The sequence below is a fragment of the Pan troglodytes genome, chromosome Y (assembly GCF_028858775.2).
Source record: "Pan troglodytes isolate AG18354 chromosome Y, NHGRI_mPanTro3-v2.0_pri, whole genome shotgun sequence".
Lineage (NCBI taxonomy): Eukaryota > Metazoa > Chordata > Mammalia > Primates > Hominidae > Pan > Pan troglodytes.
Genome location: NC_072422.2, coordinates 18,207,746 through 18,279,834, shown reverse-complemented (window position 1 = coordinate 18,279,834; position 72,089 = coordinate 18,207,746). Strand labels below are relative to the sequence as shown.

Here is a 72,089-nt window from a genome sequence, read left to right as displayed (position 1 = left end):
ATTTTATTAAGGATTATTGCTTCAATGTTCATCAGGATTATTGGTCTAAAATTCTCTTTTTTTGTTGTGTCTCTGCCAGGCTTTGTTATCAGGATGATGCTGGCCCCATAAAATGAGATAGGGAGGATTCCCTATTTTTCTATTGATTGGAATCATTTCAGAAGGAATAGTGTCAGCTCCTCTTTGTACCTCTGGTAGAATTCAGCTGTGAATCCATCTGATCCTGCACTTTTTTTGGTTGGTAGGATACTAATTACTGCCTCCATTTCAGAGCCTCTTATTGGTCTATTCAGGGATTCAATATCTCCCTGGTTTAGTCTTGGGAAGGTGTATTGCATCTATTCTATTCTTATTGCACCTATTCGATTCTTCTGTCTTTTCTTCATTAGTCTCACTAGTGGTCTATCAATTTTGTTGATCTTTCAAAAATCCAGCTCCTGGATTCATTTATTTTTTGAAGGTTTTTTTTTTATGTCTCTAGCTCCTTCAGTTCTGCTCTGATCTTGTTATTTCTTGCCTTCTGCTAGCTTTTGAATGTGTTTGTTCTTGATTCTCTAGTTCTTTTAATTGTGATGGTACACTGTCAATTTTAGGTCTTTCTTGCTTTCTCTTATGGGCATTTAGTGCTATAAATTTGCCTCTGCACACTGCTTTAAATGTGTCCCAGAGATTCTAGTATGTTTAGTCTTTGTTTTCTTTGGTTTCAAAAAACATCTGTATCTCTGCCTTCATTTTGTTATTTACCCAGTAGTCATTCAGGAGCAGATTGTTCAATTTTCCATGCAGTTGTGTGGTTTTGAGTGTGTTTCTTAATCCTGAGTTCTAATTTGATTGCACTTTCGTCAGAGAGACACTTTGCTATAATTTCTGTTCTTTACATTTGCTTAGGAGTGCTTTACTTCCAACTATGTGGTAAATTTTGGAATAAGTGTGATGTGGTGCTGAGAAGAATGTATATTGTGTTGATTTGGGATGGAGAGTTCTGTAGATGTCTAAATAGGTCCACTTGGTCCACAGCTGAGTTCAAGTCCTGGTTATCCTTGTTAACCTTCTGTCTTGTTTCTCCACCTAATGTTGACACTGGGGTGTTAAAGTCTCCCATTATTATTGTGTGAGATTCTAAGTCTCTTTCTAGGTCTCTAAGAACTTGTCTTATGAATCTGGGTACTGCTGTATTGGGTGCATATATATTTAGGATAGTTAGCTCTTCTTGATGAATTGATCTCTTTATCATTATGTAATGGCTTTCTTTGTCTCTTTTGAACTTTGTTGGTTTAAAATCTGTTTTATCAGAGACTAGGATTGCAAACACTGCTTTTCGTTTGTTTGTTTGTTTTCCATTTGCTTGGTAGGTCTTCCTCCATCTCTTTATTTCGAGCCAATGTGTGTTTCTGCATACGAGATTGGTCTCCTGAATACAGCACACTGATGGGTCTTGACACTATCCAATTTGGCAGTCTGTCTTTTAATTGGAACATTTAGCCCATTTACATTGAAGGTTAATATTGTTATGTCTGAATTTGATCCTGTCATTAATATGTAAGCTGGTTATTTTGCTCGTTAGTTGATGCAGTTTCTTCCTAGCATCGATGGTCTTTACAGTTTGGAATGTTTTTTGCAGTGGCTGGTACTGGTTGTTCTGTTCCATTTTTAGTACTTCCTTCAGGAGCTCTTGTAGGGCAGGCCTGGTGTTGACAAAATCTCTCAGCATTTGCTTGTTTGTAAAGTATTTTATTTCTCCTTCACTTATGAAACTTAGTTTGGCTGGATATGAAATTCTGGGTTGAAAATTCTTTTCTTTAATACTGTTTAATATAGGCCCCCACTCTCTTTGGCTTGTAGAGTTTCTGCCGAGAGATGGCTGTTAGTCTGATGGGCTTCTCTTTGTGGGAAGCCCAACTTTTCTCTCTGGCTTCCTTTAATATTTTTTCCTTCATTTCAACATTGGTGAATCTGACAATTATGTGTATTGTGTTTGCTCTTCTTGAGGAATATCTTTATGGCATTCTCCGTATTCCTGAATTTGAATGTTGGCCTGCCTTGCTAGGTTGGGGAAATTGTCCTGGATAATATCCTGCAGGGTGTTTTCCAACTTGGTTCCATTCTCTCTGTCACTTTCAGGTACACCAATCAGAGGTAGATTTGGTCTTTTTTCATAGTCCTGCATTTCTTGAAGGCTTTGTGTGTTACTTTTTACTCTTTTTTCTCTAAATTCTCTTCTTGCATCATTTCATTTGTTTTATTTTCTATCACTGATACCCTTTCTTCCACTTGATTGAATCAGCTACTGAAGCTTTTGCATGCATCATGTAGTTCTTGTGCTATGGTTTTCAGCTCCATTAGGTCATTTAAGGTCTTCTCTATGCTGTTTATTGTAGTTAGCCAATCATCTAATCTTTATTCACGTTTTTTAACCTCTTTGCCATGAATTCAAACATCCTTCTTTAGCTCAAAGAAATCTGTTATTACCAATCTTCTTCAGCCTACTTCTATTGACTCATCAGAGTCATTCTCCCTCCAGCTTTGCTCTGTTGCTGAGGAGGAGCTTGCATTCCTTTGGAGCAGAAAAGACGCTCTGATTTTTAGAATTTTCAGCTTTTCTGCTCTGGTTTATCCCCATCTTTGTGGTTTTATGTACCTTTGGTTTTTGATGATGGTGACCTTCAGATGGGGCTTTGGCATGGATGTTCTTTTTGCTAATGTTGATGTTATTCCTTTCTGTTTGTTAGTTTTCCTTCTAAAATTCAGGACCCTCAGCTTAAGTTCTGTTGGCCTTCACTGGAAGTCCACTCCAGGCCCTGTTTGTCTGAGTATCACCAGCAGCAGCTGTAGAACAGCAAATACTGAACAATGTGAAGTGTTGCTGTCTTATTCTTCCTCTGGAAACTTCATCTCAGAGGTGCACCCAGCTGTATGACATGTCAGTTAGCCCCAACTGGGAGGTGTCTCTCAGTTAGGCTACTCGGGGTTCAGGGACCTGCTTGAGGTGGTAGTCTGTCCATTCTCAGATCTCAAACTCCATGCTGGGAGAATGACTACTCTCTTCAAAGCTGTCACACGGGACTCTTATGTCTGCAGAAGTTTCTGCTGCCTTTTGTTGAGCTATACCCTGCCCCCAGAGGTGGAGTCTACAGTAGCATGCAGGCCTCATTGAGTTGAGTTGGGTTCCACCCAGTTTGAACTTCCCAGTTGCTTTGTTTACCTACTTAAGCCTCAGCTATGGTGCATGCCCCTCCCACAGCCTTGCAGTTGCCTTGCAGCTTGATCTTGGACTGCTGTGCTAGCAGTGAGCAAGGCTCTGTGGGTGTCAGACCCTCTGAGTGAGGCACAGAATGTAATCTCCTGGTATGCCATTTGCTAAGACTGATGGAAACGTGCAGTATTAGGATGGGAGTGTCCTGATTTTCCAGGTACTGTCTGTCATGTCTTCCCTTGGCTAGGAAAGGGAATTTCCCAACCCCCTATGCTTCCTGGGTGAGGCAATGGCCCACCCTGCTTCAGCTCACAGTACATGGGCCGTCCAACAAGTCCCAGAGAGGTGAACCCAGTACCTCAGTTGAAAATGCAGGTATCACCGGTCTTCTGCATCACTCTGGTAACTGTAGACTAGACCTGTTCGTATTCGGCCATCATGGATCAGTCCCTCCCTTCTTTCTAGTTTTTAAATGGAGATATTTGGTTTTTCCCCATAGGCCTCAATGGGCTCCCAAATATTTTACTGCAGATTCTCCTAAAAGAGTGTTTTCAAACTGCTGAATCAACAGAAAGCTTTAACTCTGTGGAATGAATCCACAAGTCTCAAAGCAGTTTCACAAATAGCTTCTTTCTAGTTTTTGTCTCTTGAAATTATGTTTTTCTGCATAAAACTCAAAGGGCTCCCAAATATGCCTCCACAGATTCCCCAAAAAGAGTGTTTCCAACCTGTTGAATAAAAAGAAAATTTTAATTCTGACATGAATCCACATATTACAAAGCAGTTTCACAGATGGCTTCTTTATAGTTTTCACCTGGGGATATTCAGTTTCTCCCCAAGGACTCAATGGGCTCAAAAATTCCCTTTGGAGATTCTTTAAAAAGAGTGTTTCCAACTTACTGAATTAAAAGAAAGGTTTAACTCTTTGAGATGAATCCAAATATTACAAAGCAGTTTCACAGATAACTTCTTTCTAGTTTTTACCTGGGGATATTTTGATTTTCCCCATAGGCTTCAATGGTCTCACAAATATCCCTTAGCAGAATCTCTAAAAAAGAATGTTTCCAAACTGCTGAATCAAAAGAAACTTTTAACTAAGTGAGATAAATCTACACATCACAAAGGAGTTTCATAGACAGCTTTTTTCTTGTTTTTACCTGGGCATATTCAGTTTTTCCACATGGGCCTCAATGGGCTCCTAAATATCCCTTTGCATATACTCCAAAAAGACATATTTTTTTTGGTGGTGGAGTCTTGATCTGTCACCCAGGCTGGGGTACAGTTGTGCAGTTTCACACTCACTGCAAGCTCCACCTACTGGGTACATGCCATTCTCATGCCTCAGCCTCCCAAGTAGGTGGGACTACAGGCACCCACCACCATGCCTGGCTAAATTTTTTTGTAATTTTAGTAGAGGTGGGGTTTCACCATGTTAGCCAGGACTGTGTCGATCTCCTGACCTTGTGATCTGCCTGACTCAGCCTCTCAAAGTCCCGGGATTAGAGGCATGAGACACCCTGTCTGGCTGAGATTTTCTAAGTTGCTGAATCAAAAGAAAGGTTTAATTCTGAGATGAATCCACAAATCACAAAGCAGTTTCACAGATAGCTTCTTTCAAGTTTTTACCTGAGAACATTTTGACTTTCCCCATGATCTTTAATGGGATCTATAATATTCCTTCACAGATTCTGTATGAAGTGTTTTCAAACACACAAAAAAAGTGTTTTCAACCTGTCTAATCAAAAGAAAAGATTAATTCTGTCAGATGAATCCACAAATCACAAAGCAGTTTCACAGATAGTTTCTTTCTAGTTTTTATCTCGGGATATTCCATTTTACCCCATTGGCCTCAATGGACTTCCAAATGTCCCTTCACAGATCCTCCAAAGAGAGTGGTTCCAACCTGCTGAATGAAAAGAAAGTTTTAATTCTGTGAGATGAATCCACACATCACAAGGGTGTTTGACAGACAGCTTTTTAGTTTCTACCTAGGTACATTCTGTTTTTCCATATGGGCCCTTTGGTTCCTAAATGTCCCTTTGCAGATTCCCCAAAAAGAGTGTTTCCATCCTGCTGAATCAAAAGAAAGTTTTAACTCTGTTAGATGAATCCGCACATCACAAAGCTGTTTCACAGATACCTTCCTTCAAGTTTTTGCCTGGGGATATTTTGTTTTTCCCCATGGGCCTCGATGAGCTCCCAAATATGCCTTCATAGATTATCCAAAAAGAGTGTTTCCAACCTGCCGAATCAAAAGAAAGTTTTAACTCTGTGAGAGGAATCCACACATCATGAAGCCATTTCTCATATGTCTTCTTTCCAATTTTTATCTATGATATTCTGTTTTTCCTCTAGACCTCAATGGAGTTCCAAAAGTCCCTAAGCAGATTTTCCAAAAAGAGTGTTTCCAACCTGCTGAACAGAAAGGATGTTTTACCACTGTTAAATGAGTCCACACATCACAAAGTAGTTTTACACACAATTTCTTCTTAGTGTTTACCTAAGGATATTCAGTTTTTCCCCAAATGATTCAATGGGCTCCCAAATGTTACATTGTAGATTCTCTAGAAAGAGTGTCTTTTACCTGTTAAATCAAAAGAAAGGTTTATCTCTGTGAGATGAATCCACACATCACAAAGCAGTTTCTTTGATAGCTTTTTTTTTCTATTTTTTACCTTGGGATATTGTGTTTTTCCCCATAATATTCAATGGGTTCCAAAATGTCTCTTCTTGGATCCTCAAAAAGAGTGTTTCCAACTTGCTGAACCAAAAGAAACGTTTAACACTGAGAAATGAAGCACACATCACAAAGCAGTTATACCAATAGATTCTTTCTAGTTTTTACCTGGGTATATTTGTTTTTTCCCCATGGGCCTCACTGGACTTCCAAATTTTCTTTTACACATTCTCGAAAAAAAACATTTCCAACCTGCTGAATCAAAAGAAACGTCTAACTCTGTGAGATGACTCCACACATCACAAAGCAGTTTCACAGATATATTATTTCTAGGTTTGGGGAGACATTGGGGTTTTCCTTATAGGCCTCTATGAGTTCCTAAGTGTCTTTTCACAGATTCTCCAGAAAGAGTGTTTCCAGCCTCCTGAATCAAAAGAAATGTTTAACTCTGTGAAATGAATCCACACAAAACAAAGCAGTTTTACAGATACTTTCTTTCTAGTTTTTACCAAAGGATATGCAGTTTTTTTCTTCACAGGCCTCAAGGGTCTCTTAAATGTCCCTTTTCAGAATCTCCAAAAAGAGTGTTTCCAACCTGCTGCATCAAAAGAAAGGTTTAAACTCTGTGAGATGTATCCACACATCACAAAGCAGTTTTACAGATAGCTTCTTTCTACTTTCTACCTGAGGATATTTGATTTTTCCCTTAGGCCTCAAAAGTGTCCCAAATGTCCCTTTGCAGATTCACCAAAAAGAGTGTTTATTTACAAACTGCTGCATCAAAAGAAATGTTTCACTCGAGAGATGAGTCTACACAACACAAAGCAGTTCCACAGAGAGCTTCTTTCTAGTTTTTACCCAGGGATATTCTGTTTTTCCCCATAGGTCTCAATGGCTTCCCAAATGTCCCTTCACAGATTCTTCAAAAAGAGTGTTTCCAATCTGCTGAATCAAAAGAAATGTTTCACTCTGTGAGATAAATCCACACATCATATACAGTTTCACAGATAACTTCTTTCTAGTTTTTACCTGAAGCTATTCAGTTTTTCCCTATTGGCCTCAATGAGCTTCCAAATATCCCTTTGGAAATTTTCCAAAAATGTGTGTCCAACCTGCTAAATCAAAAGAAATGTTTAACTCTGTGAGATGAATCCAGACATCACAAAGCAGTTTCACAGATAGCTTCCTTCTAGTTTTTTCCAGGGGATATTCTATTTTTCCCCATTGGCCTCAAAAGCCTCCAAAATATTCCTTTGTTGATTCTCTAAAAAGAATGTTTCTCACCTACTGAATCAAAGCAAAATTTAACACTGTGAGATGAATCCACACATCATAAAGCAATTTCACAGGTAGAATCTTTCTAGCTTATATCTGTGGATATTCAATTATTTCCCTTAAGCCTCAAAGGGTTCCCAAATGTCTCCTCACAGATCTCCTGAAAGAGTGTTTTCAACCTGCAGAATTAAAGAAAAGTTTATCTCTGTGAGATGAATCCACACATAACAATGTAGTTCATATATAGCTTCTTTCCAATTTTGATATGGGGATATTTTGTTTTTATTCTAGGCTTCAATGAGCTTCCAAATGTCCCATCACAGATTCTCCAAATACAGTGTTTTTTAACTGCTGAATAAAAAAAAAAAAGGTTGAACTCTGTGAGATCAATCCGCACATCACAAAGCAGTTTCACATACATTTTTTTCCAATTTTTATCTGGGGATACTGTGTTTTTCACCTAGGCCTCAATGGTCTACCAAATGTCCCTTCAGAAATTCTCCAAAAAGATTGTTTCCAATATGATGAATCAAAACAAAGATTTAACTATATAGATGAATCCATGCATCACAAAGCACTTTCACAGATAGCATCTTTCCAGTTATTTTTTTTTTTTCTGAAGATATTCGGTTTTTCCCCATAGGCCTCAAAGGGCTCCAAATTGTCCCTTCACTGATTCTCCAAAAATAATGTTTCCAACCTGATGTATCAAAGTAAGATTTAACACTGCGAGATGAATCTACACATTACAAAACAGTTTCACAGACAGCTTCTTTCTAGTTTTTCATTGGAGGATATTCAGTTGGTCCCCACAGGCCTAGATGAGCTTCCAAATTTTCCATTGCACATTCCCCAAAAAGAGGGCTTCCAACCTGCTCAATCAAAAGAAACATTTAATTCTGTGAGATGAAACCACACATTACAAAGCAGTTACACAGATAGCTTCTTTTTAGTTTTTACTTGGCAATGTTCAGTTTATCCCCATGGGCCACAGTGGTCTCCCAAATGTCCTTTTGCAGATTCTCCCAAAAGAGTTTTTCCAACCTGTTGGATCAGAAGAAACGTTTAATTCTGTGTAATGAATCCTAATGTCATAAAACATCTTCACAGAAAGCTTATTTCAAAATTTACCTGGAAATATTGTTCTTTTTTCCTTATAGGTCTGAAACGGCTCCCAAATGTCCCTCTGCAGATCCTCCAAACAGAGTGTTTCCAACCTCCTGAATCAAAGGAAACATTTAACTCTGTGAGTTGAATCCACAAACTACAAAGCTGTTATACAGAGAGCTTCTTTCCAGTTTTTACCTGGATATGTTCGGTTTTATTCCTCGGCCTCAATGGGTTCCCAAATGTCTCTTTGTATATTATTCAAAAATGGTGATTTCAACATGCTGAATCAAAAGAAAGGTTTAACTCTATGAGATGAATCCACACATCGAAAAGCAGTTTCACAGATAGCTTCTTTCTAGTCTTTCACTGGGGGTACTCCTTGTTTCCACATGGGGAACAATGGGCTCCAAAATGTCTCTTCAGTGATTCTCCAAAATAACGTTTTCTGCATTCTTTGCATAGTTCTCGAGCCTTGGTTTTCAGCTCTGTCAGCTCCTTTAAGCACTTCTCTGTATTGGTTATTCTAGATATACATTCTTCTAAATTTTTTTCAAAATTTTCAACTTCTTTGCCTTTGGTTTGAATGTCCTCCCATAGCTCAGAGTAATTGGATCATCTGAAGCCTTCTTCTCTCAGCTCGTCAAAGTCATTCTCTGTTCAGCTTTGCTCTGTTGCTGGTGAGGAACTGTGTTCCTTTGAAGGAGGAAAGGTGCTCTCCTTTTTAGAGTTTCCAGTTTTTCTGCTCTGTTTTTTCCCCATCTTTGTGGTTTTATCTGCTTTTGGTCTTTGATGATGGTGATGTACAGATGGGTTTTTGGTATGGATGTCCTTTCTGTTTGTTAGTTTTCCTTCTAACAAACAGGACCCTCAGCTGCAGGTCTGTTGGAGTACCTGGCCGTGTGAGGTGTCTGCCTGCCCCTGCTGAGGGGTGCCTCCCAGTTAGGCTGCTCAGGGGTAAGGGGTCAGGGACCCACTTGAGGAGGCAGTCTGCCCGTTTTCAGATCTCCAGCTGCGTGCTGGGAGAACCACTGCTCTCTTCAAAGCTGTCAGACAGGGATATTTCAGTCTGCAGAGGTTACTGCTGCCTTTTTGTTTGTCTGCACCCTGCACCCAGAGGTGGAGCCTACAGAGGCAGGCAGGCCTACTACACAGCCATAAAAAATGATGAGTTCACATCCTTTGTGGAGACATGGATGAAATTGGAAATCATCATTCTCAGTAAACTATCGCAAGAACAAAAAACCAAACACTGCATATTCTCACTTATAGATGGGAATTGAACAATGAGAACACATGGACACAGGAAGGGGAACATCACACTCTGGGGACTGTTGTGGGTTGGGGGAGGGGGGAGGGATAGCATTGGGAGATATAGCTAATGCTAGATGACTAGTTAGTGGGTGCAGCGCACCAGCATGGCACATGTATACATATGTAACTAACCTGCACATTGTGCAATGTACCCTAAAACTTAAAGTACAATAATAAATAAATAAATAAATAAATAAATAAATAAATAAAGAGTGTTTTCAACTACTAAATCAAAAGAAAGGTTTAACTCTGTGAGATGAATCCACATATCAAAAAGCAGTTTCACAGACAGCTTCTTTCTTTTTCTGGCAATATTCAGTTATTTTCCATAGGCCTCAATGGGCTCCTAAATGTCCCTTAGCACATTCTTCACAAAGAAAGTTTCCAACCTACTGAATCAAAAGAAAGGTTTAACTCTGTGAGATGAATTCACATATCACAAAACAGTTTCACAGATAGCTTCTTTCTAGTTTTTAACTGGGAATTTTTTTTATTGGTCTCAATTGGCTCCCAAATGTCTTTTTGAGATTCTACCAAAAAAGTGTTTCCAACCTGCTGAATAAAAGAAAATGTTTAATTCTGTGAGATGAATCCAAAAACTACAAAGCTGCTTTACATGTAGCTTCTTTCTAGGTTTTACCTGGAGATATTGTGCTTTTCACATTGACCTCAACGGGCTCCCAAAAATTTCTTTGCAGAATCCACAAAAAGAATGTCTCCAACCTGCTAAATTAAAAACAAAAAAATGGTTTAACTCAGTGAGGTGAATACACACTTCACAAAGCAGTTTCACAGATCACTTCTTTCTAGTGCTTATCTGGTGATATTTGCTTTTTCACCATAGTCCTCAATGAGATCCCATATGTCCCTTTGCATATTCAACAAAGAGACTGTTTCCAGTTGGCTGAATGAAAAGAATGGCTTATCTCTGTGAGATGAATCCACACATCACAAAGCAGTTACACAGATAACTTCTCTCTAGTTTTACCTTCGGATTTTTTTCCCATGTGCTTCATTGGGCTCCCAAATGTCGCTCTGCAGATTCTCTAAAAAGAGTATTTCCAAGCTGCTGAATCAAAAGAAAGGTTTAGCTCTGAGAGATGAATCCACATATCACAAAACCTTTTCACAGATCGTTTCTTTCTAGCCTTTACCTGAGGATATTAAGTTTTTCTTCTTAGGCCTCAATGGTCTCCCAAATGACCCTTCACAGATTGTCCAAAAAGAGTGTTTCCAATCTGCTGAATCAAAAGAAATGTTTAACTCTGTGAGATGAATGCTCACATCAAAAAGCAGTTTCATAGATGGCTTCTTTTTAGTTCTTACTTGGCCATATTCGTTTCTTTCACATGGTTGCAATGTTCTCCCAAATGTCCCTTTGCAGGTTCTAGAAAAAGAGTGTTTCCAACCTGCTGAATCAAAAGATATATTTAACTCTGTGGGATGAATACAGGCATCGCAAAGCAGTTTCACAGATAGCTTCTTTCTAATTTTTTTTTTTTTTCCTGGGGATATTGAGTTTTTTTGCATGGGCCACAACTGGCTGTCAAAAGTCCCTTGGCTGATTCTCCAAAAAGAGTTTTTCCAACCAGCTGAATCCAAAGACAATTTACCTCTATGAGATGAATGCAGACAACACAAAGTGTTTCACCGATAGCTTCTTTCTATTTTTTAACTGGGGATAATCCATATTTTCCCATGGGCCACAGTGGGCTCCCAAATGTCCTTTCACTGATTCTTCTAAAGAGTGTTTTCAACCTGCTGAATATAAAGAAACATTTAACTCTGTGAGATGAATCCACACATCACAAAGCAATGTCACAGATAGCTTCTTTCTAGTCTTTATTTGGGGATTTTTTTTTTCATGGGCATCAATGGACTCCCAATTATACCTTGGCAGGTTCTACAAAAACAGTCTTTCAACCAGCAGAAACAGAAAAAAAGGTTAAACTCCATGAGATGAATCCACACATCACAAAGCTGTTTTACAGACAACATTTTTCTAGTTTTTATCTGGGGATATTCTGTTTTTCCCCATGGGCCTCAGTGGGCTCCCAAATGTCACCTTGCAGATTCTGCTTAAAGAGTTTTTCCAACCTGCTGAATCAAAAGAAAGGTTTATCTCTGTGAGATGAATGTACATGACACTGAGCAGTTTCACACATAATTTCTATCTAGTTTTTCCCTGGGAACATTCTGTTTTTTCCCCATAGCCCACAGTGAGGCCCCAAATGTCCCTTTGCAGATTCTCCAAAAATAGTGTTTCCAACCTGCTGAAACAAAAGAAAGGTTTAAGTCTGTCAGATGAATCCACACATCACAAAGCAGTTTCACAGACAGCTTCTTTCTAATTTTTACCTGGGGATATTCTTTTTTTTTCTCAGGGGCCTCAGTGGGCTCAGAAATATGCCCTGGCAGATTCTCCAAAAAGAGTATTTCCAAGCTGCTGAATCAAAAGAAAGATTTAACTTTGTGAGGTGAATCCACACGTCACAAAGCACTTTCACGGATATATTCTAGTTTTTACCCTGAGATATTTAGTTTTTCCCCATGGACCTCAATGGGTTCCAAAATTTCTCTTTGCAAATTTTCCAAGAAGACTGTTTCCAACCTACTGAATCAAAAGAAAGGTTTGACTCTGTGAGATGAATCCACACATCTCAGAGGCATTTCACAGAGAGTGTCTTTCTAGTTTTTATCTGGAAATATTCAGTTTATTTGAATGAGCATCAATGGGTTCCCAAATGACCCTTCTCAGATTCTTAAAAAAAGAGTGTTTCCAACATGCTGAATAAAACAAAAGGTTTATCCCTTTTAGATGAATCCACAGTCACATGGCAGTTTTACAGTAACCTTCTTTCTAGTTTTTATCTGTGGATATTCAGTTTTTCCTCAGGTGCCTCACTTGGCTCCCAAATGTCCCTTTGCTTATTCACAAAAAAGAGTGTTTCTAACATGCTGAATAGAAAAAAAAGAGATTCAAAATTTGAGATGAATCCACAAATTGCAAGGAAGCTTTACACATAGATGGTTTCTAGTTTTGATCTAAGAGTATTTAAATTTTTCCATGGGCCTCAATGAGTTCTTGAATATCCCTTTGCAGATTCTCCAGAAAGAGTGTCTCGAACCTCCTGAATCAAAAGAAAGATTTAACTCTGTGAGATAAATCCATACATCACAAACTAGTTTTACAGATAGTTTCTTTGTAGTTTTTACAGGAAATATTCAGTTTTTTTCATGGGCCCCATTGGGCTTCCAAATGTCCCTTTGCAGATTCTCCAAAAAGGATATTTCCAACCTACTGAATCAAAAGAAAGGTTTACTCTGTGAGATGAATCCACACATGATGAAGCAGTTTCACAGATAGCTTCTTTCCCATTTTTACTGTGAAATATTTAGTTTTTCCCCATAGGCCTCAATGGGCTCCCAAATTTCCCTTTGCAGATTCTCCAAAAAGAGTGTCTGCAAAGTGCTGTGTCAAAAGAGAAGTATACCTCTGTGAGATGAATCCACACCTCACAAAGCCATGTCACAGAGAGCTTCTTTCTAGTTTTTCTCAGGGGATATTGAGTTTTTCTCCTGGGCCTTGATGAACTTCCAAATGTCTCTTCATGCATTCTTAAAGAAGAGTGTTTCCAACCTGGTAAATCAAAAAAACATTGACCTCTGTGAGATAAATTGGGACTTCACAAAGCTGTTTCACAGATAGCTACTTTCTAGGTTTTACATACAGTTATTCAGTTTTTCTTCATGGGCCTCAATGCACTCCCAAATTTCCCTTTGCAGATTTGCCAAAAAGAGTGTTTCTAACCTGCTGAATCAAAAAAAGGTTCAAACCTTTTAGATGAATCAACACATTTCAAACCATTTTTCCTAATGGCTTGTTTCTAGTTTTGATCTAAAGGTATTCCATTTTTTCCCATGGGCCTCAATGGGATCCAAAATGTCCCTTTGCAGATTCTCCAAAAAAAGTGTTTCCAACCTGCTGAATCAAAAGTAAGGTTTAATTCTGTGGGTTTAATCCACACATCAAAAAGCAATTTCACGGATTTGTTTTCCTGTTTTTTACACAAGCTTATTGGGTTTTTCCCCATGGGCCTCAATGGGCTCCCAACGGTCCCTTCACAGATTCTCCAAAAAGAGTTCTTCCAACCTGCTGAATCAAAAGAAAGGTTTAACTCTGTGAGATGAATCTATATGGTGCAAAGCAGTTTCACAGAGAGCTTCTTTCTAGTTTTTACTTGAGGTATATATTTTTTTCCCAGTGGACCTCAATGGGCTCTCAAATGTCCCTACCAGATTCTCCAAAGAGTATTCCAGCCTGCTGAATCAAAACAAAAATGTAACTCTGTCATATGAATCCACCCATCACAAATCAGTTTCACAGATAGCTTCTTTTTAATTTTTACATGGGGATATTTAGTTTTTACCATGGGCTGCAATGGGCTTCCAAATGTTTCTTGGTATGTTGTCCAAAAAGAGTGTTTGCAACCTGCTGAAACAAAAGAAATATCCAACACTGTGAGATGAATCTACACATCACAAAGCAGTTTAACTTATAGATTGTTTCTAGTTTTTGCCTGGAGATATTGTTTCTCTCCATGTGCCTCAATGAGCATCAAAATTCCCCCTTGCAGATTCTCAAGAAAGATTGTTTCCAACTTGCTGGATTAAAGGAAAGTTTTATCTCTGTAAGATGAATCCACACATCACAAACAAGTTTCACAGATACTTTTTTTCTGGTTTTTACCTGGGGATATTTTTTTTTCCCCCTAAAGGCCACAATGTGGTCACAAATGTCAATTCACAGATTCTCCAAAAGGAGTGTTTCCAACTTGCTGAATCAAAACAAAGATTTAACTCTGTGAGATTTATCAATACATCACAAATCAGTTGGTCAATGCAATTGGATAGACGTGGTGTAAAACACTTAAAATTTCCAGATTTGATCCAAATTTAATTATAATTCCTTTAAACTGGCTTGAAGTTTAAGCCACCTTTCAACATTCTGTACTGCGACAAATTCACTTTGTTGATTTCCCTGGTGTTATTGACAGTCATTATCCAAAGAACAAATTGTTTGATTTTATAAAAATAACGTCTTCAGTGGTCCCTTGATTAATCAAAAATCAGCCCATTCCTGAGGCCATTACAGTGTTCACTAATGGCTCCAGCAATGCAAATGCTGGTTATAGCGGTCCTACAGACAAGCTTCTTTCTACCCCTTATACCACTACTCAAGAGGCTGAGTTAATTGTTGTAATTATTGCCTTACAAGATTTCCCTAAGCCTTTAAATTTTGTCTCTGATTCTACTTAACATAGGAAAGAGGGTATGCTTTTGTTTCACCAGGAGATCATCAAACAAAAACCACAGGGAAAAGACATCCATGTCAGAGGCCATCTTCAGATGTGGTGAGATCTGTGGCAACTCCTTAGAAGCTGGCACACCACATCACAATGGGTCTGATTCAATCCTCTCTGATGACAGTGGAGACCTATCTAACTAATTACACTTCTAATTACCTTTATTTTTCTCCTTACAAACCTAAAAATCTTACCATTTCTGTTGGTCTAAAAATAACATCACTCTGTTCTTTTCTTCCTCCTTCAGCAATGAATCTTGCTTACACTAGAGTTTACTGAATCATTCTCCTCCTTATACTTCTGTCTCACTGGTTGCCTCTCACACTGATTTACCTGCTACACAAAATTATTCTTATTGGGCTTACATGCCTTTTCCTCCACTTATTTTACCTCTCACCTGGATGGATGCTCCTGCAGAAATCTACACTAATGATAGTGTGTGGATGCCTGGAGCTACAGATGACAATTGCTCCACTCAACCAGGGGAAGAAGGCACTGCATTTAATGTTACCATGGGTTATAAATATCCACCTCTGTGCCTCGGACATGCACCTGGTTGTATCCATCTAGAAACTCAAATTTGGGCTACTTATCTTCCGGAGAGGTCAGCTACAGAGGAACTGGGACATTTGATCTCTGGCCTCTCCCTGTCTACTATAAAAGAAATGAAAGAGGGAGTAATGGGAGATACCCCATACTTTCAATATAAACCTGCAGGAAAATCATGCCCTAAACATTTTGAGGACCCATCTAAAGCCTTAATTTTGGAAGACTGTGTTAACTCACATGCAGTAGTATTTAAAAAATGACTCATATGGTATAGTAATAGCCTGGGCACCAAAGGGTTATTTAAAAAACAATTGCTCCTCTGGCAGAAGGAAATGCCTGGAGGCTGCTTATTTTATTTCTTATCTGGAGAACGAGAATCATCATTCTACTTTATATAGGAGGCTCAGCTCATTCTTTCCCTTAAAATGGGAAGATAAAATCATTACCCCACCCCACTGAGGCATCATATGATATTCCCCATTTTGAGCCCAGAACGCAACTAACTTTGAAAATTGGCTATTACCTTGTCTGAACTGTGAGCATGGGTAGGGAAAGCTATTCTGTCTGTTGTGCCCACTACCATCCCCCTCTCTCAGTATCAACTTAGATCTAGACTTTCTGTTTTACTTACCTTCAACTTGACTGTTCCCATATAGAGCTGTGTTAAGCCTCCTTACATGCTGTTAGTGGGAAATATCAAAATTTGGACGAAAAATCAAACTGTCCAATGCATTAATTGTCATTTATACACTTGTATTAACTCCCAATTTGACTCCAGGAACAGTGAAATGTGGTTCTAACTCAAGAAGGAATCTGGATTCCAGTAATTTTGCCCAGACCTTGGGAATCTCCCCCTCAATACATTTAATTAATGACTTGTTACAGCAAATTCTAAAAAGATCTAAGAGATTTGTTTTCACTTTCATCACTGTAATCATGGGCCTAATTACAGTCACTGCACTGGTGACCACTGCTGGAATTGTGTTACCTCAATCTCTTCAAACAGCTCATTGTGTTAATGATTGGCAAGACAATTCCACTGAAATGTGGAATCCTCAACAAGGCATTGATCAAAAATTAGCTAATCAAATTAATGATTTAAGACTGTCTGTTATTTGGCTTGGAGATCAGGTAGTGATTCTCGAACATTGCATACAATTGCAGTGCAATTGGAACACTGCTGATTTCTGTATTACACTGTATTCCTACAATGAGACAGATCATTCATGGGAAATGGTCAAAGGAAATTTTCTAGATCAGGAAGATAATATATCATTGGGCATAACTAAATTAAAGAAACAAATTTTTGAAACCTCTCAATCTCATTTATCCATTGTGCCTGGAGCTGAGGCATTAGATCAGGTGACAGAAAATCTTTCCGGACTAAACCTCACGACTTGGATTAAGTCTGTGGGGGCTCAACTGCTGTAAATTTTGGAATTATGTTTCTCTGTTTAATCAGCTTTTCTTTAGTGTGCTGGACCAGTCAAAGACTTCTGCATCAAAATTGAGAGAACAAACAAGCCTTCATTGCCATGGCATATTTATGTAGAAAGAAAGGGAGAGATGGTGTGGGAAGTCAGGGACCCCAATCAGAGGGTCCAGCTGAAGCCATGGCAGAAGAACATAAATTGTGAAGAATTCAAGGATATTTATTATTTTCCCGAAATTAATACTTTAATAGTTTCTTATGCCTATCTTTACTGCAATCTCTGAACATAAATTGTGAAGATTTCATGGATATTTATCACTTCCCCAATCAATAGTCTTGTGATTTCCTAAGCCTGTCTTTACTTTAATCTTTTAATCCCATCATCTTTGTAAGCTGAGGATGTATGTCGCTTCAGGACCCTGTGATGATTGTGTTAACTGCACGAATTGTTGTAGAGCATGTGTGTTTAAACAATGTGAAATCTGGGCTCTTTGAAAAAAGAACAGGATAACAGTGATGTTCAGGGAACAAAGGAGATAACCATTACGTCTGACTGCCGGGGAGCTGGGTGGAACAGAGCCATATTTCTCTTCTTACAAAAGTGAACAGGATAAATATTGCTGAGTTCTTTTTCTCAGCAAGAAACAGCCCTGATAAAGGGAATGCGTTCCCAGGGGTAGGTCTCCAAAATGGCCGGTCTGGGAGTGTCTGTTTCATAGGGTTGTAGATGAGGGATGAAATAAACTCTGGCCTCTCATAGTGCTCCCAGGCCTATTAAAATGAGGAAATTACTGCCTAGTAAATTTTAGTCAGACTGGTTGTCTGCTCTTAAACCTTGTCTCCTGATAAGATGCTATCAATTACAATGTAAGCTTAGCGGGACATGAAACTTCCTTAGCAATTTTAATTTCACCCCAGTCTTGTGATCTTGCTATGCCCCCATTTGCCTTGCCATATTTTATTGCCTTGTGAAGCACGTGATACCTATGACCCAGACCCTTTCATACACTCTCTCCCCTTTGAAAATCCCTAATAAAATCTTGATGATTTTGTGGCTTGGGGGACATCATGGAACCTGCTTACTTGTGATGTCTCCCCCAGACACCCAACTTTAAAATTTCTCTCTTTTGTACTCTTTACCTTTATTTCTCAGACCAGCTAACAATTAGGGAAAACAGAAAAGAACCTACATTGAAACATTGGGGGCTGGTTTCCCCTGATAACAGATAGCTTCCTTCTGGTTTTTATCTGGGGATATCAGGTTTTTCCACATGGGCCTTAATTGGATCCCAAATGTCACTTTGCAAATTCTTCAAAAAGAGTTTTTCCAACCTTCTGAATAAAAGAATGGTTTAACTATGTAAAATAAATCCACACAACACAAAAACAGTTTCAAAAAAATAGTTTCTTTCTACTTTTTATTTGGGTATATTCTGTTTTTCCACGTGGGTTTCAATGGGCTCCCAAATATCCCTTACGGATTTACAAAGAGAGAGTTTCCAACCTGCTGAATCAAAAGAAAGGTTTGACTCTGTCAGTTGAATTCACACATCATAAAGCAGTTTCACAGGTAGCTTTTTATTGATTTTTATCTGGTAATATTCTGGTTTTCCTTATGGATTTCCATGGCTTCCCCAGTGTCCCTTTGCAGATTGTTCAAAAAGAGTGTTCCCAATCTGCTGAATGAAAAGAAAAGTTTAAATCTGGGACATGAATCCAAACATCACAAAACATTTTCACTGATAGCTTCTTTGTAGGTTTTACCTTGGGATACTACTTTTTTTCCTCATTGGCTTCAATGGGCCAAAATATATTGTTCCAGATTGTCCAAAAAGAGTGCTCCAATCCTGCTGAATCAAACGAAAGGATTAACTCTGTGAGTTGAATCCACAAATCGCAAAGCAGTTTCACAGATAGATCAGTTTTTTGGGGGGTATATTCAGTTATTCAAGAGCTTGGTGGACTCCAAAAAGTTCCTTCACAATTTCTCCAACGAGAGTTTTTCCAACCTACTGAATCCAAGAAAGATTTAACTCTGTGAGATGAATCCACACATCACAAAGCAATTTCACACATAGCTTCTTTCCAGCTTTTACCTGAAGATATTCGTTTTTTTCCCCCACACAGGCCTCAATTAACTTCAAAATATTTCTTCACTGACCCTTTAACAAGAGTATTTCAAACCTGCTGAATAAAAGAAAGGTTTAACTCTGTGAGATGAATCCACACAACACAAAGCAGTTTCACAGATATGTTCTTCCTAGTTTTTACCTAGGTATACTATATTTTTCCCCACAGGCCTCAATGGGCTCCAAAATGTCCCCTTGCAGATTCTCAGAAAATGTGTTTCCAACCTGCTGTATCAAAAGAAAGGTTTAATTCTTTGGGATGAATTCACATACCACAAGGCATTTTCATAGACAGCTTGTTTCTAGTTTTTATCTGGGATTATTTGGATTTTCCTCATGGCCTTCAGTGGGCTCTCCGTTGTCCTATCACACATTTTCCAAAATGGTTCAATCCTGTGAGATGAATCCAGGCATCACAAAGGAGTTTCACAGATAGCTTCTTTCTTATTTTCTTTCTTTTTTCTTTCTTTTTTTACTGTCTAACGTATCACACTTTCTTCTTCTTCTTCTTCTTCTTCTTCTTCTTCTTCTTCTTCTTCTTCTTCTTCTTCTTCTTCTTCTTATTCTTTAAGTTTTAGGGTACTTGTACACAACATGCAGGTTTGTTACATATGTATACATGTGGCATGTTGGTGCGCTGCACCCATTAACTCGTCATTTAGCATCAGTGTATATCTCCTAATGCTATCCCTCCCTCCTCCCCCAACCCCACTACAGTCCCTGGTGTGTGATGTTTCCCTTGCTGTGTCCATGCTTCCTCATTGTTCAATTCCCACCTATGAGTGAGAGCATGCATTGTTTGCTTTTTTGTCCTTGCCATAGCTTGCTGAGAATGATGGTTTACACCTTCATCCATGTACCTACAAAGGACATGAACTCATCCTTTTTTATGGCTGCATAATATTCCATGGTGTATATGTGTCACACTTTCTTAATCCAGTCTATCATTGTTGGACATTTGGGTTGTTTCCAAGTCTTTGCTATTGTGAATAGTGCTTCAATAAACATGTGTGTGAATGTGTCTTTATAGCAGCATGATTTATAATCCTTTGGGTATATACGAGTAATGCAATGGCAGGGTCAAATGGTATTTCTACTTCTTGATCCCTGAGGAATTGCCACACTGAATTACACAATGGTTGGAGAAGTTTACATTCCCACCAACAGTGTAAAACTGTTCCTATTTTTCCACGTCCTCTCCAGCACCTGTTGTATCCTGACCCTTTAAAGATTGCCAATCTAACTGGTGTGAGATGGTATCTCATTGCAGTTTTGATTTGCATTTCTCTGATGGCCAGTGATGATGAGCATTTTTTTCATGTGTTTTTTGGGCTACACAAAGGTCTTCTTTTGAGAAGTGTCATTCGTATACTTCGCCCACTTTATGATGGGGTTGTTTGTCTTTTTCTTGTAAATTTGTTTAAGTTCATTGTAGATTATGGATATTAGCTCTTTGTCAGATGAGTAGGTTGCAAAAATTTTCTCCCAATCTGTAGGTTGCCTGTTCACTGTGATGGTGGTTTCTATTGCTGTGCAGAAGCTCTTTAATTTTATTGGATCCCATTTGTCAATTTTGGCTTTTTTTGCCATTGCTTTTTGTGTTTTAGACATGAAGGCCTTGCTCATGCTTATGTCCTGAAAGGTATTGCCTCGGTTTTCTTCCAGGGTTTTTATGGTTTTAGGTCTAACATGTAAGTCTTTAATCCATCTTGAATTAATTTTTGTATAAAGTATAGGGAAGGGATCCAGTTTCAGCTTTCTACATATGGCTATCCAGTTTTCCCAGCACCATTTATTAAATAGGGAATACTTTCCCCATTATTTGTTTTTCTCAGGTTTGTCAAAGATCAGATAGTTGTTAATATGTGACATTATTTATGAGGGCTCTGTTCTTTTCCATTGGTCGATATTTCTGTTTTGGTACCAGTACCATGCTGTTTTGGTTACTGTAGCCTTGTAGTATAGTTTGAAGTCAGGTAGTATGATGCCTCCAGCTTTGTTCTTTTGGCTTAGAATTGACTCGGTGATGCGGGCTCTTTTTTGGTTCCATATGAACTTTAAAATAGTTTTTTCCAATTCTGTGAAGAAAGTCATTGGTAGCTTGATGGGGATGGCATTGAATCTATAAATTACCTTGGGCAGTATGGCCATTGTCATGATATTGATTCTTCCTACCCATGAGTTTGGAATATTCTTCCATTTCTTTGTATCCTCTTTTATTTCATTGAGGAGTGGTTTGTAGTTCTCCTTGAAGAGGTCCTTCACATCCCTTGTAAGTTGGATTCCTAGGTATTTTGTTCTCTTTGAAGCAATTGTAAATTGGGAGTTCACTCATGATTTGGTTCTCTGTTAGTCTGTTATTGGTGTATAAGAATGGTTGTGATTTTTGTACATTGATTTTGTATCCTGAGACTTTGCTGAAGTTGCTTATCAGCTAAAGGAGATTTGGGGCTGAGTCAATGGGATTTTCTAGCTATACAGTCATGTCATCTGCAAACTGGGAAAATTTGACTTCCTCTTTTCCTAATTGAATGCTCTTTATTTCCTTCTCCTGTCTGATTGTCCTGGTCAGAACTTCCAACACTATTTTGAATAGGAGTGGAGAGATAAGTCATCCCTGTCTTGTGCCAGTTTTCAAAGGGAATGCTCCCAGTTTTTGTCCATTCAGTATCATATTGGCTATAGTTTGTCATAGATAGCTCTTATTATTTTGAGATACATCCCATTAATACTTAATTTATTGAGAGATTTTAGCACGAAGGGTTGTTGAATTTTGTCAAAAAGCTTTTCTGCATCTATTGAAAAAACCATGTGGTTTTTGTCTTTGGTTCTGTTTATATGTTGGATTACATTTATTGATTTTCGTACTTTGAACCAGCCTTGCATCCCAGGGATGAAGTTCATTTGATCATGGTGGATAAACTTTTTGATGTGCTGCTGGATTCAGTGTGCCAGGATTTCTTTGAGGGTTTTTGCATCAATGTTCTTTCAAGGTTATTGGTCTAAAATTCTCTTTTTGTGTGTGTGTCTGTGCCAGGCTTTGGTATCAGGATGATGCTGGCCTCATAAAATGAGTTAGGGATAATTCTCTCTTTTTCTATTGATTGGAATAATTTCAGAAGGAATGGTACCAGCTCCTCCTTGTAGTTCTGGGAGAATTTGATCCTGGGTTTTTTATACTTGGTAAGATATTAATTATTGCCTTAATTTCATAGCCTGTTTTTGGTCTATTCAGAGATTCAACTTCTTCCTGGTTTAGTCTTGGGAGAGTGTATGTGTCAAATAATTTACCCATTTCTTCTAGATTTTCTAGTTTATTTGCATAGAGGTGTTTATAGTATTCTCCGATGGTAGTTTTCATTTCTGTGGGATCAGTGGTGATATCCCCTTTGTCATTTTTTATTGAGTCTATTTGATTCTTCTCTCTTTTCTTCTGTATTAGTCTTGCTAGTGGTCTATCAATTTTGTTGGTCTTTTTGAAAAAAAAAACAGACCCTGGATTCATGGATTTTTTTAAGGTTTTTTTTTTTTTCTTTATTTCCTTCAGTTCTGCTCTGATCTTAGTTCTTTCTTGCCTTCTGCTAGCTTTTGAATGTGTTTGCTCTTGCTTCTCCAATTCTTTAAATTGTGATGTTAGGGTGTCAATTTTAGATCTTTCCTGCTTTCTCTTTTGGGCATTTAGTGCTATAAATTTCCCTCTACACACTGCTTTGAATGTGTCCCAGATATTCTGGTATGTTGTGTCTTTGTTCTTATTGGTTTCAAAGAACATCTTTATTTCTGCCTTCATTTTGTTATGTACCTAGTAGTCATTCAGCAGCAGGTTGTTCAGTTTCCATGCAGTTGAGCGGTTTTGAGTGTGTTTCTTAATCCTGAGTTCTATTTTGATTGCACTATGGTCTGAGAAAGAGTTTGTTATAATTTCTGTTCTTTTACATTTGCTGAGGACTGCTTTACTTCCAACAATGTGGTCAATTTTAGAATAGGTGTGGAGTGGTGCTGGAAAGAATGTATATTCTGTTGATTTGGGGTGGAGAGTTCTGCAGATGTCTATTAGGTCATCTTGGTGCAGAGCTGAGTTCAATTCCTGGATATCCTTGTGAACTTTCTGTCTCATTGATCTGTCTAACGTTGACAATGGGGTGTTAAAATATCCCACTATTATTGAGTGGGAGTCTAAGTCTCTTTGTAGGTCACTAAGAACTTGCTTTATGAATCTGGGTGCTCCTGTGCTTGGGTGCATTTATGTTTAGGATAGTTAGCTCTTGTTGATGAATTGATCCCTTTACCATAATGTAATGGCCTTCTTTGTCTCTTTTGATCTTTGTTGTTTTAAAGTCTGTTTTATCCGTGATGAGGATTGCAACCGCTACCTTTTTTGTTTTCCATTTGCTTGGTATATCTTCCTTTATCCCTTTATTTTGAGCCTATGTGTGTCTTTGCTGTGAGATGGGTTCCCTGAATACAGCACACTAACGGGTCTTGACTCTTTATCCAATTTGCCAGCCTTTTAATTGGAGCATTTAGCCCATTTGCATTTAAGGTTAGTATTGTTATGTGTGAATTTGATCCTGTCATTATGATGTTAGCTGGTTATTTTCCTCGTTAGTTGATGCAGTTTCTTCCTGACCTTGATGGTCTTTACAATTTGCCATATTTTTGCAGTGGCTGGTACCAGTTGTTCCTTTCCATGTTTAGTGCTTCCTTCAGGAGCTGTTTTAGGGAAGGCCTGGTGGTGACAAAATCTCTCAGCATTTTCTTGTCTGTAGTTTATTTCTCCTGCACTTATGAAGCTTAGTTTGGCTGGATGTGCAATTCTGGTTTGAAAATTATTTTCTTTAGGAATGCTGAATATTGGCCCCCACTCTCTTCTGGCTTATAGAGTTTCTGCCAAGAGATCACCTGTTAGTCTGATGGGCTGCCCTTTGCAGGTAACCTGACCTTTCTCTGTGGCTGCCCTTAACGTTTTTTTCTTCATTTCAACTTTGGCAATTCTGACAATTATGTGTCTTGCAGTTGCTCTTCTAGAGGAGTACCTTTGTGGTATTCTCTGTATTTCCTGAATTTGAATGTTGGCCTGCCTTGCTAGATTGGGGAAGTTCTCCTGGATAATATCCTGCAGAGTGTTTTCCAACTTGGTTCCATTCTCCCCGTCACTTTCAGGTACACCAATTAGATGTAGATTTGGTCTTTTCACATAGTCCTATTTGTTTCTTTTTATTCTTTTTTCTCCAAACTTCTCTTCACGATTTGTTTCATTCATTTCATCTTCCATTACTGATACCCTTTCTGCCAGTTTATTTCATTGCTTACTGAGGCTTGTGCATTCATCACCCACTGTCCTGCATCCACTGTCTGGCACTCCCCAGTGAGATGCAGTACCTCAGTTGGAAATGCAGTACCTCAGTTGGAAATGCAGAAATCATCCATCTTCTGCATCGCTCATGCTGTGAGCTGTAAACTGGAGGTGTTCCTATATGGCCTTCTTGGCTCTACCCCTCTTTCTTATTTTGATCAGAGGATATTTGCTTTCTCTTCATAGGCCACAATGGGCACTGAACATACCTTCACAGATTTTCCAAAAAAGAATTCTGCCAACCTGATTAATCAAATGAATGGTTTAACTCTTTCATTAACCTTTACATCACAAAGCAGTTTCACAGACAGCTGCTTTCCAGTTTTTATGTAGGATATTCAACATTTCCCTTAGGTCTGAATGGTCTCCCAAATGTCCCTTTGCAGGTTCTACAAATAGAATGTTTCCAATCTCCTGAATCAAAAGAAGAGTTTACCTCTGAGATGAATCCACATATCACAGAGCAATTTCCCAGAAACCTACTTTCTAGTTTTTACCTGGGCATATTCGTTTTCACCCCCCAGGACTTACACAGATAGTTTCTTTCTAGTTTTTATCTGGGCATATTTGTTTTTATTTTTTTTTCCACTGGGACTTAAAGGGGCTCCCAAATGTCCCTTCACAGATTATCCAAAAAAAGTGTTTTTAACCTGCTGACTCAAAAGAAAGCTGTAAATCTTTGAGATGAATCCAGAAATCATTGAGAAGTTTGACAAATAGCTTCTTTCTAGTTTTTACCTGGGGCAATTATGTTGTTCTCCATGGTTCTCAAAGGGCTTTCAAATGTCCACTGTCAGATTCTCCAAAAACCATGTTTCCAAACTGCTGAATCAAAAGAAAGGCTTAAGTCTGTGAAATGAATGCACAAATCACAAATTAGTTTCCCAGATATCACCTTTCTAATTTTTACCTGTGGATGTTAAGATTTTCCTGAAAGGCCTCAATTGGGGTCCCAAATGTCCCTTTGCAGATTCTCCAAAAAGAGTTTTTCCAACCTGCTGAATCAAAAGAAAGGCTTAACTCAGTGAGGTGAATGAACTAATCACAAAGTAGTTTCCCAGATATTGTCTTTCTAGTTTTTAAACTGGGGATATTAAGATTTTCCCAATAGGCCTTAATGGGCCCCTAAATTTCTCTTTGCAGATACTGCTGAATCAAAGGAAAGGTTTAACTCTGTGAGATGATTCCACACATCACAAAGCAGTTTCATGGAGAGCTTCTTCCTAGATTTTATCTGGAAATATTCTTTTTTTTTTGCATGGGCCTCAATGGGCTCCCAAATATCCCTTCACATATTCTCCAAAAAGAGTGTTTCCAACCTGCTGTATCAAAAGAAAGGTTTAAATCAGTGAGACGAGTCCAGAAGTGACAAGGCAGTTCCACAGATAGCTTCTTTCTAGTTTTTACCTGGGGATATTTTGTTTATCCCCATAGGCTGCAATGGGCTTCCAAATGTCACTTTGCAGATTCTCCAAAAAGGATGTTTCCAACCTGTTGAATGAAAAGAAAGTTTTAACTCTGTGAGATGAATCTACACATCACATCACAAAGCAGTTTCACAGATAGGTTCTTTCTAGTTTTTATCTGGGTATACTCAGTTTTTTCCCCTGGGTCTCAATCGGCTTCCAAATATCACTTCACACATTATCCAAAAACAATATTTCCAACCTGTTGAATCAAAATAAAAGTTTAAATCTGGGAGATGAATCTATACATCACAAAGCAGATTTAAAGATAGCTTATTTTGCATTTTTACCTAAGGATATTCGGTTTTTCTCCATGGGCCTCAATGGGATCCAAAATATTCCTTCACAGATTCTCCAAAAAAAGTGTTTCCAACCTCCTGAATCAAAAAAAATGTTTTAAATTTGTGAGATGAATCCACACATGATAAAGCAGTTTCATAGATGGCTTCTCTCTGGTTCTTACTTGGGGATATTTGGTTTTCTTTCATGGGCCTCAGTGGGGTCAAAAATGTCCCTAGGCAGAATCTCCAAAAGATTATTTCCAATCTGCTGAATCAAAAGAAAGGTATACCTCTGTGAGAGGAATCCATATCACAAAGCAGTTTCCCATGCAGCTACTATCTAGTTTTTACCTGGGGATATTAGTTTTTTTTCCCCATGGGCCTCAATTTTATCCAAAATGGCCTTTTACAGTTTCTCCAATAAAAGTGTTTCCAACCTGCTAAGTCAAAAGAGAGGTTTAATTCTGTGAGGTGAATCCACACATCACAAAGCAGTTTCACAGATAGCTTTTTTCTATTTGTTATCATGAAATATTCTGTTTTTCACCATGGGCCTCAATGTGCTCCCAGATATCCTTTTGCAAATTCTCCAAAAAGAGTGCTTCCAATCTGGTGAATCAAAAGAAAGCTTTATCTGGGTCTCTGTGAGATGAATTTACATATGACAAAGGAGTTTCACAGATAGATTGATTTTTGTTTTACCCAGCAATATTCAGTTTTTGCCCATGGGCCTCAATAAGCTTCCAAATGTCCTTTTGAATATTGTCAAAAAAAGAGTTTTCAACCTGCTGAATAAAAGAACAGTTTAACTCTGAGATGAATCCACACATTAGAAAGCAGTTTCACAGATAGCTTATTTCTGGTTTTTACCTGGCGATATTCATTTTTTTTTCGTGGGCCTCAATGAGCTCTCCAATGTCCCTTCACAGATTATCTAAAGTAGTGTTTCCAACCTGCGAAACTAAAGAAAGGTTTAACTCTGTGGGATAAATCCACACATCACAAAACAGTTTTAGAGATAGCTTCTTTCCAGTTTTTATCTGTATTTGTTTTTCCTCATGGGCGTCAAAGGGCCCTCAACTGCCCTTGGCAGATTCTCCAAAAAGAGTGTTTCCAACCTGCTGAATCAAAATAAAATTTAGCTCTGTGAGATGAATCCAGACATCATAACGCAGTTTCACAGATAGCTATTTTTAGTTTTCCTCTGGGGATATTCATCTTTTGCCCATGGGCCTCAATGGGCTCCCAAATGTCCATTCACAGATCCTCCAAACAGAGTGTTTTCAACCTCCTGAATCAAAAGAAAATTTTAAACATGTGAGATGAATCCACACATTACAGCATTACAATACAGTTTCTCAGGTAACTTCTTCCTAGTATTTACCTAGAGATTACTCTAGATTATGTGTGTGTGTGTGTGTGTGTGTGTGTGTGTATAGTTACAATGGGCTCCCAAATATGCCTTTGCAGATTCTCCAAAAAGAGTGTTTATAAACAGCTGTATCAAAAGAGAGGTTTAAATCTATGAGATGTAACCACACATCACAAAGTAGTTTCACAGAAAGCTTCTTTCCAGTTGTTACCTAAGGATATTCTGTTTTACCTCATAGGCCTCAATGAGCTCTCAAACGTCTATTCATAGATTTTCCAAAAAGAGAGTTTCCAACCTCCTGAATCAAAAGAAAGGTTTAACTCTGTGAGGTGAATCCACTAATCAGAAAACAGTTTTACAGATACCAAATTTCCAGTTTTAACCTGGGGATATTCGGTTTTTTTTTCCATGGGTCTCAAAGGGCTCCTAAATATCCATTTGCAAATTCTCCAAAAATAATGTTTCCAGACTGCTAAATCACAGGAAGAATGAACACTGTGAGATGAATCCAAACATCACAAAGCAGTTTCACAGACAGAATCTTTCTAGTTTTTATATCGGATACTTGGTTTTTCCCCTTGGGCCTCAATGGTCCTTCAAATGTCCCTTCGCAGATCCTCCAAAAAGAGTGTTTCCGACCTACTGAATCAAAAGAAATGTTTAACACAGTGATATAAACACAAATACCCCAAAACAGTTTCAAAGATAGCTTCTTCTAGTGCTTATCTGGGGACATTAGGTTTTTCCCTATGGGCCTCAAAGGGCTCCCAATTGTCTCTTCTCAGACTCTCCAAAAATAGTTTTTCCAATGCACTGAATTAAAAGAAAAGTTTAACTCTGTGAGATGAATCCACAAATCACAAAGTAGTTTTACAAATAGCTTCTTTCTAGTTTTTACCTGGAAATACTTGATTTTTCTTCATGGGCCTCAGTGTTATCCAAAACGGTTCTTTTCATACTCTCCAAAAAAAGTGTTTCCAACCTTCTGAATAAAAAAAAAGGATTAACACTGAGAAAGTCCACACATCACAAAGCAGTTTTACAGATAGCTCCTTTCTAGTACTTACCTGGGGATATTTGGTGTTTTCCTTTGGCCTCTATGGACTCCACAATATACCTTGGCAGATTCTCCAAAAAGTGTTTCCAACCTGGTGAATCAAAAGAAATGTTTAATTCTGTGTGATGAATCCACACATCACAAAGTACTTTCACAGATAGCTTCATTCTAGTTTTTATTATGGGATATTCATATTTTCCCCATGGACCTGATTGGGCACCAAATTGTTCATTCACAGATTCTCCAAAAAGAATGCTTCCAACTTGTGGGATCAAAAGAAAGCTTTAACTCTGATTGATGAATTTACACATCACAAAGCAGTTTCACAGATATTTTGTTTCCCTTATTTCCATAGGGATATTTTGTTTTCCCCATGGGCCATAATGGGCTCCCAAATATCCTTTCACAGATTCTTTAAAAAGACAGTTTTCAAACTGCTGAATCAAAAGGAAGGTTTAACTCTTTGAGCTAAATCCACACATCACAAAGCAGCTTCACAGATAGCTTCTTCCTAGTTTTTATCTGGAAATATTCCATTGTTTTTACTTTGGGAAAGAGAAAGGTTTAACTTGGTGAGATGAATCCACACATCACAAGGCAGTGCCACAGATAGCTTCTTTCTACTTTTTACATGGGGATATTCTGGTTTTTGGCGATATGATGCAATGGGCTCCAAAATGTCCCTTTGTAGATTCTCCAAAAAGAGTGTTACCAACCTGCTGGATCAAAAGAAAGTTTTAACACTTTGAGATGAATCTACACATCCCAAAGCAGTTTCACAGATAGCTACTTTTTACTTGCTTATCTGTGGATATTTGTTTTTTTCCCTTGGGCCTCAATGGGTTTCCAAATATCTCTTCACACATTCTACAAAAACAGGGTTTCCAACCTGATCAATTAAAACAAAGGTTTTTGTCTGTGAGGTGAATCTACACATCACAAAGCAGTTTTACAGATACCTTCTTTCTAGTTTTTACGTGGGGATATTCGATTTTTCACCATGGACCTCATTGGTATCCAAAATGTCCTTTCTCAGATACTCCAGAAAAAGTGTTTCCAACCTCTTCAATCAGAAAAAAATAAAGGTTTAACTCTGTGAGATGAATCCACACATCACAAAGAAGTTTCACAGATTCTTTCTAGTTTTTACCTAGGGATATTTGTTGTTTTTCCTTGGACCTCACTAGGCTCCCAAATATGCCTTTGCAGATCTCCAAAAAGAGTGTTTCAAATCTGCTGAATCAAAAGAAAGATTCAACTCTGTTAGATGAATCCACACATCACAAAGCTGTTTCACAACTGTCTTCCTTATAGTTTTTGCCTTGGGATATTCTGTTTTTCCTTACAGGTCTCAATGGGCTCCGAAATGTCTCTTCACAGATTCTCCAAAAGAAGTGTTTCCAACCTGCCAAACCAAAAGATATGTTTACTTCTGTGAGATGAATTCACACATCACAAAGCCGTTTTAGAGATAGCTTCTTTTTAATTTTTATCAGGGTATATTTTGTTTTTCCCCATAGTCTCAAAGGGCTCCCAAATGTCTCTTCACTCATTCTCCTAAAAGAGTGTTTCCAACCAGTTGAATAAAAACGAAGGTTTAACTTTGTGAGATAAATCCGCACATCACAAGTCCACTTCACAGATAGATTCTTTCTTGTTTTTACCTGGGAATATTCTGTTTTTCCCCACAGTCATTAATGAGCTCAAAAATGTCCCTTTGCAGATTCCACAAAAAGTGTTGCAACCTGCTGTATCAATAGAAAAATTTACCTCTGTGAGGTGAATCCACACATCACCAAGTAGTTTCACAGATAGCTTCATTCTAGTTTTTAAATGAAAATACTTGTTTTTTCTGCATAGTGCAGTTTGATTGCAAAAATGTCCCTTCACATATTCTCCAAAAAGAATGTTTCTGCCTGATGAATAAAAAGAAAAGTATAACTCCGTGAGATGAATCCATCCATCACAAAGCAGTTTCACAGATAGCTTTCATCTGGTTTTTGTCTTGGGATATTCATTCTTTTCCAATAATTGTCCATGGGAGCTGAAATGTCATTTTGTAGATTTTCCAAAAAGAGTATTTTCAACCTCCTGAATAAAAATAAAGGTTAACTCTGTGACATGAATCCACATATCACAAAGCAGTTTCACAGATACCTTCTTTCTAGTTTTATCTGGGGATATTCTGTTTCACCCCATAGACCCAAAGGTTATCCCAAATGTCCCTTTGTAGATTATGCATAAAGAGTGTTTCAAAACCTGTGGAATCATAAGAAAGGTTTAACACTGAGAAATGAAAACATACATCACAAAAAGTTCCACAGATAGCTTCTTTGTAGTTTTTAATCTGAGTATATGCACTTATTCCCCTTTGGCCTGAAAGGACTCTCAAATATGCAATCACATATTTTCCAAAAAGAGTGTGTCCAACCTGCTGAATAAAAAGAAAGGTTTGCCTTTTTGAAATGAATCCACACATCACAAAAAAGTTTAACAGATTATCTTCTTTCTAGTTCTTATCTGGGGATATTCAATTTTGCCCCATAGGCCTACATGAGCTCACAAATGTCCTTTTATAGATTCTCCAAGGAGGCTGTTTCCAACCTGCTGCATTAAAAGAAAGGTTCAAATCTGTGAGATGAATCCACACATCTCAAAGCATTTTCACACATAGTTTCTTTTTAGTTTTTATCTGAATATATTTGGGTTTTCCTTGATAGCAACAATGGGCTCATAAATGTCCCTTTGCACATCCTCCAAAAAGAGTATTTTTCACCTTCTGAACCAAAAGAAAATAATTCTGTGAGATGAATTCACGTATCAATCTTAATATTCCATTTTTCCCCTTCTGCCACAATGGGCTTTTAAATTTCTCTTCACAGAGTCTACAGAAAGAGTGGTTCCAAATTGCAGAATCAAAAGACTCTTTTTCCCTGTGAGAAGAATCCACTCATCACAAAGCAGTTACATAGTTAGGTTCTTTCTAGTTTTTATTTGGGTATATTTGGGTTCTCCCCATAGGCTTCAATTGGCTGCAAAACATTCCCCTGCCAAATTTAACATTTTGATACGAATTTACACATCTCAAAACAGTTTCACAGATGGCTCCTTTGTGTTTCTTTCTGGGGATATTCAGTTTTTCCCCATAGGCCTCAAAGTATTCTGAAATGTCCCTTTGCATATTCTACAAAAAGAGTATTTCCCATCTGCCAAATAAAAGAAAGGATTAATTCTCTGAGATTAATCCATATATCACAAAGCAGTTTCACTGATAGTTTCTTCTAGTTTTTATCTGGGGGTATTCAGTTTTTTCCCCATTAGCCTCCATGGATTCCAAATATCCATTCACAGATTCATCAAAAAGGCTGTTTCTACCCTGCTGAATAAAAACAAAGCTTTAATTTTTTGAGATGAATCCACACATCACAAAGCAGTTTCACAGAGAGATTCTTTCTAGTGTTTATATGGATATATTGTTTTTCTGATAGACCACAATAAGATCTAAGATGTGCTTTTTCAGATATTCCAAAAAGAGTGTTTCTAACCAGCTGAATCTAAAGAAGGTATCCACTCTGTGAGATGAATCCAAACATCAAAAAACAGTTTCACAGATAGCTTATTTCCAGCTTTTGTCTGAGGATATTTGGTTTTTCCCTTTATTTTTCAATGGGCTCCTAAATGTTCCTTTGCAGATTCTCCAAAAATAGCATTTCCAATATGCTGACTCAAAAGAAACTTTTGACTCTGTGAGATGAATCCACACATCACAAATCTGTTTCACAGATAGTTTCATTCTAATTTTTATCTGTGAATATTATGTTTTTCTCCCTAGGCATCTATGGGCTCCTAAATGGCCATTCATAGATTTCCAAAATAAGTGTTTCCAACCTGCTCTATGAAAAGAAAGGATTAATTCTGTGAGATGAATTCACACATCACAAAGACTTTTCACAGATTACTTCTTTCTAGTTTTTATCTGGGGATATTCAGCTTTTTCCCTGTAAGCTTCAATGGGCTCCCAAATGTTTCTTCACAGATTCTCCAAAAGGAGTGTTTCCAATCTGCTGAATCAAAAAGAGGGTTTAACTCTCTAAGATGAACCCACACATCACAAAGAAGTTTCACACATAACTTATTTCTAGTTTTTATCTTGGGATATTCATTTTTCTTTCTTAGGCCTGAATGGGTTCCCAAATGTCCCTTCGCAGATTCTCCAAAAACGGTCTTTCCAACCTCCTGAATTAAAAGAAAACTTGAACTCTATCAGATGAGTCCACACATCAAAAAGCAGTTTCACAGATAGGTTCTTTCTAGTTTTTACCTAGGAATATTTGGTCTTTCCCCAAAATCGTCAATGGGCATCAAAATGTCCCTTCGTAGATTCTCCAAAATGAGTGTTTCCAACCTGAGGAATCAAAAGAAAGATTTGTCTCTGTTAGATGAATCCACATATCACAAAGAAGTTACATAGATAACCTCTTTGTAGTTGGTATCTGTGGATATTCAGTTTTTCCCCATAGGCCTCAAAGGGCTCCAAAATATCCCTGTACAGATTCTACAATAAAAGAGTTTCCACTCTGCTGAATAAGAAGAAAAATTTGAGTCTCTGAGATGAACATGCACATCACAAAGAAGCTTCACAGATAATTTCTTTGTAGTAATTATCTGTGGATATTCTGTTTCTCCCCATAGGCCTCAATGGGCTCCAAAATGTCACTTTGCAGACTCTCCAAAAAGAGTGTTCCTGACCTACTGAATCATAAGAATGGTTTAACACTCTCAGATGAATCCACACATCTCAAAGCCATTTCACAAGTAGCTTCCTTCTAGTTTTTATCTGGGGATATTCAGTTTTTCCCCATAGGCTTCCATAAGCTCACAAATGTCTTTCTGCAGATTATCCAAAAAGACTGTTTGCAACCTGGCAAATCAAAAAAAAAAAAAAAAAAAAGAAAGAAAGAATGAAAGATTTAAGTCAGTGAGAAGAATCCAGACATCACAAATCAGTTCCACAGATAGCTTCTTTTTAGTTTTGATCTGGGTGCATTCTGTTTTTCCCCTGTAGCCTCCCTGGGCACCCAATTTCCCTTCTCAGATTCTCCAAAAAGAGTGGTTCTCACCAGCTGAATGAAAAGAAATAATTAACTCTGTGAGATGAGTCCACACATGACAAAGCAGTTTCAGAGATGGCTTCTTTTTAGTTTTTATCTGGGGATATTCAGTTTTTCCCCACAGGCATAAATGGGCTTCCAAATGTGCCTTTGCAGATTTTACAAAAAGGATGGTTCTATCCTGCTGAATAAAAAGGAAAATTTACTAATGTAAGATGAATCCACACATCACAAAGCAGTTTCACAGCTTCATTCTAGTTTTTGGGACAGGATATTCAATTTTTATCCTTTGGCCTCAATTGGCTGCCAAATTTCTCTTCGTAGATTCCACAGAAAGAGTGTTCCCAAATTTCTGAATCAAAAGAAAGCATTTTTCTGTGAGAAGAATCCACACATCACAAAGCAGTTTCCTAGATAGCTTCTTTCTCGTTTTTATTTGTGGATAATTGTTTTCTCCCCTAGGCCTCAATGGGTTCTCAAATGTTCCCTCTCAGATTCTTCAAAAATAATACTTCTATCCTTTAGAATCAAAAGAAAGTTTTAGCATTGTGAGATCAATCCAAACAATACAAAGCACTTTCACAGATAACTCCTTTGTAGTTTTAATCTGGGGATATTTGATATTTCCCATAGGAATCAATGGGTTCCCAAATGTCTTTCTGCAGATTCTTCAAAAAGACTGTTTCCATCCTGCTGAATCAAAAGAAAGGCTTAAGTTTGTGAGATGAATCCACACATCACAAAGCAGTTTCACAGAAAGCTTCTTTCTAGTTTTTATCTGGAGATATTCTATTTTTCCTCATAGACATTAATGGGCTTCCAAATGGCCCTTCACAGATTCTTCAGAAAGAGTGTTTCCAACTTGCTGAATCTAAAGAAAGGCTTAGCTCAGTGAGTAGAATCCACGCATCCCAAAGCAGTTTCACAGATAGCTTCTTTCTAGTTTTTATCTTGGGATATTCTGTTTCACCCCATAGGCCTTAAAGGGCTTTCAAATGTCCCTTTGCAGATTATCCAAAAAGAGTGTTTCCATCTTGTGGAATCCTAAGAAAGGTTTAACTCTTTGAGATGAAAACACACATCACAAAGAGGTTTAAAGATAACTTCTTTCCAGGTTGTATCTGGGGATCTGCAGTTTTCCCCCATAGGTCTCAGTGGGCTCCAGAATGTCTTTTCACATATTCTCCAAAAAGAGTGTTTCCAACCTGTAGAATCAAAAGAAAGGTTTACCTCTGTAAGATAAATCCACCCATCATAAAGCAGTTTCACAGATAGCTTCTTTCTAGTTTTTATCTGGGAATACTTGGTTTTACACCATGGCCTCAATGGACTCTGAAATGTCTTTTCACCAATTCTCCAAAAAGACTGTTTCCACCTGCTAAATGAAATGAAATGTTTCCCTCTGTGAGATGAATCAACAAATCACAAAGGAGTTTCTCAGAGAGGATATTTCTAGGTTTTATATGAGGATATTTTGTTTTAAACCACAGACCTCAGTGAGCCCCGAAATCTCCCTTTGCAGACGCAACCAAAAGAGTGTTTCCAACCTGAGAAATCAAAAGAAAGTTTTAACTCTGTAATATGAATCCATCCATCACAAAGCAGTTTCACAGATAGCTTCAATCTAGTTTTTTTCTGGGAATATTCCATTTTTCCACTTAGGCCTCAATAGACTCCAAAATTTCTCTTTGCAGATTCTACAGAAATTGTTTTTCTGAACTGCTGAATCAAAAGAAACTTTTTTCTCTGTCAGAAGAATCCATCAGAAAGTAGTTTCATAAATAGGTTCCTTCTAGTTTTTATTTTGGGTATATTCAGTTTTTCCCCACAGGCCTCAAAGGGCTCCCAAATGTTTCTTCACAGATTCTCTGAAAAGTGTTTCCAACCTTCTGACTCAAAAGAAATGTTTCACATTGTAATATGAATCCATACATCACAAAGCATTTTGACACTTAACTTCTTTCTAGTTTTTATGTGGATATACTCGATTTTTCTCCATAGGCCTAAATGGAACTTCCAACTGTCTTTTTGCACATTCTCCAAAAAGAGTGTTTCCAAAGTGCTGAATTAAAAGAAAGGTTTATATCTGTGAGATGAATCCACACATCACAAAGCAGTTTCACAGATAGCTTCTTTCCAGTTTTTATCTGGGGATATTCCATTTTTCCTCATAGGCCTAAATGTCCTCCCAAATGTCCCTTGCAGATTCTCTAAAAAGAGTGTTTCCAACCTGCTGAATCAAAAGAAATGTTTAACTTTATAAGATGAATCCACACATCGCAAAGCAGTTTCACACATAGCTTCTTTCTAGTTTTTATCTGGGGATACTTGATTTTTCCCCACAGGCCTCAATGAGCTTCCCAATGTCCCTCTGCAGATTTTCCAAAAACAGTGTTCCCAATATGCTGAATCAAAAGAAAGACATAACTTTGTAAGATAAATCCACACATCACAAAATTTCACAAATAGCTTGTTTCAAGTTTTCATCCGGCATGTTTGTTTGTTTGTTTGTTTTCAGAAACCACAATGGACTCCCAATGTCCCTTCACATATTGTCTAATGAGAGTGTTTCCAACCTCCTGAATAATAATAATAAAAAAACTCTGTAAGATGAATCCACACATCACAAGGCAGTTTCACAAATAGCTTCTTTCTAGTTTTTATCTTGGGATATTCCATTTTCCCCCATAGGCTGCAATGGGCTCCCAAATGTTCCTTTGTAGATTCTCCAGAAAGACTGTTTTCAACCTGGTGAATCAAAAGAAAGGTTTAACTCTGTGAGATGAATCCTTACATCACAAAGCAGTTTCACAGAAAACTTCTCTATCTTTTATCTGGGGATACTTGATTTTTTCCCCATAGGCCTAAAAGGACTCCCAATGATCTCTTCACAGATTCTCCAAAAAGAGAGTTTCCAAGCTGCTTAATAAAAAGAAAGGTTTAACTCTGTGAGATGAACCCACACATCACAAAGCAGTTTCATAGATAGTTTCTTTCTAGTTTTTATCTTGGGATATCCCATTTTCCTCCATAGGTTTCAATGGACTCCCAAATGTACCATCACGGATTCTTCAAAAAGAGTGTTTTCAACCTGCTGAATCAAAGAAAAGTTTAACTCTTTGAGATGAATCCACACATCACAAAATAGTTTCACATATACCTTCTTTCTAACTTTTATCTGGGAATATTCAGTTTTTCTTCATAGGCCTCAAAGGACTCTCAAATGTCACTTCACAGATTCTACAAAAAGAGTGTTTCCAACCTGCTAGATTGAAAGAAAAGTTTAACTCTATGAGATTAATCCACACATCACCAAGTAGTTTCACAGGTAGCTTCTCTCTAGTTTTCATCTGTGGATATTCTGTTCTTTCCAATAGGCCTCAATGGGCTCCCAAATGTCCCTTTGCAGATTCTCCAAAAAGAGTGTTTACAACACGCTGAATCAAAAGGAAGGTTTAATTCTGTGAGATGAATTTACACATCTCAAATCAGTTTCACAGATAGCTTCTTTCCAGTTTTCATCTAAGGATATCTGGTTTTTCACCATAGGCCTCATGGGCTGCAAAATGTTCCTTCACAGATTCTGTTAAAAGAGTGTTTCCCACCTGCTGAATTAAAAGAAAGTTTTACTTTTGTGAGGTGAATCCACACATCACAAAGACATTTCACAGACAGCTTCTTTCTAGTTTTTATTTGCAGATATTTGGTAATTCACTATAGTCCTCATAGGACTCCCAAACATCTCTTTACAGATTCTCCAAAAGTTTTCCAAACTGTTGGATCAAAGAAAAGGTTTAACTCTGTGAGATGAATCCATACATCAAAAAGCAGTTTCACAGATAGTTTCTTTCTAGTTTTTATGTGAGGATATTAAGTTTTTCACAATAGGCCTCTATGGGCTCCCAAATATCCCTTTGCAGATTCTACAATTAGTTTCCAACCTGCTGAATCAAGAGAAATGTTGAACTCTATCAGATGAATCCATGCATCGAAATTCAGTTTCACAAACAGTTTCTTTATGGTTTTTATTTTGGGATATTTGGGTTTTTTCCATAGGCCACAAAGGGCTCCCAAATGTCCCTTTGCCACTGGGAATCCCTACTTCAAATAAAGGAAGGAGTGGTAAGGAGACAGCTAGTTCTTTCAGGGAAGGACCTGTCAGTCAAAGCAGAAGATGAAAAAGAACTTTTAGAAGAAGCATGGAAAAATCATAACTAGACCTAAAAAGAAAGCATGATAGTTGAAGTGATAACCAGTGAGGCTAATCTCAGTAAGTCAAAATTATTGCACCTCTAGTAAATGATACTGTGACCTACCCTTTTAGGAAAAGTTGTGGTGAGGAACAAAGAATAAAAAGTAATGCCACAACACCAAGAATGTTCACTTTGACAATGAAACTAGATGTTATATTTGTAAGTCCCAGTCAACATTAACTAATTCACATACATATGTGTATATATATACTCACACATACATATATGTATTAGGTACTGTGTTACATCAGTGCTGGGTGTCCAAGACAGACAGACAGACAGACTAGAAAACTAATGTGATAGATAAGAAGCACCTCCTGGGATGAGTGATGTCTGTGTTGTAGGAGTCTTAAGTAGGCAAATGGGGCAGAGACTTTTATCTCCAAGAAGAAAATGGGACTCAAGTTACCAGATGGAAAAGGTCATGGCTGAAAGTGGAGTTGTCTGAATGTCTCACTGTGGTGAAACCGAAGGACATGAAGTTGAAAGGAAAACAAATATCAGGTCTAGAAGGGATTTATTTAGCCATGCTGAGGATCTGGACTCAGAATCTAAAAGGTATTAAATCCTGACAAAAGCAATTAAATCTGACTTTGTACGGAGCATGAAACCAATGTGATAAAAATCTGCACTAGAGGTGGGGTTTGGTGGCTCAAACTTGTAATCTCAGCACTTTTGGGTGCCATGGTGGGTGTATCACACACAGCCAGGAGTTCAAGACCATTCCAGCAAACATGGTGAAACCCCATTTCTACTGAAAATATAAAAATTAGCCCAGCATGGTGGGCATATATAATTTTACCTACTCAAAAGTTTGAGGTAGAAGAATTGCTTGAACCCAGAGGTTGAGGGTGCAGTGAGCTGAAATAATGTCATTGCTCTCCATCGGGGTAACACAGGGAGACGTTCTCAGAGAAAAAAAAAGAAGTAAGGAAATGTGCATTAGAAAACATGAAAAGTGGACTCTAACAGGAGGTAATTAAAGGCACAAACAGGTTGGAATGCTTTGATGTAAGATCAAAAAGGTGTACTGTTAATGCCAGCTGTAAAATTCCACCATGTACTGACAGTGATGCAATCCATGAGCATAATATGATGTAAACTTTATTCAAGTGATGACGCAAATAATTGTGATCATGGACACGGAGTTCACTAGGTATGAACTGCAATGAAGAAAATCTTTGCCAATTAAAATCGAAGTTTAAAATAACTGAGGAAATGTAATTGAGAAAATACTGAAATATACAGTGTGTGTTAACCTTTCTCTAGATGTTCTGTGTGTTTGTTTATGTGAGCATCTATTCCCTTTGTGCCATCCAAATTTATGCTCTCATTTGATTTATGCCAGACTGCTTGAGAAGCCACTTACTGCTTTTTCCTAACTCCAGTTGTTTCCTTGCCCTTGCCTGCTGTCATTGTTATTATGTCCCCTCCAAATTTCACATTGAAATTCTGTGTCCATTGTGATAGTGTTGGGAGGTAGGACTTTTGAGGGGTGATTAGCCATGTGTGTGTAACCTCCTGACTGAATTGATGGTGTTATCTGGAGAACAAGTTAGTTATTTTGTGAGTGGGCTTTCATGAAAGATGAGTTTGGTCCCGATTTTCTGTTCATCTCATGCCCTTCACCATATGAGGTCAACCTGCCATGTTGTAACATAGAAAGAAGATCTCATGAGATGCAGTCCCATGGACTTCCTCACCTTCAGAACCACGAGCAAAATAAGTCTTTTTACAAATTACCCAGGCAGTGGTATTGTGTTGTTTCAGCAGCAAATGGACCCAAAGATTTTATTATTTTTTCCTCTTTAGAGAACTAAGTTAGTTAACTTACATAGGAGCACATCAAATTTCCTTACAAATGTTCAAAAAGCCCATATATATATTTGTAAAAATTAGTACAATAGCCTGACACTGAAAGAAAACACCATTTTACTTTTAACTATACTTTGAGAAATAAAGAAAAAGCAAACATGAAAGTCGACATGCAGTTTTATTATTCAGTAAGATAATTGCAGAAATTTCTAGGGTTTTATTGGTCGATGTAAATGTTAGTCTCTGTTGTCATGCCTAATCTGGTGCTCTTTTAGTGGAAGATCAGTTGTAATTACGGTGATATTTGTCCAGTCGTGATGGTTGAAGAGCTGGCCTGGAATGAGGGAGAGATGATGTATTAGCTATTGTAGGCATTTGCAACCATGGGTTGCCTGCTGGTAGCAGGTTAGGATGTGGAGCCTCGTTGACTGATACCACAGGATATCTTGTTGGAAGAGCAGATGGTTCCCCTGTCAGCCCCAGATAACGGTTTTGCAAGGGAGATATGTTGCAGTATTGAGAAGTTGTGGTTGCAATGAAATTTGCAATGTGGTCACTTGTTTTGATGTAGATGGTATGAGAGTGCATAAGAATAGTGGTCACATGAATAGCGTACAACTGATTTAAAATAGCATGTTGATGTGTTGCAATTTGTTGAGACAAGTGACAATAACAAACATAACACATAAAATATCAGATTTCTGTTTCATCACACAAACTTATTGTCATCAAATAATTCGTGAACATGGTTTACTATTTTCAAGAATGTGCTTGTTGGGAAGAAAGCACTCAAGTTGTTAAGCTCTCAAGTGAAAACATGTCATACATTAATAGTAACATTGCATTAAGTGGCTTTGGTACATTTATTTTGATTTCACTGGTAAGATTCAAAGTTGTTAGCAAAATTTCTTAAAACCCTGAAAGGTTAATGCTTAAGCTGAACTCAATAATTTCAAAAAATTAAATAAATTTTACCTTAATATTTTATATAATGTTCAAAATCTGGTCTTACTACATGTATTAACATATTTACTGATGTACAAAGTAAAATTACTTATATACTCTATGTAAAGTTGTAACTGAATATGTTAAATATCTTGCTTAAGACAATGGATTCATTCTCTTCTGCCAGAAAGGTGGCTAGAATGGCAGATCTTTGAAAATTCTGTCGAATTTTACTAAATCCATAAAGGTTGAGCTGTCGAACAAAACTTTTGATACTGTCACTTTGAAATATTCTGTAAGGAGCCTTTATATCGAAAATTTCTTTCTTGAAGAGTTCTTCATTAATCACCACACAAGTTCCATTCTCAACCCACAGAACAGACTTGAGTTGGTCACTTTCAAGTATTTTCCAAAGTTTCCTGGGAAAGGTCATAGAAAAAAAAAATCATTATCTTTATCTGGCTCACAGACACAAACTGTGTAACATGGCCATTTTAACAAGGATTCTTGTGACAAAACCTGAATAGCATTTTCTTCAATCATTGACCTTAAGTCTGAGTCCCCTGGGAATGTGTGTTTACACGGTGGAGACCTAGTGGAGGCTTCTGAATCAGTTAATTCATCTCTGGGAGAAACAACTTGAGTTTCTGAAGAAACATGTGCCATCTCAAATAAATATTTATTTAGATACTCTTCCAGCCTGCATGGTTTTCAGGACTGCAACTTCAAATGCTGCTTCAGAAGGCCTACGCAGGTAAAGGAATCTAGAGCATCACTCTAGTGTATGTCAAGCTGAGTAGCAAAGACATCACAAGAGGACTTTGGTCTCCTAGCAACCAACAAAAATCTGGCCAAAAGTGTTTTCTTCCCAGTCTGAGAAATGTATCCAGTGAAAATAAAATATAGACTGCTCACTTACACATTCTAGGCTGCAAAGTCTCATCCCTGTAGCATCATTTAAATAAATAAGAAAATAATGTCTTCAATCCCTGAAATAAATGTAATTATCTCCTCAACACACACACTCTTACTAGATTGGTGAGAGGAGCATAGGGCCTGGTAATTGCAAAATGAAAAAAAAAAAAAAGGAAAAGGAAAAGGAAAAGAAAAATGAACGATTTTAAAACCTCTATGACTTTGGCACATTGGATTGAAAACCGTTGCAGTGCAAAACCTATGCGGTAAAAAGACATAGCCATAGAGATAAAAGGTTACTCTTCGTCAGGGGCTGGGAAATAAAAAGTACTGTTTTTTATTTTTATTTTTATTTGTTATTTATCTAACTGTAGATACAGAATTTCCTGTTGGGCAATAGAAATGTTTAGTAACAAAAGAGAGGTGATGATTGTACAACATCATAAACATATCAAATTCCATTGAATTGTACACTCAAATGTAATTTTACATTATGTGAAACTTACCTTAATAAGAAGAAAACAAATGTGAATAAATCTAACTGATTACATTTCAGAATAAAAAGTTATTTATATGCATATCTCTTCAAAACCTTTTCAGTCATATCAGAAAAATAAATAATGATTTTATTTGGTATGTCTGTAAATATCTGACAAATGTTAATGATGAAAGAGATTTTAAAAGCAGGTGATTTACTTGTAAGGAGATCCCAAAGAGTAGGAGATGTAAATAATTAATAACAACAATAAGAATAATGACAACAAGAAAATGTTTTAAGAAAAATAAATATATATGTGTGTCTAAGCAGAAAAATTTTTATTTGGTTCCAAGAACAAAATCTCTATTAAAAAAAAAGATTTTGTAAGGAATAATCTTTGTGTCCTGAAAACACTGTTATCATTATTAAGCAGAACTTGAATTTATAAAGTAATGTTACTATTGAATAAAATAACAACGCTGCAATAAAATAAAATAACAATGCTGATATAAAATACTAAGAACTCACTTGAGGACCATGCCACCTTCTGAAAAGGTCACACATCTACTTCTTAAATGTGTTAAAGTTACAGCATGTCCCAGACTCATCCAGAGCAAAATAAGTAAGCAACTGACTGCTCTTGACTGTCCCTTCTCCAGCAGTAGCACTGATTGTGTTGGGAAAAGCCACAGAGCAAGGCTGCACAGCCAGATGCAGGAGGCTTTTTATTTAAAGGCAAAATACCAAAACAGCTTTCTGTGTAGGTGATTTCTACTTTCACACTCAGCTTGTACATGATCCCCTAGTCTTAATTTCTTTCTCCTTAATGGGCTGATTTGGATTGATTTGTTCAGAATGGTATCTGTTATTAATGAGTCAGGAGAGAAAGGGATTTCTGTGGTTACATGTAAACTTGTGATAGGTCTGCAGAACTTACGCGTGAAGAGGATAGTGAGGAAGTCAGCCATAATCCATGTATGTGAAGGTCGCACCAGCTTCATTGTACACTTTGAAGACTTTCTCAATGGTATTGACATAGGCAGCTGCTCTCAGGTCCATCCCAGTTTATACTTCCTGGCTGTGTGCATGATTTGCCTGGCAGAATGCTCCATTGTGCACACCAAGCCGGAGTGCATGATGTCTTTCTCAGATGCACCTGATATCCTGTCTTGGAACTCTGCCGTGGGTACAATGGGAATAGCTCCACCATGCTTTCCACATTTTCTTTCTAAAGTCTCTTCAACAGACATGAACAAGTGGTAGTTAGAATTCCTTTCATATTTGAAGGTCAAACGGCCATAGCTGACATGCTTTAGATTCTTCAGCCACTCAAAGTAAGATACTGTCACTCCTCCAGCATTCATGTAGAGATCTGGAATAACCATAATGTTTCTCTCCAGGAAGATCTTGTCAGCTTCTGGGGTTGTTGGCCCATTGTCACCTTCAGCAATGATCTTGGCTTTGACTCTGGATTCATTGGATTTGCTCAACTGCTTCTCACTGGCAGCTGGGATCAGTATGTCACAGTAGGGCTCCAAGATGCTTCCTTCATAGGGCTTTACCTTGGGGAAGCCCACAATGGACCCATGTTGCAATTTGAAGTCTTCCAATTCCTTTGGGTCAATACCATCTGGATTCCATATACTCCCATCAGACTCACCAACAGCAATACATTTAGCACCAAAACGATGTAAATATCTCATAGAGTGGAGGCCCGCATTACCAAATCCCTGAACGAAAAATGTTTTACCTCCAAACCCTGATGTCATTCCTAAAATGCTCATGTAAGAAGCTTCATTGATGAAGTTTTCAATCCCATGGAAGACACCATGGCCAGTAGCAGAGATGCGTCCATGGATTCCCCCTTGGCTGATGGGTTTACCAATAACACAGGCGTGTGCATTAATATCGTAGTGCCCTATGGTGCTGGCATAGGCATCAGCGATCCAGGACATCTCCAGCTCACCTGTGCTCTTGTCTGGAGCAGGCACATCAATGCCACAACCAATAAAGCCTTTCTTTGCTAGCTCTATGGTGAACCTCCTTGTGATCTTTTCCAATTCATTATTGGTATAGTACTTGGGACTGATCTTAACACCAGCTTTAGCACCCCAGAACAACACACCAACCACTGCACACTTGCATGTCATCAGAGAAGCCAAAGCTTTTACTTCATCTATACTCACATCAGTGCTGTAATGGACACCTCCATTGCAGGGCATGCGGTGCTGGCTGTGCTGGGCCGGGTAGCCTTTGGTGACCTCCCAGGAGCTGTCGTCGCGCCGGATGCGGAAGGAGACACTCAGCATGTGGTTGCAGGGATTGATGATCCGAAAGATGCCGCCCACCCGGTTCCGCTTCTGCTCCTCACTCTCCCGGGTCCTCAGGTCCTCCACCAGCTTGTCCTGCACGATGCTGGCGCCACGATTGAAGAAGCCCTCCACCGTTTTGAAGAAGCTGGGGTCATCCTCGCGTTCGGCCACCTCTTCGCTGTAGTGGCGCCGGGCGGCCAATACGAGCCCCGGCTGCGGGCGGCGGTGGGCTATCCCCCGGCCCGGCCCAGCAACGCGGCTGAGTGGGCGGCCGCCGAACCCAGGGCACCGGGCCAACCCAGGAGAGCAGCAGGGCTTCGCCCCAGGTTTCAGGGGTTTTTTTGTTATTGTTTAATTCAGAATTTTTTCTATTAATATTATGTAAGAAAAATGTTCACATCAGTAAATTATTTGTGAAGATAAAACAGGTCTCCTACCAAATGCGTGTGGTTCAATTTTGACCGTTTTTTTTTTAATTAAAAAAGTGCAAAATTAAAATATATATTTTTTAATTTTTTGCTTTTCTGGGGAATTTTCATGTTGCTCTATCTGAAAGGAGTACAGGCTTCTTTTGTGATGGGAGGGAATGAATGATTACTGACAGTAGCAAAAGATGGGACATGAGTGTGGAGAAAAGAGAGCGTTAATGGGAGGATCAGAAGACAAAATCACATTAAATGTAGGTCAATCTACGTCAAATTCTGGCTGAGCGTTTTGGGGCGCTAAGATGGGTTACTGTGTAGGGAGGAAGAATGCCTTGTGTTTTCAGGGGGAGATGGCTCAGCTAAAGCTGTCCTCTGACTCCAAACTAGAAGCCTACCTATAGTCATAAAAAGGCAAGAAAATAAGCAATTTTACAAGAAAAAGATAAACATAAAGTAGGCTGTATCCACTTAGCTATGTAAAAGAATCAGGTATCTGTCTGATCTCCTTAGTGGCAGCCTGTAATACCCATGTTCTTGCGGCTTCAGCCTCCCAGTTAGCTGGTTCTCCAGGAAAAGGCCAGTAGGCTCAGATAATTATTCAATTTCTTTAATTATTCTAATATTATTTTATAGACAGAATCCTGCTATATTGTTCAGGCTGGCCTCAATTTATAGGCCTGAAGTGATCCACCCACCATGGCCTTATAGATTGCTAAGACTGCTGGTGTGAGCTACCATATCTTCCTGATTTGTAAAAACTTTTGTAGAGACTGTGTTTCAGTATTTTGCCAAACCAGGTTTAAAATTATTGGCCTCAAGCGATCTTTTTGCCTTAGCCTTCCAAATTATTGGAATTACGAATATGAGCAAGAAAACCTCATCTAAAATATGTTATATCTTTTTAATTATCACTTAATATTTTATTTAGTAAAGGTAAAGTTTCATACTTAATGATAAAGTGGAAAAACATGCAATACAAACTGATTGGAGTAGGAGCCAATTTTGAAATAATAAACACACATTTAGATTAGACAATTTTAAGTTTACTAAGAATTCTCTCACAATTACTGCAAAAATGCTTATTGTATATTTAAAGTTTGAAATAATATTTTTATGGTTAGGAAAATATAAAGCAGTATAATAGACAATGAAACCAATTATAAGTTCCCTATGAATAAAATCCAAAGCCGTATACCAGTAACTGGCAGGGACACAAATTACTTTTTTAAAATGTAAAATACAGTGATAATGAGGAATATAGCAGGAATCTGTATACTAATCATAGTAATTTATTTTGATTCGGGCAGAAAAATAATTCTGCTCTTTAAATAAAGAGAACCTGTACAGTCAAAAACAGTTGTATTTTCAAGCTCTTTCTTAACATAATTTTTGTTAGTTAAGACTAGCATTTACTGATGATCTTACCACTTAACTAACCCACATTTTAAACTAATGCTTCAGTAAAAAATAACTGGTGTAATAAATAAATGTTTTTTATATTTCCATACATTAAGGTCCACTATTCTAAGGTATAGATATCTTAATTTTTTTCCTTTAAAATATCTAAACCAGAAAGGCAACACATTCACATAAATTAAGTCTAATGATTCCATGAAAAAAGCAAAAAGTAGACTGAAGAAAAGTATTAAAAACATGTTGATGCTTTGTAAAGAATCATACAAGCCAAGCACACATTATTTTTATTACTAAGAAGCTAATCTAAAAGCTTACATCATTTAAATAAACATTATATGTAAGCAGTTCTTTCACAAACTGCAAATACTCTCAACTTTATTGCTTTTATTTAGGAATAAATGTCATTTTTTTTTAGTATACACTTTTCTCAAAGGCTGGTTACATGATGATGTGATGTGGTCTTGCAAGAGCCATAATATATGTCTTATCATCTCATCTTCTTCATCAATAATGTCCATTTGTTTATTGTTTCAAAACTATGTAAGCATTTTATCACCTCTTCTGCCATCTATATGACATGCACTTCAGCGTGTGATCAAATACATTCATGTACTCTCCATCAAAACAATAATTAAAAAAAAATTTTTTATCATTACACTTAAAGTTCTAGGGTACATGTGCACAACGTGCAGGTTTGTTACATATGTATATATGTGCCCTGTTGGTCTGCTGCACCCATTAACTCGTCATTTACATTAGGTATATCTCCTAATGCTATCCTTCCCTCCTCCCCACTCCCCCCATCCCATGACAGGCCCCAATGTGTGATGTTTCCCATCCGATGCCCAAGTGTTCTCATTGTTCAATTCCCACCTATGAGTGAGAACATGTGTTGTTTGGTTTTCTGTCCTTAGTGATAGTTTGCTAAGAATGATGGTTTCCAACTTCATCCATGTCCCTGCAAAGGACATGAACTCATCCTTTTTTTATGGTTGCTAGTATTCCATGGTATATATGTGTCACATGTTTTTAATCCAGTCTATCATTGATGGACATTTGGGTTGGTTCCAAGTCTTCGCTATTGTGAATAGTGCTGCAATAAACGATTGTGCATGTGTCTTTACAGCAGCATGATTTATAGTCCTTTGGGTATATATCCAGTAATGGGATGGCTGGGTCAAATGATATTTCCAGTTCTAGACCCTTGAGGAGTCACCACACTGCCTTTCACAATGGTTGAACTAGTTTACAGTCCCACCAACAGTGTAAAAGTTTTTCTGTTTCTCCACATCCACTCCAACACCTGTTGTTTCCTGATTTTTTAATGATCGCCATTCTAACTAGTGTGAGATGGTCTCTCATTGTGGTTTTGATTTGCGTTTCTCTGATGGCCAGTGATGATGAGCATTTTTTCATGTGTCTTTTGGCTGCATAAATGTCTTCTTTTGAGAAGTATCTGTTTATATCCTTTGCCCACTTTTTGATGGGGTTGATTTTTTTCTTGTAAATTTGTTTAAGTTCTTTGTAGATTCTGGATATTAGCCCTTTGTCAGATGGGTAGATTGCAAAAATTTTCTTCCATTCTTTAGGTTGCCTGTTCACTCTGATGGTAGTTTCTTTGGGTGTGCAGAAGATCTTTAGTTTAATCAGATCTCATTTGTCAGTTTTGGCATTTGTTGCCATTGCTTTTGGTGTTTTAGACATGAAGTTCTTGTCCATGCCTATGTCCTGTATTGCCTAGGTTTTCTGCTAGGGTTTTTATGGTTTTAGGTCTAACATTTAAGTATTTTCAGAGAATACTATAAACACCTCTACACAAACAAACTAGAAAATCTAGAAGAAATGGATAAATTCCTGGACACATACACACTCCAAAAACTAAACCAGGAAGAAGTTGAATTCCTGAATAGACCAATAACAGGCTCTGAAATTGAGGCAATAATTAATAGCCTATCAACCAAAAACAGTCCAGGACCAGATGGATTCATAGCCAAATTATACCAGAGGTACAAAGAGGAGCTGGTACCATTCCTTCTGAAACCATTCCAATAAAGAGAAAAAGAGAGAATCCTCCCTAACTCATTTTATGAAGCCAGAATCATCCGGATACCAAAGCCTAGCAGAGACATATGCACAAAAAAGAGAATTTTAGACCAATATCCCTGATGAACAGTGATGCAAAAATCCTGAATAAAATACTGGCAAACCGAATCCAGCAGCACATCAAAAAGCTTACCCACCATGATCAAGTGGGCTTCATCTCTGGGATGCAAGGCTGGTTCAATAAACGCAAATCAATAAATGCAAACCAACATATAAAGAGAACCAAAGGCAAAAACCACATGATTATCTCAATAGATGCAGAAAAGTCCTTCGATAAAATTTCTTCATCATCCATTTTAAATTCTGTTAAATCTTTATCATCAAATTTATACCAGCAGTCTCAGTCATCATCCTACCATTTTTTGAATAATATAAGAATAATAATGCCCACTGCTTGCTTGACCATAGTATACAGGCACACCTAAAAGTCTGCACTTTGTGATCTTTGTAGTTTTATTTTCAGGTTACTCTTTCTGTTGAATCAATGGATTTTCTGATTTGACATTATTTTGTTCCAGCTTTGCAATGCCTGCTTCTGTGTAAGGTCCCGTATCCAACTCCCAAGGAAATTCAAAATAATCACTGAATGTAAATGCACATTTTTAAATCATACTCAAATCATTTCTGTTGGCCAAAAAAATAAAATAAAATTATTTAAATAGCAAGTGCTTAATTGTGTTAACATACCATAAACAGAACATGTACAAATGTTCACATTCCCTGAGCAAACATTAAAACAATTTAATGATAATTTTAAGGTTTATAATTGTTGTAATTTATTTATAAAAAGAGAAGTAAATAATAATTAACATCATTAGGGTGATTATGCCATTACTAACTTAAGCAATACTTTCTTACCAAAGCTTAAAATATTTACATATAGTAATCCTTTGATATTTGTAGGGGATTGGCTCAAGGAGTCTCTTAAATACTAAAATTTGTGTCTGCTCAAGCTTCTGACTTACAATGATGGAGTATGTAAATATAATTCACACCCCTCCTCCTATGAGGTTTACTTTATCTCTACATAAATGTTCAATAAAATGTAAATGCTCTGCAGACAGATAATATATTCTAACGGTTTTAAGTTTGTCACATTTTACTGTAGTATTGATTTGTTTTTGTTTTTGTTTTCAAACATCTTAGTATATGTTTGGAGAAATCTGTTTGCAGAACCTGTGTGTGTAAAAGGTCTCTTATTTGTTGCAAATAGAAAACATTACTGACGCAGACACCGATGGCTATCTGCTCTGTGATAAATAATATATGAGAAATAACATACTTTGTTCTCCTAGAATTCAGAGTCTTCTTGTGAGTATAATGTATTTTTACAGATTTCATGATATAATTTATGTGATGTATTTGGAATTATTACCACACAATAAATATGGCTATTAAAAGTAATTGTGGAAGGAAGGAGAACATAGGAGCTCCAAAGGTCATAATTTCCTTGTAGCTACAGAGCAAAATACAGTTATTTTATACATATCATGTTTTTATATGTTTTTCTCTACACGAGGTTTTTGATACAAAAATAAACAATATTCAGTTTGTGCCCTGATGAAGTTCATCGCATAGAAAAATTAGCTAGGCAGACATGCACGCCACAGTGAAGTCCTAAGAAAGCATAAAGCACAAGCATCCAAGAACAAATGTGGGGACTTTATTTGAATTTTATATTCTGTCTGTCTTATTCACTTCTTGTCAGTATAATTAACCATCTGTATCTGTTTCAAATTCAAAACCCTAGGGATAAAACTGACTACAATACCAGGACTTAAATTGTACTTTTTTGTTGTTGTTGTTTGTTAGTGGCTGTTAATCAAGTGTTAGTGAACATCCCATATGGAGATGCTAATAAAAGAAATGCTACCAACGTTGTAATGCCTGCATGATGTGATCCATCAGATCTAGAAAGGCAGAGGCAAGTTTGTGTTTTTAATCTCCATAGATGATGAGTGCTGTGATGCTATTTGAAAACCAAACTATTTCTGATCACTGAGGAAGATAAACAGAAATTTAAGAATTATTTACAACAGTTAAAATATTCTAATTTCTTTATTTGGTTTCTGTCAATATCTATGCAAAAAGTAAAGGAATGATAAATTACTTGAGTAAAAACATTTCCAAAACTAAACTTTTCTGTGTTCACTTACTTAGACAGCTGTATCTTAAATACGTAATATGCCACTAAAACCTAACATTTTTTCTGTTTTATTTTCAACCAGATACTTTTTATTTCCAACCAGATGCTTTTTATACTCTTAGCAGCCTGATTGTAATAGTCATATAATGTTGCTAACAGGTCCATGTAGCATTATCTCAAAAACAATTTTTTTCCTTAGCAGAAAAAAACCCTAATTTGAGAAAAATATTCAGAGAATCCTAAAAATAAGCACAGCTTATATAACACAGACAGAACAACAGAAAAAAAATGCTTACTTTAAAAAACAAAATGGAAATATAATTATTAAAAATAAAAGGCCTGGCACAGTGGCTCATGCCTGTAATCCCAGTGCTTTGGGAGGCTGAGATGGGTGGATCACGAGTTCAGGAGACAACCCTGGCTAATAGTGAAACCCCATCCCTACTAAAAGTACAAAAACAAAATAGCCGGGTGTGATGGTGGGCCCCTGTAGTCCCAGCTACTCAGGAAGCTGAGGCAGGAGAATGGCGTGAACCCAGGAGGCAGAGCTTGCAGTGAGCTGAGACTGCATCACTGCACTCCATCCTGGGTGACAGAACGAGACTCCAGCTCAAAAAAAAAATTCTCATTATTCAAAGACTGAACTTCATTTACCGTGTCATACAAATGTGATTATATCTACCATGGTTTGAAAACAAACAAAAAAAGTAATAAATATTATTAACTAAAATTTCAAGTTACTAGATAGCAAGCACAATAAACATGCCATTCATAGTATCTCACATATTCTAGCCGTATCATCAAAATGCAGTCCTGATAAAAATCTCGATGAAAGTACACTAATCTCAGGAAGAACAACAGTATTTACTATCAGAATATTTAAAAAAATTATAATTAAAACTTACCTCACAATTTTGTTCCTCATCTTTGAACAATCATCATGTTTATCACTAACTGTTTTTTCATTTGTAGAAATACTGTTTCTGATGACAAGGATTATATATAGTTGCTGGATCACAGAATTTATGTGAAAAGTAGCACCAGCTTCTCTGACTCCCACCAATTTTTTGGTGGGCAGGATCCAACAGAGGGCAGATATTCTTGCTCACTGAGTGCTTCACAAGCTAAGAAAAAATAATGCCTATGCAACAAAAATAATTATTTTACCCATTGTTCTCTTAATCGGGCTGTGAAATTTATTCTATGAGGCTAACACAGCCATTTTGAAGGAGTACTTTAAACTTTTACATCAGCAATGTGAGCCACCATAAAGACTATTGCATACAGACTTTTTAAGTCCACAATTTTAATGGCATTATTTTTGCAAGAATTTTCTTAGAAAGAGTCATACACGATGATATAATATTAAATTCTCGTGTGTTAAACAGAGACTTAGCATTAATCATTATGACTTTACATATTAAAACACTTTTGCACTTAAAATAAGTGTATCCAATACACTTCCATCAGAACTTTATATAAATAGAACATTAGCGTTTTCTCAGTTTTAATGGAGCACTTCATTTAAATTATTGTTCTGACTCATAAAAAGTATAACCTTCACATAAATATCACTTTCTTCCTCAGCTGATAGTGATAATTGCTTTATATATCTTCACAGTTTTATTGTGAGAAGAAGTCAATTAGATGGTGTCTTTAAAATACCTGTGAAAATTGTAAATGCTACTTTTTGTAAAACAGAATACAACTTACACATCACTCCATCTTACAGGTGGATTGCATAAATTAGAGCATATTGAACTTCAAGTTATGTAGCTACAAAACAGAATTAAACAGATCTTCATGTATTGACAGGTGTGTGACTAAGTACAAAACAAGGTTAACCATATTGTATATTGCATATGCTCATTTCTATAAAAAAAAATAGCTAAGCATTTGAAGATGTGGATATACCTAAAAGAAAATCTCTAAACCAGAAATATATTATTGGTGACAAGTTCATAGTTTTTACTGCATGTCCTCTTATATAATTGAAAATATATATTAATCATAAGAAAACATTGGATAGTTTAACAAAGATAGTGTTTGTTTTAAAAAAAATCTCTTTTGAAAATATACATTTACTATTCCAATACAATAGTTAAACAAAAAATGTGTTTTCCAAAAGGAAATTCTTCTCTCTATGTAGATCCTACAGAACACATAAAGATCTGAACTTTTGAGTAGAGAGTTTAGCTAGAAACTCCTACAATGTACTAAAAAATATACTCACAGAGAAAAAACATAAAAAAATATAATTTCACATTTCCAATATCTGTACAGAATGCTTTTTTAATTATATTCTTAACCATAAGGTTTCTCTTGGAATCAACTAAATTTCAGGTTATTACTTGTTAAGTTACTTACATTGGCTCTCACAATGTGTTTCCGTTTTGTGTAAGATTTCAACACTGCTACCCATTTTGTTTAACTAATATGGACATTTAAAAGTAACAAAATGCACTCAAATGTTCTCTTCTCACATTATGATTTTTAAAAATCATCTCTCGGAATAAAATTAAAATATATTAAGCAACTTTAATCTTTGGGTTATGAAAATCTTTTTAATGAATACATTTTAAATATAAACTTTTTGTAGCATTAAACTTGGTTTCTTCTTCTACTCCACTGCACTCCACTCCACTCCATACCACTCCATTCCATTTCATTTCACTCCATTGCCTTCCATTCCTTTCTTTCAACAGGATATCACCGTGTCACTCAGGATGGAGTGCAGTGTCACAATCTCAGCTCACTTTACATGTCAACTTTCCATTACATTGTATTCTATTCCATTGCATTCCATTGAATTCCATGGCACTCCTTTCCATTACATTCCATTCAATTCCATTCCATTCTACTCCGTTCCACTCCATTCCACTCCAATCAACTACATTCTGTTACATCCGATTCCATTCCACTCCATTCCACACCTCTCCACTCCACTGAAATCCAAGCCTATCCATTCCACTCCATCCCATTCCATTCTGCTATATTCCCCTGTACTTCTGTCCACCCCACTCCACTCAACTTCATTCCATTCAATTCCATCCAATTCCATTCTTCACCATTCCACTCCACTCCAGTCCTCTCCATTCCACTCCACTCCTTTCCACTTCACTCCATTCCACTCGACTCAATTCCACTCCACACCACTCTACTCTAATCCATTCCAACCCACTGCATTCCAATCCACTCCGCTCCACTTCGTTCCACCCCTCTCCATTCCAATCCACTCCACTCCACTCCATTCCACTATGCTCCACTCCCTTTCACTCCCCTCCACTCCACTCCCTTGCAGTCCTCTACACTCTGTTGCACTCTACTCCAATCCACTACCCTTCTGTCCACTCCACTCCACTCTATTACATTCCACTCCACTCCACTCCACTCCATTTCATTCCATTAAACTCCATTCCCTTCCATTCCTTTCTTTCCACTGGATCTCTCTCTGTCACAAAGGCTGTAGTGCAGTGGCAGAATCTCAGCTCATATTTCTTTACACCATTCGATTGCATTCCATTCCATCACATTCCATTCCACTCTCTTTCACTCCACTCCACTCTACGCTATCCCATTTCACTCCATCCCATTCCATTCGAATCCATTCCACTACAATCCACTCCACTCCATTCCATTCCATTCCATTCCATTCCATTCCATTCCATTCCATTCCATTCCATTCCATTCCACTGCACTTTCTTACATTCCATTCCTTTCTTTCGGCAGGATATCACGGTTTCATTCAGGTTGGAGTACAGTGGCACATTCTCAGTTCACATTAGATGTCAACTTTCCATTTCATTGCATTCTGTTCAATTGCATTCCATTGCATTCCATTCCATTTCCTTCAATTCCATTCCATTCCACTCCGTTCCACTCCACTCCACTCAGCTACGTTCCATTGCATCTGAGTCCATTTCACTCCATTCCAATCCTCTCCACTCCACTACACTCCATTCCACTCCATCCCATTCCATTCGGCTCCATTCTACTGCACTCCACTCCAAACCATTCCACTCCACTTCATTCCATTCCAATCCATTCCAATCCACTCCACACCACTCCATTCTACTCCACTCCACTCTAATCCACTCCAATCAATTCCACTCCACTCCACTCCTCTCCATTCCACTCCCCTCCATTTTCCACCACTCCACTCCATTTCATTCTACTCCACTCCACTCCATTCCATTCCATTCCATTCCAATTAATTCCATTCCATTCATTTCTTTTCGCAAGATCTCACTCTCACACGGAGCCTGCAGTGTAGTTGCACAATCTCGGCTCGTATTTCTTTTGACCATTCCATTGCATACCACTCCATCTCATTCCATTACAGTCCATTTCACTCCACTACACTCCATTCCATTCCACTCCATCCCATTCCATTCGAATTCATTCCAGTCCACTCCAATCCACTACTATCCAATCCACTACATCCCGTTAAATTCACTTCCATTTCTCTCTATCGATTCTATTCCTTTCTTACCACCAAATATCACTGTGTCACCCAGGCTGGCAGTGCAGTGGCACAATCTCAGCTCACATAACGTGTCAACTTTCCATTGCATGGCATTCTATTCAATTGCATCCCATGGAATTCCATGGCATTCCATTCCATTCCATTCCATTCCATTCCATTCCATTCCATTCCATTCCATTCCATTCCATTCCATTCCATCCCAATCCATTAGATTCCACTCCGTTCCACTCAACTCCACTCCACTCCACTACATTCCATTACATCTTATTCCATTCCACTCCATTGTAATCCTCTCCAATCCACTGCACTCCACTCCATTCCATTCCACTCCGTCCCATTCCATTACGCTCCAGTCCACTGCACTCCACTCCACGCCACTCCAATCCACTTCATCCCATTCCATTCTTCTCCATTCCACTCCCCTCCACTCCACTCCGTTCCACTATATTCCTTTCCACTCCACTCCATTCCACGCCACTCCATTTCACTCCACTGCCCTCCGCTGCATTCCACTCCACTGCACTCCACTTTAATCCTTTCCACTGCACTCCGTTCTATTCCACCTCCACTCCACTCCATTCCAGTCCACTTCAATCCACTCTTTTCGAATCCATTCTATTCCACTCCAATCCACTCCACTCCAATCCACTCCACTCCACTCCACTTCCTTTCATTCCATTCCACTCCATTCCTTTCCTTTCTTTCTACAGGATCTCACTCTGTCACAAAGGCTGGAGTGCACTGGAACCATCTCAGCTCACATTTCTTTTCATGGTTGGATTGCTTTCTATTCCATTCCATTTTATTTCACTTCATTCCACTCCACTCCACTCCTCTCTACTCCAATCCACTACATTCCATTAAACTCCATAAGATTCCATTCGACTCCATTCCACTCCACTCCTGTGCAGTCCACTCCACTGCACTCCACTCCACTCCATACCACTCCATTACATTTCATTTCACTCCATTGCCTTCCATTCCTTTCTTTCAACAGGATATCACCGTGTCACTCAGGATGGAGTGCAGTGTCACAATCTCAGCTCACTTTACATGTCAACTTTCCATTACATTGTATTCTATTCCATTGCATTCCATTGCATTCCATGGCATTCCTTTCCATTCCATTCCATTCCATTCCATTAGATTCTACTCCGTTCCACTCCATTCCACTCCACTCCACTACATTATGTTACATCCGATTCCATTCCACTCCATTCCACACCTCTCCACTCCACTGAAATCCAAGCCTATCCATTCCACTCCATCCCATTCCATTCTGCTATATTCCACTGTATTTCTGTCCACCCCACTCCACTCAACTTCATTCCATTCTATTCCATCCAATTCCATTCTTCACCATTCCACTCCACTCCAGTCCTCTCCATTCCACTCCACTCCTTTCCACTTCACTCCATTCCACTCGACTCAATTCCACTCCACACCACTCCACTCTAATCCATTCCAACCCACTGCATTCCAATCCACTCCGCTCCACTCCGTTCCACCCCTCTCCATTCCAATCCACTCCACTCCACTCCACTCCATTCCACTCTGCTCCACTCCCTTCCACTCCTCTCCACTCCACTCCCTTGCAGTCCTCTACACTCTGTTGCACTCTACTCCAATCCACTACAATTCTGTCCACTCCACTCCACTCCATTACATTCCACTCCACTCCACGCCATTTCATTCCATTAAACTCCATTCCATTCCATTCCTTTCTTTCCACTGGATCTCTCTCTGTCACAAAGGCTGTAGTGCAGTGGCACAATCTCAGCTCATATTTCTTTACACCATTCCATTGCATTCCATTCCATCACATTCCACTCCACTCTCTTTCACTCCACTCCACTCTACGCTATCCCATTTCACTCCATCCCATTCCATTCGAATCCATTCCATCACATTCCATTCCACTCTCTTTCACTCCACTCCACTCTACGCTATCCCATTTCACTCCATCCCATTCCATTCGAATCCATTCCACTACAATCCACTCCATTCCATTCCATTCCATTCCATTCCATTGCACTTTATTGCATTCCATTCCTTTCTTTCGACGGGATATCACGGTTTCACTCAGGTTGGAGTACAGTGGGTCATTCTCAGTTCACATTAGATGTCAACTTTCCATTTCATTGCATTCTGTTCAATTGCATTCCATTGCATTCCATTCCATTCCATTCCATTTCATTCAATTCCATTCCATTCCACTCCGTTCCACTCCACTACACTCAGCTACGTTCCATTGCATCTGAGTCCATTTCACTCCATTCCAATCCTCTCCACTACACTACACTCCATTCCACTCCATCCCATTCCATTCGGCTCCATTCTACTGCACTCCACTCCAAACCATTCCACTCCACTTCATTCCATTCCAATCCATTCCAATCCACTCCACACCACTCCATTCTACTCCACTCTACTGTAATCCACTCCACTCAATTTCACTCCACTCCACTCCTCTCCATTCCATTCCCCTCCATTTTCCACCACTCCACTCCAATTCATTCTACTCCAATCCACTCCATTCCATTCCATTCCATTCCAATTAATTCCATTCCATTCATTTCTTTTTGCAAGATCTCACTCTGACACAGAGCCTGCAGTGTAGTGGCACAATCTCGGCTCGTATTTCTTTTGACCATTCCATTGCATACCACTCCATCTCATTCCATTACACTCCATTTCACTCCACTACACTCCATTCCATTCCACTCCATCCCATTCCATTCGAATTCATTCCAGTCCACTCCAATCCACTACTATCCAATCCACTACATCCCATTAAATTCACTTCCATTCCTCTCTATTGATTCTATTCCTTTCTTACCACCAAATATCACTGTGTCACCCAGGCTGGCAGTGCAGTGGCACAATCTCAGCTCACACAACGTGTCAACTTTCCATTGCATGGCATTCTATTCAATTGCATCCCATGGAATTCCATGGCATTCCATTCCATTCCATTCCATTCCATCCCAATCCATTAGATTCCACTCCGTTCCACTCAACTCCACTCCACTCCACTACATTCCATTACATCTTATTCCATTCCACTCCATTGTAATCCTCTCCAATCCACTGCACTCCACTCCAATCCATTCCGCTCCGTCCCATTCCATTACTCTCCAGTCCACTGCACTCCACTCCACAACACTCCAATCCACTTCATCCCATTCCATTCTTCCCATTCCACTCCCCTCCACTCCACTCCGTTCCACTATATTCCTTTCCAATCCACTCCATTCCACGCCACTCCATTTCACTCCACTGCCCTCCGCTGCATTCCACTCCACTGCACTCCACTTTAATCCTTTCCACTGCACTCCGTTCTATTCCACCTCCACTCCACTCCATTCCAGTCCACTTCAATCCACTCTATTCGAATCCATTCTATTCCACTCCAATCCACTCCACTCCAATCCACTCCACTCCACTCCATTGCACTCCACTCCATTCCACTCCACTCCACTCCACTCCACTCACTTCCACTCCAATCAACTCCACTCCACTCCAATTCCTTCCATTCCATTCCACTCCATACCTTTCCTTTCTTTCCACAGGATCTCACTCTGTCACAAAGGCTGGATTGCACTGGAACCATCTCAGCTCACATTTCTTTTCATGGTTGGATTGCTTTCTATTCCATTCCATTCTATTTCACTTCATTCCACTCCACTCCACTCCTCTCTACTCCAATCCACTACATTCCATTACACTCCATAAGATTCCATTCGACTCCATTCCACTCCACTACTGTCCAGTCCACTCCACTGCACTCCACTCCACTCCATACCACTCCATTCCATTTCATTTCACTCCATTGCCTTCCATTCCTTTCTTTCAACAGGATATCACCGTGTCACTCAGGATGGAGTGCAGTGTCACAATCTCAGCTCACCTTACATGTCAACTTTCCATTACATTGTATTCTATTCCATTGCATTCCATGGCATTCCTTTCCATTCGATTCCATTCCATTCCAATCCATTCTACTCCGTTCCACTCCATTCCACTCCACTCCACTACATTCTGTTACATCCGATTCCATTCCACTCCATTTAACACCTCTCCACTCCACTGAAATCCAAGCCTATCCATTCCACTCCATCCCATTCCATTCTGCTATATTCCACTGTAATTCTGTCCACCCCACTCCACTCAACTTCATTCCATTCAATTCCATCCAATTCCATTCTTCACCATTCCACTCCACTCCAGTCCTCTCCATTCCACTCCCCTCCATTTTCCACCACTCCACTCCATTTCATTCTACTCCACTCCACTCCATTCCATTCCATTCCATTCCAATTAATTCCATTCCATTCATTTCTTTTCGCAAGATCTCACTCTCACACGGAGCCTGCAGTGTAGTTGCACAATCTCGGCTCGTATTTCTTTTGACCATTCCATTGCATACCACTCCATCTCATTCCATTACAGTCCATTTCACTCCACTACACTCCATTCCATTCCACTCCATCCCATTCCATTCGAATTCATTCCAGTCCACTCCAATCCACTACTATCCAATCCACTACATCCCGTTAAATTCACTTCCATTTCTCTCTATCGATTCTATTCCTTTCTTACCACCAAATATCACTGTGTCACCCAGGCTGGCAGTGCAGTGGCACAATCTCAGCTCACATAACGTGTCAACTTTCCATTGCATGGCATTCTATTCAATTGCATCCCATGGAATTCCATGGCATTCCATTCCATTCCATTCCATTCCATTCCATTCCATTCCATTCCATCCCAATCCATTAGATTCCACTCCGTTCCACTCAACTCCACTCCACTCCACTACATTCCATTACATCTTATTCCATTCCACTCCATTGTAATTCTCTCCAATCCACTGCACTCCACTCCATTCCATTCCACTCCGTCCCATTCCATTACGCTCCAGTCCACTGCACTCCACTCCACGCCACTCCAATCCACTTCATCCCATTCCATTCTTCTCCATTCCACTCCCCTCCACTCCACTCCGTTCCACTATATTCCTTTCCACTCCACTCCATTCCACGCCACTCCATTTCACTCCACTGCCCTCCGCTGCATTCCACTCCACTGCACTCCACTTTAATCCTTTCCACTGCACTCCGTTCTATTCCACCTCCACTCCACTCCATTCCAGTCCACTTCAATCCACTCTTTTCGAATCCATTCTATTCCACTCCAATCCACTCCACTCCAATCCACTCCACTCCACTCCACTTCCTTTCATTCCATTCCACTCCATTCCTTTCCTTTCTTTCTACAGGATCTCACTCTGTCACAAAGGCTGGAGTGCACTGGAACCATCTCAGCTCACATTTCTTTTCATGGTTGGATTGCTTTCTATTCCATTCCATTTTATTTCACTTCATTCCACTCCACTCCACTCCTCTCTACTCCAATCCACTACATTCCATTAAACTCCATAAGATTCCATTCGACTCCATTCCACTCCACTCCTGTGCAGTCCACTCCACTGCACTCCACTCCACTCCATACCACTCCATTACATTTCATTTCACTCCATTGCCTTCCATTCCTTTCTTTCAACAGGATATCACCGTGTCACTCAGGATGGAGTGCAGTGTCACAATCTCAGCTCACTTTACATGTCAACTTTCCATTACATTGTATTCTATTCCATTGCATTCCATTGCATTCCATGGCATTCCTTTCCATTCCATTCCATTCCATTCCATTAGATTCTACTCCGTTCCACTCCATTCCACTCCACTCCACTACATTATGTTACATCCGATTCCATTCCACTCCATTCCACACCTCTCCACTCCACTGAAATCCAAGCCTATCCATTCCACTCCATCCCATTCCATTCTGCTATATTCCACTGTATTTCTGTCCACCCCACTCCACTCAACTTCATTCCATTCTATTCCATCCAATTCCATTCTTCACCATTCCACTCCACTCCAGTCCTCTCCATTCCACTCCACTCCTTTCCACTTCACTCCATTCCACTCGACTCAATTCCACTCCACACCACTCCACTCTAATCCATTCCAACCCACTGCATTCCAATCCACTCCGCTCCACTCCGTTCCACCCCTCTCCATTCCAATCCACTCCACTCCACTCCACTCCATTCCACTCTGCTCCACTCCCTTCCACTCCTCTCCACTCCACTCCCTTGCAGTCCTCTACACTCTGTTGCACTCTACTCCAATCCACTACAATTCTGTCCACTCCACTCCACTCCATTACATTCCACTCCACTCCACGCCATTTCATTCCATTAAACTCCATTCCATTCCATTCCTTTCTTTCCACTGGATCTCTCTCTGTCACAAAGGCTGTAGTGCAGTGGCACAATCTCAGCTCATATTTCTTTACACCATTCCATTGCATTCCATTCCATCACATTCCACTCCACTCTCTTTCACTCCACTCCACTCTACGCTATCCCATTTCACTCCATCCCATTCCATTCGAATCCATTCCATCACATTCCATTCCACTCTCTTTCACTCCACTCCACTCTACGCTATCCCATTTCACTCCATCCCATTCCATTCGAATCCATTCCACTACAATCCACTCCATTCCATTCCATTCCATTCCATTCCATTGCAGTTTATTGCATTCCATTCCTTTCTTTCGACGGGATATCACGGTTTCACTCAGGTTGGAGTACAGTGGGTCATTCTCAGTTCACATTAGATGTCAACTTTCCATTTCATTGCATTCTGTTCAATTGCATTCCATTGCATTCCATTCCATTCCATTCCATTTCATTCAATTCCATTCCATTCCACTCCGTTCCACTCCACTACACTCAGCTACGTTCCATTGCATCTGAGTCCATTTCACTCCATTCCAATCCTCTCCACTACACTACACTCCATTCCACTCCATCCCATTCCATTCGGCTCCATTCTACTGCACTCCACTCCAAACCATTCCACTCCACTTCATTCCATTCCAATCCATTCCAATCCACTCCACACCACTCCATTCTACTCCACTCTACTGTAATCCACTCCACTCAATTTCACTCCACTCCACTCCTCTCCATTCCATTCCCCTCCATTTTCCACCACTCCACTCCAATTCATTCTACTCCAATCCACTCCATTCCATTCCATTCCATTCCAATTAATTCCATTCCATTCATTTCTTTTTGCAAGATCTCACTCTGACACAGAGCCTGCAGTGTAGTGGCACAATCTCGGCTCGTATTTCTTTTGACCATTCCATTGCATACCACTCCATCTCATTCCATTACACTCCATTTCACTCCACTACACTCCATTCCATTCCACTCCATCCCATTCCATTCGAATTCATTCCAGTCCACTCCAATCCACTACTATCCAATCCACTACATCCCATTAAATTCACTTCCATTCCTCTCTATTGATTCTATTCCTTTCTTACCACCAAATATCACTGTGTCACCCAGGCTGGCAGTGCAGTGGCACAATCTCAGCTCACACAACGTGTCAACTTTCCATTGCATGGCATTCTATTCAATTGCATCCCATGGAATTCCATGGCATTCCATTCCATTCCATTCCATTCCATCCCAATCCATTAGATTCCACTCCGTTCCACTCAACTCCACTCCACTCCACTACATTCCATTACATCTTATTCCATTCCACTCCATTGTAATCCTCTCCAATCCACTGCACTCCACTCCAATCCATTCCGCTCCGTCCCATTCCATTACTCTCCAGTCCACTGCACTCCACTCCACAACACTCCAATCCACTTCATCCCATTCCATTCTTCCCATTCCACTCCCCTCCACTCCACTCCGTTCCACTATATTCCTTTCCAATCCACTCCATTCCACGCCACTCCATTTCACTCCACTGCCCTCCGCTGCATTCCACTCCACTGCACTCCACTTTAATCCTTTCCACTGCACTCCGTTCTATTCCACCTCCACTCCACTCCATTCCAGTCCACTTCAATCCACTCTATTCGAATCCATTCTATTCCACTCCAATCCACTCCACTCCAATCCACTCCACTCCACTCCATTGCACTCCACTCCATTCCACTCCACTCCACTCCACTCCACTCACTTCCACTCCAATCAACTCCACTCCACTCCAATTCCTTCCATTCCATTCCACTCCATACCTTTCCTTTCTTTCCACAGGATCTCACTCTGTCACAAAGGCTGGATTGCACTGGAACCATCTCAGCTCACATTTCTTTTCATGGTTGGATTGCTTTCTATTCCATTCCATTCTATTTCACTTCATTCCACTCCACTCCACTCCTCTCTACTCCAATCCACTACATTCCATTACACTCCATAAGATTCCATTCGACTCCATTCCACTCCACTACTGTCCAGTCCACTCCACTGCACTCCACTCCACTCCATACCACTCCATTCCATTTCATTTCACTCCATTGCCTTCCATTCCTTTCTTTCAACAGGATATCACCGTGTCACTCAGGATGGAGTGCAGTGTCACAATCTCAGCTCACCTTACATGTCAACTTTCCATTACATTGTATTCTATTCCATTGCATTCCATGGCATTCCTTTCCATTCGATTCCATTCCATTCCAATCCATTCTACTCCGTTCCACTCCATTCCACTCCACTCCACTACATTCTGTTACATCCGATTCCATTCCACTCCATTTAACACCTCTCCACTCCACTGAAATCCAAGCCTATCCATTCCACTCCATCCCATTCCATTCTGCTATATTCCACTGTAATTCTGTCCACCCCACTCCACTCAACTTCATTCCATTCAATTCCATCCAATTCCATTCTTCACCATTCCACTCCACTCCAGTCCTCTCCATTCCACTCCCCTCCATTTTCCACCACTCCACTCCATTTCATTCTACTCCACTCCACTCCATTCCATTCCATTCCATTCCAATTAATTCCATTCCATTCATTTCTTTTCGCAAGATCTCACTCTCACACGGAGCCTGCAGTGTAGTTGCACAATCTCGGCTCGTATTTCTTTTGACCATTCCATTGCATACCACTCCATCTCATTCCATTACAGTCCATTTCACTCCACTACACTCCATTCCATTCCACTCCATCCCATTCCATTCGAATTCATTCCAGTCCACTCCAATCCACTACTATCCAATCCACTACATCCCGTTAAATTCACTTCCATTTCTCTCTATCGATTCTATTCCTTTCTTACCACCAAATATCACTGTGTCACCCAGGCTGGCAGTGCAGTGGCACAATCTCAGCTCACATAACGTGTCAACTTTCCATTGCATGGCATTCTATTCAATTGCATCCCATGGAATTCCATGGCATTCCATTCCATTCCATTCCATTCCATTCCATTCCATTCCATTCCATTCCATTCCATCCCAATCCATTAGATTCCACTCCGTTCCACTCAACTCCACTCCACTCCACTACATTCCATTACATCTTATTCCATTCCACTCCATTGTAATCCTCTCCAATCCACTGCACTCCACTCCATTCCATTCCACTCCGTCCCATTCCATTACGCTCCAGTCCACTGCACTCCACTCCACGCCACTCCAATCCACTTCATCCCATTCCATTCTTCTCCATTCCACTCCCCTCCACTCCACTCCGTTCCACTATATTCCTTTCCACTCCACTCCATTCCACGCCACTCCATTTCACTCCACTGCCCTCCGCTGCATTCCACTCCACTGCACTCCACTTTAATCCTTTCCACTGCACTCCGTTCTATTCCACCTCCACTCCACTCCATTCCAGTCCACTTCAATCCACTCTTTTCGAATCCATTCTATTCCACTCCAATCCACTCCACTCCAATCCACTCCACTCCACTCCACTTCCTTTCATTCCATTCCACTCCATTCCTTTCCTTTCTTTCTACAGGATCTCACTCTGTCACAAAGGCTGGAGTGCACTGGAACCATCTCAGCTCACATTTCTTTTCATGGTTGGATTGCTTTCTATTCCATTCCATTTTATTTCACTTCATTCCACTCCACTCCACTCCTCTCTACTCCAATCCACTACATTCCATTAAACTCCATAAGATTCCATTCGACTCCATTCCACTCCACTCCTGTGCAGTCCACTCCACTGCACTCCACTCCACTCCATACCACTCCATTACATTTCATTTCACTCCATTGCCTTCCATTCCTTTCTTTCAACAGGATATCACCGTGTCACTCAGGATGGAGTGCAGTGTCACAATCTCAGCTCACTTTACATGTCAACTTTCCATTACATTGTATTCTATTCCATTGCATTCCATTGCATTCCATGGCATTCCTTTCCATTCCATTCCATTCCATTCCATTAGATTCTACTCCGTTCCACTCCATTCCACTCCACTCCACTACATTATGTTACATCCGATTCCATTCCACTCCATTCCACACCTCTCCACTCCACTGAAATCCAAGCCTATCCATTCCACTCCATCCCATTCCATTCTGCTATATTCCACTGTATTTCTGTCCACCCCACTCCACTCAACTTCATTCCATTCTATTCCATCCAATTCCATTCTTCACCATTCCACTCCACTCCAGTCCTCTCCATTCCACTCCACTCCTTTCCACTTCACTCCATTCCACTCGGCTCAATTCCACTCCACACCACTCCACTCTAATCCATTCCAACCCACTGCATTCCAATCCACTCCGCTCCACTCCGTTCCACCCCTCTCCATTCCAATCCACTCCACTCCACTCCACTCCATTCCACTCTGCTCCACTCCCTTCCACTCCTCTCCACTCCACTCCCTTGCAGTCCTCTACACTCTGTTGCACTCTACTCCAATCCACTACAATTCTGTCCACTCCACTCCACTCCATTACATTCCACTCCACTCCACGCCATTTCATTCCATTAAACTCCATTCCATTCCATTCCTTTCTTTCCACTGGATCTCTCTCTGTCACAAAGGCTGTAGTGCAGTGGCACAATCTCAGCTCATATTTCTTTACACCATTCCATTGCATTCCATTCCATCACATTCCACTCCACTCTCTTTCACTCCACTCCACTCTACGCTATCCCATTTCACTCCATCCCATTCCATTCGAATCCATTCCATCACATTCCATTCCACTCTCTTTCACTCCACTCCACTCTACGCTATCCCATTTCACTCCATCCCATTCCATTCGAATCCATTCCACTACAATCCACTCCATTCCATTCCATTCCATTCCATTCCATTGCAGTTTATTGCATTCCATTCCTTTCTTTCGACGGGATATCACGGTTTCACTCAGGTTGGAGTACAGTGGGTCATTCTCAGTTCACATTAGATGTCAACTTTCCATTTCATTGCATTCTGTTCAATTGCATTCCATTGCATTCCATTCCATTCCATTCCATTTCATTCAATTCCATTCCATTCCACTCCGTTCCACTCCACTACACTCAGCTACGTTCCATTGCATCTGAGTCCATTTCACTCCATTCCAATCCTCTCCACTACACTACACTCCATTCCACTCCATCCCATTCCATTCGGCTCCATTCTACTGCACTCCACTCCAAACCATTCCACTCCACTTCATTCCATTCCAATCCATTCCAATCCACTCCACACCACTCCATTCTACTCCACTCTACTGTAATCCACTCCACTCAATTTCACTCCACTCCACTCCTCTCCATTCCATTCCCCTCCATTTTCCACCACTCCACTCCAATTCATTCTACTCCAATCCACTCCATTCCATTCCATTCCATTCCAATTAATTCCATTCCATTCATTTCTTTTTGCAAGATCTCACTCTGACACAGAGCCTGCAGTGTAGTGGCACAATCTCGGCTCGTATTTCTTTTGACCATTCCATTGCATACCACTCCATCTCATTCCATTACACTCCATTTCACTCCACTACACTCCATTCCATTCCACTCCATCCCATTCCATTCGAATTCATTCCAGTCCACTCCAATCCACTACTATCCAATCCACTACATCCCATTAAATTCACTTCCATTCCTCTCTATTGATTCTATTCCTTTCTTACCACCAAATATCACTGTGTCACCCAGGCTGGCAGTGCAGTGGCACAATCTCAGCTCACACAACGTGTCAACTTTCCATTGCATGGCATTCTATTCAATTGCATCCCATGGAATTCCATGGCATTCCATTCCATTCCATTCCATTCCATCCCAATCCATTAGATTCCACTCCGTTCCACTCAACTCCACTCCACTCCACTACATTCCATTACATCTTATTCCATTCCACTCCATTGTAATCCTCTCCAATCCACTGCACTCCACTCCAATCCATTCCGCTCCGTCCCATTCCATTACTCTCCAGTCCACTGCACTCCACTCCACAACACTCCAATCCACTTCATCCCATTCCATTCTTCCCATTCCACTCCCCTCCACTCCACTCCGTTCCACTATATTCCTTTCCAATCCACTCCATTCCACGCCACTCCATTTCACTCCACTGCCCTCCGCTGCATTCCACTCCACTGCACTCCACTTTAATCCTTTCCACTGCACTCCGTTCTATTCCACCTCCACTCCACTCCATTCCAGTCCACTTCAATCCACTCTATTCGAATCCATTCTATTCCACTCCAATCCACTCCACTCCAATCCACTCCACTCCACTCCATTGCACTCCACTCCATTCCACTCCACTCCACTCCACTCCACTCACTTCCACTCCAATCAACTCCACTCCACTCCAATTCCTTCCATTCCATTCCACTCCATACCTTTCCTTTCTTTCCACAGGATCTCACTCTGTCACAAAGGCTGGATTGCACTGGAACCATCTCAGCTCACATTTCTTTTCATGGTTGGATTGCTTTCTATTCCATTCCATTCTATTTCACTTCATTCCACTCCACTCCACTCCTCTCTACTCCAATCCACTACATTCCATTACACTCCATAAGATTCCATTCGACTCCATTCCACTCCACTACTGTCCAGTCCACTCCACTGCACTCCACTCCACTCCATACCACTCCATTCCATTTCATTTCACTCCATTGCCTTCCATTCCTTTCTTTCAACAGGATATCACCGTGTCACTCAGGATGGAGTGCAGTGTCACAATCTCAGCTCACCTTACATGTCAACTTTCCATTACATTGTATTCTATTCCATTGCATTCCATGGCATTCCTTTCCATTCGATTCCATTCCATTCCAATACATTCTACTCCGTTCCACTCCATTCCACTCCACTCCACTACATTCTGTTACATCCGATTCCATTCCACTCCATTTAACACCTCTCCACTCCACTGAAATCCAAGCCTATCCATTCCACTCCATCCCATTCCATTCTGCTATATTCCACTGTAATTCTGTCCACCCCACTCCACTCAACTTCATTCCATTCAATTCCATCCAATTCCATTCTTCACCATTCCACTCCACTCCAGTCCTCTCCATTCCACTCCACTCCTTTCCACTTCACTCCATTCCACTCGACTCAATTCCACTCCACACCACTCCACTCTAATCCATTCCAACCCACTGCATTCCAATCCACTCCGCTCCACTCCGTTCCACCCCTCTCCATTCCAATCCACTCCACTCCACTCCATTCCACTCTGCTCCACTCCCTTCCACTCCCCTCTACTCCACTCCCTTGCAGTCCTCTACACTCTGTTGCACTCTACTCCAATCCACTACAATTCTGTCCACTCCACTCCACTCCATTTCATTCCATTAAACTCCATTCCCTTCCATTCCTTTCTTTCCACTGGATCTCTCTCTGTCACAAAGGCTGTAGTGCAGTGGCACAATCTCAGCTCATATTTCTTTACACCATTCAATTGCATTCCATTCCATCACATTCCATTCCACTCTCTTTCACTCCACTCCACTCTACGCTATCCCATTTCACTCCATCCCATTCCATTCGAATCCATTCCATCACATTCCATTCCACTCTCTTTCACTCCACTCCACTCTACGCTATCCCATTTCACTCCATCCCATTCCATTCGAATCCATTCCACTACAATACACTCCACTCCATTCCATTCCATTCCATTCTATTCCATTCCATTCCATTGCACTTTATTGCATTCCATTCCTTTCTTTCGACGGGATATCACGGTTTCACTCAGCTTGGAGTACAGTGGGTCATTCTCAGTTCACATTAGATGTCAACTTTCCATTTCATTGCATTCTGTTCAATTGCATTCCATTGCATTCCATTCCATTCCATTCCATTTCATTCAATTCCATTCCATTCCACTCCGTTCCACTCCACTACACTCAGCTACGTTCCATTGCATCTGAGTCCATTTCACTCCATTCCAATCCTCTCCACTCCACTACACTCCATTCCACTCCATCCCATTCCATTTGGCTCCATTCTACTGCACTCCACTCCAAACCATTCCACTCCACTTCATTCCATTCCAATCCATTCCAATCCACTCCACACCACTCCATTTTACTCCACTCCACTCTAATCCACTCCACTCAATTCCACTCCACTCCACTCCTCTCCATTCCACTCCCCTCCATTTTCCACCACTCCACTCCTCTTCATTCTACTCCACTCTACTCCATTCCATTCCATTCCATTCCAATTAATTCCATTCCATTCATTTCTTTTTGCAAGATCTCACTCTGACACAGAGCCTGCAGTGTAGTTGCACAATCTCGGCTCGTATTTCTTTTGACCATTCCATTGCATACCACTCCATCTCATTCCATTACACTCCATTTCACTCCACTACACTCCATTCCATTCCACTCCATCCCATTCCATTCGAATTCATTCCAGTCCACTCCAATCCACTACTATCCAATCCACTACATCCCATTAAATTCACTTCCATTTCTCTCTATTGATTCTATTCCTTTCTTACCACCAAATATCACTGTGTCACCCAGGCTGGCAGTGCAGTGGCACAATCTCAGCTCACACAACGTGTCAACTTTCCATTGCATGGCATTCTATTCAATTGCATCCCATGGAATTCCATGGCTTTCCATTCCATTCCATTCCATTCCATCCCAGTCCATTAGATTCCACTCCGTTCCACTCAACTCCACTCCACTCCACTACATTCCATTACATCTTATTATATTCCACTCCATTGTAATCCTCTCCAATCCACTGCACTCCACTCCAATCCATTCCGCTCCGTCCCATTCCATTACTCTCCAGTCCACTGCACTCCACTCCACAACACTCCAATCCACTTCATCCCATTCCATTCTTCTCCATTCCACTCCCCTCCACTCCACTCCGTTCCACTATATTCCTTTCCAATCCACTCCATTCCACGCCACTCCATTTCACTCCACTGCCCTCCGCTGCATTCCACTCCACTGCAATCCACTTTAATCCTTTCCACTGCACTCCGTTCTATTCCACCTCCACTCCATTCCATTCCAGTCCACTTCAATCCACTCTATTCAAATCCATTCTATTCCACTCCAATCCACTCCACTCCAATCCACTCCACTCCACTCCACTCCCTTCCACTCCAATCCACTCCACTCCACTCCACTTCCTTCCATTCCATTCCACTCCATTCCTTTCCTTTCTTTCCACAGGATCTCAATCTGGCACAAAGCCTGGAGTGCACTGAAACCATCTCAGCTCACATTTCTTTTCATTGTTGTATTGCTTTCTATTCCATTCCATTCTATTTCACTTCATTCAACTCCAATCCACCCCTCTCTACTCCAATCCACTACATTCCATTACACTCCATAAGATTCCATTCGACTCCATTCCACTCCACTCCTGTCCAGTCCACTCCACTGCACTCCACTCCACTCCATACCACTCCATTCCATTGCATTTCACTCCATTGCATTCCATTCCTTTCTTTCAACAGGATATCACCGTGTTACTCAGGATGGAGTGCAGTGTCACAATCTCAGCTCACTTTACATGTCAACTTTCCATTACATTGTATTCTATTCCATTGCTTTCCATTGCATTCCATGGCATTCCTTTCCATTCCATTCCATTCAATTCCAATCCATTCTACTCCGTTCCACTCCATTCCATTCCACTCCACTACATTCTGTTACATCCGATTCCATTCCACTCCATTCCACACCTCTCCACTCCACTGAAATCCAAGCCTATCCATTCCACTGCATCCCATTCCATTCTGCTATATTCCACTGTACTTCTGTCCACCCCACTCCACTCAAATTCATTCCATTCAATTCCATCCAATTCCATTCTTCACCATTCCACTCCACTCCAGTCCTGTCCATTCCACTTCACTCCTTTCCACTTCACTCCATTCCACTCGACTCAATTCCACTCCACACCACTCCACTCTAATCCATTCCAACCCACTGCATTCCAATCCACTCCGCTCCACTCCGTTCCACCCCTCTCCATTCCAATCCACTCCACTCCACTCCATTCCACTCTGCTCCACTCCCTTCCACTCCCCTCCACTCCACTCCCTTGCAGTCCTCTACACTCTGTTGCACTCTACTCCAATCCACTACAATTCTGTCCACTCCACTCCACTCCATTACATTCCACTCCACTCCACTCCACTCCATTTCATTCCATTAAACTCCATTCCCTTCCATTCCTTTCTTTCCACTGGGTCTCTCTCTGTCACAAAGGCTGTAGTGCAGTGGCAGAATCTCAGCTCATATTTCTTTACACCATTCCATTGCATTCCATTCCATCACATTCCACTCCACTCTCTTTCACTCCACTCCACTCTACGCTATCCCATTTCACTCCATCCCATTCCATTCGAATCCATTCCATCACATACCATTCCACTCTCTTTCACTCCACTCCACTCTACGCTATCCCATTTCACTCCATCTCATTCCATTCGAATCCATTCCACTACAATCCACTCCACTCCATTCCATTCCATTCCATTCCATTCCATTCCATTCCATTCCATTCCATTCCATTCCATTGCACTTTATTGCATTCCATTCCTTTCTTTCGACGGGATATCACGGTTTCACTCAGGTTGGAGTACAGTGGGTCATTCTCAGTTCACATTAGATGTCAACTTTCCATTTCATTGCATTCTGTTCAATTGCATTCCACTGCATTCCATTCCATTCCATTCCATTTCATTCAATTCCATTCCATTCCACTCCGTTCCACTCCACTACGCTCAGCTACGTTCCATTGCATCTGAGT

The 72,089-nt window shown here is 39.5% G+C and overlaps 1 protein-coding gene and 1 pseudogene across 2 annotated transcripts; both read right to left on the bottom strand.

The window, feature by feature from the left end:
• Nucleotides 1-40,603: 40,603 nt before the first annotated feature.
• LOC112208118 (heat shock transcription factor, Y-linked-like) lies at nucleotides 40,604-41,459 on the bottom strand (annotated as a pseudogene). The gene is made up of 2 exons (NR_189012.1): nucleotides 41,246-41,459; nucleotides 40,604-41,117 (listed from the first exon to the last, which is right to left on the bottom strand). The product of NR_189012.1 is annotated as a heat shock transcription factor, Y-linked-like (transcript).
• A 1,139-nt stretch (nucleotides 41,460-42,598) lies between these two features.
• LOC740402 (glutamate dehydrogenase 1, mitochondrial-like) lies at nucleotides 42,599-44,241 on the bottom strand. Its single transcript, XM_016944690.4, has one exon. The coding sequence runs from the start codon at nucleotides 44,239-44,241 to the stop codon at nucleotides 43,141-43,143; it is 1,101 nt and encodes a 366-aa protein (XP_016800179.1). The 3' UTR covers nucleotides 42,599-43,140.
• Between the last annotated feature and the right edge of the window lie 27,848 nt (nucleotides 44,242-72,089).

Excerpts from the sequence above, each read along its gene's own strand:
- LOC740402 (XM_016944690.4), bottom strand. The coding sequence starts at position 44,241 with ATGACATGCAAGTGTGCAGTGGTTGGTGTGTTGTTCTGGGGTGCTAAA.